This window comes from Callithrix jacchus, chromosome 10, assembly GCF_049354715.1.
Source record: "Callithrix jacchus isolate 240 chromosome 10, calJac240_pri, whole genome shotgun sequence".
Lineage (NCBI taxonomy): Eukaryota > Metazoa > Chordata > Mammalia > Primates > Cebidae > Callithrix > Callithrix jacchus.
In genome coordinates this window covers 23,436,141-23,508,229 of record NC_133511.1, presented here as the reverse complement: position 1 = coordinate 23,508,229, position 72,089 = coordinate 23,436,141, and the positions used below count along the sequence as shown (strand labels likewise).

General features: G+C 36.9%; 2 protein-coding genes across 3 annotated transcripts; both read left to right on the top strand.

Annotated features, from left to right (window-relative positions):
• The first annotated feature begins 19,186 nt into the window (after positions 1–19,186).
• LOC100392968 (olfactory receptor 6M1-like) lies at positions 19,187–20,734 on the top strand. Its single transcript, XM_009007134.4, has one exon. It carries the CDS (start codon positions 19,230–19,232, stop codon positions 20,169–20,171), a length of 942 nt encoding a protein of 313 aa, XP_009005382.3. The 5' UTR covers positions 19,187–19,229; the 3' UTR covers positions 20,172–20,734.
• Positions 20,735–34,898: 14,164 nt separating this feature from the next.
• OR6M1 (olfactory receptor family 6 subfamily M member 1) lies at positions 34,899–67,927 on the top strand. 2 transcript variants are annotated; one of them, XM_054241680.2, is made up of 3 exons: positions 34,899–35,005; positions 37,423–37,518; positions 65,461–67,927. In XM_054241680.2, the coding sequence occupies exons 2-3, from the start codon at positions 37,504–37,506 to the stop codon at positions 66,430–66,432; spliced, it is 987 nt and encodes a 328-aa protein (XP_054097655.1). In that variant the 5' UTR covers positions 34,899–35,005; positions 37,423–37,503; the 3' UTR covers positions 66,433–67,927. The 2 variants fall into 2 exon arrangements, with proteins under 2 accessions (XP_054097655.1, XP_017833996.3); XM_017978507.4 differs by having other exon boundaries at positions 34,908–35,125.
• The last annotated feature ends 4,162 nt before the right edge of the window (positions 67,928–72,089 follow it).

Genomic DNA, 72,089 nt, shown 5'->3' with positions numbered 1-72,089 from the left:
CCAGGAGTTTTTTTTTTTTAATCTTTTAGGTTTTCTACACATACAATCCTCCCATCTGTGAACAAAGACAGTTTTATTTATTACTTCCCAATTCAGATACATTTCCTTTTCTTCTTGCACTGCTAGCACATCTAGTATGATTTTCAAAAGAAGTGATTAGAGGAGACATATTTGCTTTGTTTCTGATCTTAGTGGAAAAGCTTCTAATTTCTCACCACTGAATATAATGTTTAAGTAGTTGTTTTTCTAGATGTTCTTTATCAAATTGAGGTAGTTTTCCTATATTTCTTATTTTGAGAAAGTTTTTATTATAAATAGGTGTTGGATTTTGTCAAACACTTTTTCTGTATCTATTGATATGATCATGGGATTTTTCTTTGTTAGCCTGTTGATGTGATGGGTTACATTAGTTGATTTTCAATGCTGAAATATTTTGTTGCGGATTTTTGCATCTACCTTCATGAGAGATGTTCTATAGTTTATTTGCTTACAATGTCTTTGTCCGGTTTGGGGTAACATTACCCTTATAGAATGTTAAAAATTTCTTCTGCTTCTGTCTTCTGGAAAAGGTTATTGAAAATTGGTATAATTTCTTTTTTAAATGTTTAATACATTTCAGAGGAGAATCTATCTGGGCCTTAAGCTTTCTATTTTGGAAGGTTATTAATCATATATTCCATTTCTTTAATAGATACTGGCCTATGAAGATTGTTTGTTTGTTCTTATGTGGGTTGTGGCACAATGTTTCTTTCAAAGAATTGGTTATCAAATTTGTGGGCATATTCACAGAATTATTGTATTAGTATTTTACTCCCCATGGGATCTGTTTTTGTATGCCCTCTTTCATTTCTGATATTAGTAATTTGTGTCTTCTTTCTTTTCCTCTTAATTAGCCTGGCTGGAAGTTTATTAATTTTGCTAATCATTTTGCAAAACCAGTTTTTGATTTTTTTTTAATTTTCTCTATTGATTTCCTGTTTTCAACTTCATTGACTCCTCTAATTTTTTTCTTCTAATTATTTTGGATTTGATGTACTCTTCTTTTTCCAATTTCCTAAAATGGAAGTTTAAATTACTGATTGTAAGTATTTCTTCTTTTCAATTACAATTGACCCTTGAGCAACACAGGTCTGAACTGCATAGGTCTGCTTATACATAGATTTTTTTCAATAAATATGTGGCAAAATATTTTGGAGATCTGTGGCAATTTTAAAATTCTTACAGACATAGACTAGAAATATCAAAAAAATGAAAACACTGTATGTCACAAATGGATAATACACGTAGACACTAGTCTATTTTTTCATTTACTACCACATTATATACACAAATCTGTTATAATAAGTTAAAAGTTATCAACACATGCACACACACACAGAAAATCCATGGTAACATTTGCAGTTGAGAGAAATACAAAAGGAAAAGATGCAGTGTTAAATCAAAACTGCATAAAATGTGCTATAGTACCTACTATACTACTGTAAATATTTCATAGCCACCTCTGTTGCTATTGTGGTGAGCTCAAGTGTTGACCATCCACTAAAAATGTCATGACACTAATCATATCCATGTGAGCAGTTTATCTTCCTGGTAAATTGCATATAAAAGTAAAAAAGCAATCTCTCATGATTCTTACATATTTTCATGGTTAGTGCAATACAGTAAATCTTTAATAACACCATGGGATTCATATGAAACACCACTAGTGATGCTGGAAGTGCTCCCAAGAAGCAAAGTCATGAAGTTAAAAGAAAAAGTTGAATTGCTTGATATGTATTATAGACTGAGGTTTGCAACTGCAGCTGATAACTGTTTCAAGACAAGTGAATTAAGTGTAAGGATCACAGTATAAAATGAAAAAGAAATCTGTGAAGCTATCACTGAAGTTATGTCAGCAGATTAAAAAAAACTTGTACTTTTTGCTAAATACCATTTAATATCATATTGAAAATGTAGCTTTTGGCCAGGTAAAGTGGCTCACACCTGTAATCCCAGTACTTTGGAAGGTTGATGTAGGCAGATCGCCTGAGGTCAGGAGTTTAAGACCAGCCTAGTCTACATAGGGAACCTTGTCTCTACTGAAAATACAAAAATTATCCAGGTGTGGTGGTAGGTGCTTGTAATCCCAGCTACTTGGGAGGCTGAGACAAGAGAATTGCTTGAACCCGGGAGGCGGAGCTTGCAGTGAGCCAAGATTGCAGCATTGCATTCCAGCCTGGGCAACAAGAGCAAAACTCTGAAGAAAGAAGAAAGAAAGAAAGGAAAGTGAGGAAGCAAGGAGGGAAGGCAGGCAAGAGAAAGAAAGAGAGAAGGGAGAGAAGGAAGGGAAGGGAGAAAGAAACAGAAAGAGAAAGAAAAAGGGAAGGAAGGAAGGAAGGGAGGGAGGGAGGGAAAGAAAGAAAGAAAGAAAGAAAGAAAGAAAGAAAGAAAGAAAGAAAGAAAGAAAGAAGAGAAAGAAGAGAAAGAAAGAAAGAAAGAAAGAAAGAAAGAAAGAAAGAAAGAAAGAAAGAAAGAAGAAAGGAAGAGAGAAAATGTAGCTTTCATGTCATTGCAGGATTGCTATAAGAAACACATACCTGGCCAGGCATGGTGGCTCACACCTGTAATCCCAGCACTTTGGGAGGCCAAGGTGGGCGGATCACCTGAGGTCAAGAGTTCGAGACAAACTTGAGCAACATGGTGAAACCCCATTTCTACTAAAAATACAAAAAAAAAATGCTGAGTGTAGTGGCAGGTGCCTGTAATCTCAGCTACTCAGGAGACTGAGACAGGAGAATCGCAAACGCTTGAACCTGGGAGGCAGAGGTTGCAGTGAGCTGAGATCATGCCATTGCATCCCAGCCTGGGCAACAAGAGCAAAACTGTCTTAAAAAAAAAAAAAAAAAAAAAAAAAAAACACCTATAAACTCTCATATATTGTGAGAAAAAACGAAGTCATTATATCACAACTCAAAGAAAAAGGAAAGTGGAAGATCTAAAGCGGGAGAGTTAAATTGCAGCAAAAGATGGTTTAAAAATTTAGGAAGATATTTGGCTTTAAAATGTCAAAATAACAGGAGAAATTGCTTCTGTCAAGTAAGAGGCAGCTAATGAGTTCCCAGATGCCACTAAAAAAGTCACTGAGGAGAAAGGATATGGGTCTGAAGAGGCTTTAAATGCAGATTAAAAAGCCTATTCTGGAAAAAAAAATCTACGTAGGGCATTTATTAGTAAGAAAAAGATATGAGCACCAGGATTTACAACAGAAGTAATAGGCTAACTCAATTGTTTTGTGGAAATGCTGTGGGGTTTATAATCAGGTCTGCCTTTATCTCTAAAGCTTTTACCTTGAGCCTTGAAGGAAAAAGAATTTAAAAAGCAATCTTTTGGTTGTGAAAAATGAGAGTCCTTTTTCTGGATTGGTTCCGTTGATGCTTTGTGAAGTAACTAGACTGTATGAAACTTCCTTTTAGAGTTCTGATATTGGACAATGCCCCTGGCTACCGAGAACCCCATGAGTTTAACACCACAGGTGTTAAAGTGGTCTACTTGTGCTCAAACACAATGTGTCTGATTCAGCCTCTAGATCAAGGGATCATAAAAATCTTTAAGGCTCATTACATGCAGTACTCTATGGTGAGAATTTTTAATGCTATCAAAGAGAATCCTGATAGAACATCATGAAAATATGGAAGAATTACATCATTGAAGATGCTACCATTGTTATAGAAAAAGTGGTAAATAGCATCACGTCTGAAACAAAAAAATTACTGCTGGAGAAAATCGTGTCCAGATGTGTGTGACTTCGGGGGATTTACAACAAAGACACTTAAGGAAATGGGGGGGACAAAAAGTCGAGGTATAAGATTTCAAGATATGAATCTTCGAGAAATTCAAGAGCTAATAGACACACACCAGAGGAATTATCAGAAGATAATCTGATGGAGATAAATGCTTCCAAACCAGGGCCAGATGATGAGGAATAAGACAAAAGAAGCGGCCGGGCGCGGTGGCTCAAGCCTGTAATCCCAGCACTTTGGGAGGCCGAGGCGGGTGGATCACGAGGTCGGCAGATCGAGACCAACCTGGTCAACATGGTGAAACCCCGTCTCTACTTAAAATTACAAAAAATTAGCTGGGCACAGTGGCGTGTGCCTGTAATCCCAGCTACTCAGGAGGCTGAGGCAGGAGAATTGCCTGAACCCAGGGGGCGGAGGTTGCGGTGAGCCGAGATCGCGCCATTGCACTCCAGCCTGGGTAACAAGAGCGAAACTCCGTCTCAAAAAAAAAAAAAAAAAAAAGACAAAAGAAGCAGCGCCAGAAAACAAATTGACATCTGACAATCTGGCAGAAGGGTTCTGATTATTGAAGACTGCTTTGGCTTATTTTATGACATGGACCCTTCTGTGATACATGCATAAAAATTGAAGCAAATGGTGAAAGGAATGGTACTGTGCAAGAAACATTTTTACAGAAATGAGAAAGTAAGAAATGTATTTCCACAAAGTCACCTTGTGCCTGCCTCCCCTTCCACCACGTCCACCTCTTCTGTCTCCAACACCCCTGAGATAGTAAGATCAACCCTCCTTTTCCTCTTCCTCCTCAGCCTACTCAACAGGAAGACTATTGCTGACGAAGACCTTCATAATGATCCACTTCCACTTAATGAATAGTAGCTATATTTTCGCTTCTTTAAAATGTTAATATTTTATCTTCTCTAGCTTATTTTACTATAAGAATACAGCATATAATACATATGACATACTAAACGTGTTAATTGACAATGTTATTAGTAAGGCTTTCGGTCAAGAGTAAGCTATAGTCGTTATATTCTGGAGGAATCAAAAGTTATATGTGGATTTTCTATTGCATAGGTGTCAGTCCTAACCCCCACATTGTTCAAAAGTTAACTGAATATGCATTAAGAGCTATAAATTTCCTGCTACATACTTTCATTCATCTCACAAATTTAATTTGTATTTTTCTTTTTATTTCAAAATGTTTTTCAGTTTCTCTTGAGGGTTTTTTTTTCTTTCACCCATGTGTTTGTTTGTGTTTTTTTTAATTTTTTTTTATTGCATTTTAGGTTTTGGGGTACATGTGCAGAACATGCAAGATAGTTGCATAGGTACACACATGGCAGTGTGTTTTGCTGCCTTCCTCCCCTTCACCCACATTTGGCATTTCTCCCCAGGATATCCCTCCCCAGCTCCCCCCACCTCTGTCCCTCCCCTATTCCCCCCAATAGACCCCAGTGTATAGTACAGAAAATGAAATACCGCATATTCTCACTCATAGGCAGGTGATGAAAAAATGAGAACACATGGACACAGGGAAGGGAGTACTACTTCACCCGTGTGTTTTATTTAAAAGTGTGTTGTTAAATATTCTGGGATATTTTCAGCTATCTTTCTGCTATCAATTTCTAGTAAATCTACTACATTCTAACAGCATACATGATATGACTTCAAATGTTTTGAATTTGTTAAAATGTGTTTTGCAGCTTAGAATATGGTCTATCTTGGTAGACATTCCTCGTGAGCCCCAGAAGAATGTGGATTTGTTGTTCTTAAAAAAAGTACTCTACAGATTTTGATTATATCCAGTTTATTGATGCTATTGAGTTCACCTATGCCCTTATTGATTTTCCACCTGCTAAATCTGTTCATTTCTGGTAGAAATGCCTCTATTTCTCCTTCCAATTCTCTCCATTTTTGCCTCATGTATTTTGGCATTCTATTGTTAGATGCATATACATAAAGGATTGTTATGTACTCTTGGAGAACTGAGCCCGTTATCATTACGTGACTCCTCACTTTATTCCTAATAGCTTCCATTGATCTGAAGTCTGCAGTTTGAAATTAATATAGTTACCCTAGCTCTCTTTTGATTCATATTCGCATGATATATCTCTCTCCATCTGTTTATTTTTAATCTACATGTGTCTTTTTATTAAAAATTGGCTTCTGGTAGGTAACATATAGTTGGGACTTGTTTTCTTCCCTCAATCTAAAAAACTCTTGTTTTATTTAGATTTCTAATTTTAAAGTGATGACTGATACAGATGGGTTACTATCTACCATTTTTGTTGCAGTTTTATATTCTTTCCCATCATTCTTTGCTCCTATTTTTGTCTTTCACTCTTTCTGCCTTTTGTGATTTTAATTGAACATTTTAAATTATTTCATTTTCTCTCCTTTCTTAGCATACTAATTATACTTCTTTTTTAAACTATTTTTTAGACTGCCCTAGAGTTTGCAATATTCTTTACAGCTAATCCAAGTTTATTTTCAAATAATACTATACCACTTTACAGATAGTGCAAGTACCTTATAATAACAAAATATTGCTAAATCTTCCATCCCATCCTTATATCATGGCTGTCATTCACTTCACTTATACATAAGCTACAATTACCAAATATGTGTTGCTTTTGTTACTTTGAATAAACTGTGAACTGTTTGATCAATTAAGCAAATAAAAGTTTTTATGTATATTTTTACTCATTTCTTTTCTAATTCTCTTTCTTCATATATATATATATATATATATATATATTTGAGTTTCTGACTATATCCTATTTCTTCTCTCTGAAAAGTTCTTTTATTCTTCATATATATATATATATATATATATATATTTGAGTTTCAGACTATATCCTATTTCTTCTCTCTGAAAAGTTCTTTTAATATTCCTTTCAAGGCAGGTCTACTGGTAACAAATTACCTGGATTTTTATTTATCTAAGAAAGTCTTTATTTTTCCTGCACTTCTGAATGATAATTCCACAAGACACAAAATTCTATGTTACTTTTTTCTCTCAATATTTTAAATATTTTATTACGCTATCTTGTCTACAGCTTCCTGAGAAAGTCAGATATAATTCTTATTTTGCTCCTCTATAAGTAAGGTGGGTGGTCTTCCACCTCTGACTTCTTTCAAATTTTTTTTTTAATTTTGATTTCTTATAGCATGAATATATGCCTAGACTTAGTGGGGTTTAATATTTTTATTTTTATTTTTTGCATTTATCCTGCTTAGTGTTCTTGGAGCTTTTGAGATCTGTGATTTGGAGTCTGACATTAATTTGGGAGAAATGGTCAATATGTATTGCTTCAAATATTCTTCTCTTTCTCTTCCTTCACCTCTGATATTCCCGATACACATATGTTATGTCTTTTGCAGTTGTCCCACAGGTCTTGGATATTCTGTTCTGGTTTTTTGTTTTTTCTCTTGTTTTTGGTTTTTCAAGTTTCAATTGACATATATAGTGCAGAGATTCTTTCCCCAGCTGTATCTATTAATGAGCCCACTAAAAGCATCTTTTATTTACAGTGTTTTTAATCTCTTGCATTTATTTTTCATTCTTTGTCAGAATTTTCATTTTTGCTCTTGCACTACCCATCTATTTTTTTTTTTATGTTTTCTACTTTCTCCATTAGTTGTTTTACATTTCTGGTCTAATAATTTCACCATTCCTGACATGTCTGAACCCCAACCTGGATCTGATACTTGCTTTTTCACTTCAAACTGTGTTTTTGCCTTATGCTATGCTTTGTAATACTTTGTTGAAAGCTGGACATGATGAAGTGTGTAAAAGGATCTCTAATAAACAGGCCTTTGGCAATGGGATAGTAAGGTGTCGGGACAGGGAAAGCATTCTAGAAGTCTATAACTGGTCTCAGTCTTTTAGTTAGCCTGCGCACCTGAGCTGTAAACTTCACAAGTGCTTTTCTGTTTTTCCTTCCTCACCTGAAGTGGAACAGAATACTTCAATAAATAGAACCTCCCACTACAAACGTAGACTGGAGTTGACTATTTTTCTTTCCCTTGTGCTGGCTAGGCTCTAATAAAACCTTAATAATTTATCTTTGGGGCCAACATTGCTAAGAATGCTCCAACATACTTCAAAAATGGTAACATTATCCCTTCCTCTGCTGGAAGGATAAAGAGATTTATTCTATCTCACTTTCACTGAGAACCCTGGTAGAGTTTCTAAAGGTAAAACTCAAAAAAGGATGGGTAATCCCCAATGACTGGGTCCCCTGAAGTTTTTAAATTTCAGGTTTGTTCACATCAAGCTGCCAGTAATTCATCAGTTACAATTTAGGTTTTCCTACCCTGGCATTAGTTCCTGTGAAGGTTTCTGCTCATGGGTGTATGCTCTAGCAAGCAGTAGTTCTCAGTATCCACCTGTCTGCCTCTCCAAATTCTGGGGCAATGATTTCCCCTGTGACCTCATTTTACTAATGGATCCAACAAAGGTCACTGATCTTCCAGTTTGTTCAGCTTTGTATTTACACTTAGGATAGGGTGATGACTTCCAAACCTCTTATGTGCTGGGCCAGAAATTGGAAGTCAATAATTAACTTTTTTTTTTTTTGAGACTGAGTCTCTATTGCCCAGGCTGGAGTACAGTGGTGCAGTCTCGGCTTATTGCAACCTCCGCCTTCCAGGTTCAAGCAATTCTCTCACCTTAGTCTCCCATGTAGCTGGGACTACAGGTACATACCACCATGCCTAGCTACCTTTTGTATTTTTAGTAGAGACGGGGCTTCACCATATTGCCCAGGTGGGTATATTAACCCCTTTACCACAAGTGGCTTGTATTGATACTCGTTTCATTGAGAGGATAAGCTCCTTTTATCTTCCCTCATGGTCCTCACCTCACTGGTGCTTAACATCACCTCCTACACCTACATCATTTCTCCCTCCCGTGCATCCCCTCAGCCCGAGGATGTCAGAAGACCTTTTCCACCCATGCTTCACACATCACCACCATCTTCATTGACTACAGAAACTCCATCTCCATGTGTGTGAGGCCTAACCACAGCTATTAGCCGGATTTTGACAAAGTGACAGCTCTCCTCACTATAGTAGTGACTTCTTTTCTGAATCCCCACATTTATAGCTTGAAAATGAAAAGCTAAAGTATGGAGGGAGTCAATTTGCAGAATTGTGTCACCACATTCCAAAGGGACATGACACTAAGCAACTTCAGGACATCTAAGCTATGTTGCCTCTGTATGGCGCCTTGTTCATGTGAACAGCGAGCGGCACAGAAGTGTGGCTGAGCCTCGGATTATGTAGTCAGGATGAATAAGCATCACACTCCACTGTCAGTGAAGTATTATAACCTTGATATGAAAGCCAGGGGAAAAAAAGTAAAGATTCTATGTCCCCATGGTCTTTGAAATATTTTTCACATAGCAATATAGAATGGCAGAAAAACTCCAGATCCTGAGTTATAAAAGCTAATGTCTAATATTTGTTTAGCCACTAAATGTCCATGGAGTCAGATTAGTTATATTACCTCACTAAGCTTTTTGCTTGCTCATCGCTAAAATGATGGCAGGAATTTCTGCTGTTTATCTTACATGACACTTGTGCTCTTAAATGAGATCATTCATATAAAAGTAACAACATGTCATCACATAAAAGAGTGGAAAATATGGAGCTTCCACTAGCTTAAAATGCTTCCTTTTAAATAATCTTGACTATGCTAAGAGGCAAAATATTTAATTCTCCTAGCCAATATGGCAAAGAGACAAGTTTTAAAAACTGATTAGTGAGATGGTATCTCAGTGTGGTTTTGATTTGCATTTCTTGTGGAGGACAGTGTGGCAATTCCTCAAGGATCTAGAAATAGAAATACCATTTGACCCAGCAATCCCATTACTGGATATATACCCAAAGGATTATAAATTGTTCTATTATAAAAACACATGCACATGTATGTTCGTTGTGGCACTTGCACTATTTAGAATAGCAAAGACTTGGAACCAATTAAAATGCCCATCAGTGATAGACTGGATAAAGAAAATGTGACACATATACACCATGGAATACTATGCAGCCATAAAAAAGGATGAGTTCGTGTCCTTTGCAGGGACATGGATGAAACTAGAAACCATCATTCTCAACAAACTGACACAAGAACAGAAAACCAATCACTGCATGTTCTCACTCACAAGTGGGTGCTGAACAATGAGAAGTCATGCTCATGGATAGGAAGAGTCAATATTGTTAAAATGCCCATACTGCCCAAAGCAATTTACAGATTCAACGCTATTCCTATCAAAGGACCAATGTCATTCCTTACAGAATTTGAAAAAAACATTTTAAAATTCATATGAAACCAAAAAGAACACAAATAGCCAAGACAATCCTAAGCAAGAACAAAGCTAGAGACATCACATTACCCAAGTTCAACTACACTACAAGGCTATGGTAACCAACACTACATGGTACAGATACAAAAACAGACACATAGACCAATGGAACAGACCCAGAAATGAGACCCAAAAATACATACCCAAAACTGAAGTAGCTACATCGTCTAGGGTATATACCCTGGGGTTTGTAGTCCTGTACCAAGAAAATTTAGGACAGGGGCACACACGAGGAGTTTAGGAGTGGAGGTTTAATAGATAGAAGAGAGGAGAAAGAGAAACTGCTTTCTCTATACAGAGAGGCGTCTCCGAGCAGCAAGTACCTACTAGCGGTGAATGCACTGGATTTTATAGTCAGGTTTGAGGAGGTGGTGTCTGATTTACATAGGGCTCACAGATTGGGGTGATCAGATATGAGGTTTACACAGCATGTGGGGAAGCCTGGTCACCCACCCTATTCTTATTATGCAAATGACTTTCCAGTTGATGGGCACCATCTTGCCTACTCCTTACCGTACACAGCTGGCAGAGAAGGGAAGATGGAGCTGCTATCTTGAACATGTCTAGACCTTAGTTCCTAGCAGCATTCACACTTGCAAGCTCCCAGCTTCTTTGTCTATGTCTGCAGCTCGACTTTATAGGCAGCTCTTTGTTACACAATGATTTGGGACTGCTTCTCATTAAAAAAAAAAAAAAAAAAAAAAAAAGCCTTACTGAGGACTCCCATACCCATACTATCTGCCTAAGTCATTTCTTCTTAATTCCTGTATCACAACCATCTGATCTTCGACAAACCTGACGAAAATAAGCAATGAGGAAATGACTCCCCATTCAATAAATGGTGCTAGGATAACTGGCTAGCCATATGCAGAAGATTGAAACTGAACTCCTTCTTTACACCAAATACAAAAATCAACTCTAGATGCATTAGAGACTTAAATGTAAAAACCAAAACTCTGAAAACCCCAGAAGAAAACCTAGAAAATATCATTCTGCATATAGGACCAGACAAAGATTTCATGATGGAGACATCAATAGCAATTGTAACATAAACAAAAATTCACAAATGGGACCTAATTAAAATCAAGGGCTTCAGCCACTGTGGAAAGCAGTTTGGCAATTTCTCAAAGAACTTAAAATAGAAATACCATATCGATGACAGGGGGATGGATGCAGCAAACCATCATGGCACGTGTATACCTATGTAACAATCCTGCACAATCTGCACATGTACCCCTGAATTTAAAGTATAATTAAAAAAAATAGAAATGCCATTTGACCCAGCAATCTCATTATTAGTTACATACCCAAATGAGTATAAATCATTCTTCCATAAAGACACATGAACTTATATGTTCCTTGTAGCACTATTCACAATAGCAAAGACATGGCAGACTGGATATATAAAATGTGGTACATCGTGAATTCTATGCAGCCATAACAAAGAACAAGATCATGTTTTTTGCAGCAACGTAGATGGAGCTGGGGCAATTATCCTAAGCAAACTAACACAGGGATAGAAAACCACATTAGCATGTTCTCACTTATAAGTGGGAGCTAAACACTAAGTACATATAGACACAAAGAAGTGAACAATAGATACTAGAGCCTATTTGAGGGTGAAAAGTGGGAGGAGGGAGGGGATGGAAAAACTACTCCCTATCTAGTGCTATGCTTATAACCTGCGTGATGAAATAATCTGTAAACCTAATCTCTGTGACATGCAATTTATCTATATAACAAACCTGCATATATACCCCTTAACCTAAAATGAAAGTTTTTTTAAAAAAATAATCTAAACTATATCACACCCCGGGTAACTTTAAGAATTGTATTGTTTTGAATTGAATTATACTTCAACCAGGTTGATCAGGCACTCCCTAGTCATATGATAGCATTTGAAATTCAATCTTACCTTGATCTTCAGATTGAGATCAACATTATATCATTAATATAATAAAATAGCGATGCTTTTCAGTTGAATCACATCTAAGAAACTTTTCTGAGAAGAAAAGTAAAAGCCATATTTTGGGAGAAAACATTTGCAAAACATGAGTCCAATAAATAACTTATAACTGAAATATATTTTAAAATTTTACAGCTCACTAAGAAGACAAACAACTTGATATATTTTTTAAAGTTGGTCAAAATATTTGAACAGACACTTCAACAATTATTATATACAAACAGAAAAAAATAAATGAAAAGATCCACAACACCATTAATCATTAGAGAAATGCAAGCTAAAAATGAAATTAGCTGGGCTAAAATTAAGGAGATTAAAACACCAAGTGTTGGCAACAATGAGAAACTACAGGACTCTCATACATTGTTGATAGGCATAAAAAAGGTAGAATGATTTTGAAATATACTTTAACAATTTATTATAAAGCTAAACATACACTTACCATACAACATAGTAATTCCACTCTTAAGAATGTATTCAAGACAAATAAAAACAAATATCCACACAAAAACAGAAACTGAAATGTTCATAGAAGCTATATTCATAATATAGTTTCTATATGATATATAGCTTCTATATTCCAAAATTTGAAACAACTCAAGTGCCTATCATCTGATGAATAAATAAACTGTGGTATGTCTATGCAATCTATGTAATTGATCATCGTCAAGGGCACAAAGGCAGAAACTACTGATACCTGAATCATTTGGATTAATGTCAAACCATCAACTTCAGTGAAAGGAACAAGGCACAAAATACTATATGCTATATAAGATTCCATTTATGTAAAATTTCAGAAAATTCAAAATTACAGTGATATGAAACATGTCAGTGGTTTTCAGGAGCTGGGGTGGGGAAAGAAAAGCATTTACCACAAAAGGACACAAGAAAACCTTTTAAGGTAATGGAGATATTTTTAAAACATTGTTGTGGTGATGACAGTGGCTACATGACTGTATACTTGTCAAAATTTAACAAAGTATACATTTTAAATTACTTATGTATAAAGAATTCCTCAATAAATGGATTTTAAAATATGTACATAGATATAAATGTATGTAAATAATCTCACTTTGAAGAGCAGCTGAAAGCCTATTTTAAGATACTGTGAACATTTCAGATTTTTTTTAAGTTTTCCAAGTTTCTATTTCCCTGAGGCTTTAAAGCAGTTCTCTAAGTTTTTCCTGAAAACACCCAAGGGAGTTTTCCAGGAAACCTTAACTTTTTAACTATGATTAGTTACCTTGATTCTAACATTCTTTGATTACAGTAATAAACTTTTTTATGCAATAGTCCCAAGAGACATTCTAATCCAGATCACTAAAAGTAAACAAAAAAATCATTAAAGATCACAATTATAATCACTTTAATACAGGGAAGGTTGTATTATTTTCTGGGGAGAGCAAATAAGGTAGATGTATCTAAAATAAAGTCACAATATGCCTGATGAATAAACGGGAATACCTAAACAAAACGCTGAAGGTTAAAGAGATTACTTTACTGAATATGAATATAATATTTTCTAACAAGAATGTTAAACTAAAATGAGATGATTTAAGAATAGTGAGTTTAACGTCACTGGACAACAACTTGTTGAAGATATTGTAGAACTTTTTAGGACAAAGTTGGCTCATATGCCCTTTAAGTTTTCTTCTAACCTGACATTCTATGGGTTTGAAAAATTTCAGTTTTCTAGATGGATCCACCGAAGAAATAGAAACTGACTGAATAGACAGGATATCACATTCCTACCACTGGGAAAAAATATCTGAGAGCTGAGAAGCTCTCATTTTCCAGTGACCTAAAATAGAAGTCAAGGACCTATGCTTAATTCAGTTGTGTCTAATGTCTTGATTCATTACCAAACCTAAATCTTTTTGGCAAAAATGTAGTCCTTGAAAGTCAAAGGAATAGTCCAAGTTTGAGATATACTAGATATCTAGGATAAAATGGTTAAATAGTGATCAAACACTTGGAGTTAGTATAAATCAAGACTTAGACTTCCTCAATGGGACTAAGAAAAAGAACTGGGAAAAGTAATTCGAGGTTGTAAAAACTTAGTTTCTCAATCAAGGGAAGAAGGACGGAGTATTCAAGCCAAAATTGAATAACCATTCGGTGTGGTTCTGCAAAGGGGATTAAGTGTGGTATAGGGAAGAGTCTCAGCTAAGACACAGGTAGGTTTATAGAGAATTCAAAATTGGAGCAGTGAAAGCATTTATAGAATAATGAATGGTATGGAGTAGGAAAAAAAACTTGATGTTCAAGTTTCTTAACATATATGAATGAAGAAATTACCAATTGTTTTAAAAGCTGTGTAACGTAAGTACACTTTGTCATGTAATTATCTGTATTTATATGTTACAGTCTGAGTGTCACTTAAACTTGTCTATGGGTGATTTTATAAATTAAAATGTAATTACCATTCTGTCAAATATTTTATGAGGGAGGATGTCAAATGTCATATCTTTATTATAAGTATGTAAATATTTTAATATACTTCAGCAACAAATTTTTTTACATTTTACTGATAGTAAAGAACTTGAGGTATCTCTAAGCCCCCACCTGCATCACATCTTATTTCATTTCTGTTCACCCTTCCCCAATCCTATTTTCTTAACCAACATTTAGTGAGCACCTACTAGATATAAATCACTGTGGTAGGCACTGTCTTAGGACCTTGAATCTGGCATTACTATTGTTGCCATTTTAGAGATGACGAAGATAAACCTCAGGAGGCTTAAGAGTCCTGTTAAAAGATTATAAAGCTACAGGTGACTGAACAAAAAATATATAGCACATCATTGATTCTAAAACTTTCTATACTTTTTCCTATTATGCCACATTTTCCTAATTCTTAAATCTTTACATGTGCAATTGTATGCAATTTCCTAAGGATCCACAGAAATGCTAATGAGGGAAAAAATGCCCCCAAAAATAAAAGCCTAAATTGTTGCACACGGGTCGTTACGGTGAAGAGAGCCCAGAGCCTTCCTTCCTAGATATGATGAGGTCCTGAGTGCCCTGAGAGAACCTTAAAAGGCCAGGTTCCTTTCAGAGGTTAAGAGACTCCACAAAGGAGAGCAATGCTACATCTTCAGTTCTTCTCAGAGACCTGTATTTGACCCAAAGCACAACAAAATAGAAAGCTCGAAATACAATTTTTTCCCCTTAGTGATACATTTTTTATGACAATCATGGCAAATAGCAACTCCGTTTGTTTTCAACAACTGCAGGTTTTGATTGTATAATGCTTTTGAAAAGTCTGAGTTGTTCAATTTTTAAAATACAGAGGGGAATCAAGCTCCTATCAGGTCCTAAAAGACTACCTAGCAAGAAAAACAAAATGTAAGATATTAAGGATGTTGTAAAGAAATTAACTAGACAAATGAAAGGAACAATGGGATGATAGGCAGCTGTATGAAAATCTTCATTATTCTTTCTTAAGATATCTGTGAATCTTCAGCATTATCAGTGATGAAGGGAGTAAGGGGGAAATGCAGGGGAATTCTAAAGTGTTTCCCCTTGTCTACATAGTGTGCTTTATTCTATTTTTGTGTTATACCGCAATAACATTATTACTTGTCTATGTAGATATAGTTATGCACTTTGTGCAGTAGTTAATAGTGTGGAAGTTTATTTTCTGGGTAAAAGAGCTGTAGAGAGAGGAGAGAACACTAGAATATTTATGATAAAAAGAGTTTGTACTGGTACCAAGAGCCTATTTCAATAGATATTACTCTTTGGATTCTTTAATAACTTAAAATATAATTAAACAGCCCACCCCACCTTGTAAGAATTTGAAGAATTACTAGAAGAAGTGGAATAATGCACCTTACTATTGTAAACTTCTCCTTTTATCATACGCTTTTCCCTTTTTGTCTCCCACCTCCAAACTATGAAAGATCTTGATTAGGCATTGTGGTGTTTGGGTTCCTTCCCAAACCCAGCATTAATATTGCAGGAATCAGTCTTCCAAAACTACTCAGATCCTGATAACTAGACAGAGAAGAACACACCGACAAAGTACAGGTTATGATAAAAGTCTGTATTGATATATAAAAATACAGGCTACAGAGCTTACCATTGCTTACCCTTGGGGCAGCTGCAACTCCATACTTAAGGGAAAAGCTTCCCCAATTCTGATTTATTTATTTAGTAAATCAGTGAGCATTTTCTGCTCTCAAAGAATGAGATATTAAATAGATATGGTGCCTGATCTCATGAAAAACAAATAAATATTTAGACTGGGAAGGAATATGGAGAAGACCAATACTCATGGAGTTAGAAACTGGGACCAAAGATGTTAAAGAAGTAAAAAGAGCTCTGCTACGTAGTTATTCCATTCCACTCACATTTGAAAAATACTATGCAGCCATAAAAAAGGATGAGTTCACGTTATTTGTACGGACATGGATGAATCTGGAAACCATCATTCTCAGCAAACTGACACAAGAACAGAAAACCAAATACCAAATGTTCTTGCTCATAGGTGGGTGTTGAACAAAGTGAACACACGGACACAGGGAGGGGAGCATCACACTCTGGGTTCTCTTGGGGGGGCTAAGGGAGGGACATCAAGGGGTGGGGAGGTTGTGGAGCGATAACTTGGGGAGAAATGCCAGATATAGGTGATGGGGGATGGAGGCAGCAAACCACCTTGCCATATATGTACCTATGCAACAGTCCTGCATGATCTGCACATGTACCCCAGAACCTAAAGTACAATTTAAAAAAAAAGAAAATTACTCTTAGATGGTCAAAAACCATTATGCATTTTTAAAGTTTACTCACCAATGACCTAGAATGTTAAAAAAAATTGTAAGAAACCAGAATTTTCTTATATAGAACAGAGAAGATGAAGACAATTATTAAAATAATAATGATACCTTGATTTGGCTCAAGCCTGTAATCCCAGCACTTTGGGAGGCTGAGGCAGGTGGATCACAAGGTCCAGAGATCGAAACCATCCTGGTCAACATGGTGAAACCCCGTCTCTATTAAAAATACAAAAAATTAGCTGGGCATGGTGGCACGTGCCTGTAATCCCAGCTACTCAGGAGGCTGAGGCAGGAGAATTGCCTGAACCCAAGAGGCGGAGGTTGCGGTGAGCAGAGATTGCACTCCAGCCTAGTTAACAAGAGGGAAACTCCGTCTCAAAACAAAAAAAAAAAAAAAGAAAGAAAGAAAAATGAGTAGTGAACAAAAATGAACTTACAAGAACCAGAAAAAGTAACAGCCAAATTTGAAAATGCAAATATGTTTATGAAAAAAATCTCGGCTCTGAGACTTATCACAATCAAGATCATAGCCTTGATTTTACTTATATAATTTTCTGTCTCCCTTAACTATATTGTAGGCTTGATGGGGAAACTTTTTGCTGTTAACATTTTTGCCTTCTTCTTGCTTTGTATTTTTTGTTCCTCTGATATAACTCCAGAACCTGAAAATTTTCATGATGCACAACATATGCTAAAAAAAAAAAAAAAAGAAAGAAAAACTGTTAACTAAAAGAATGAATAAATGGGGAAAAAAAACATAATAATAAGTACCAGCTTCTGACAGTGACTTTTCCCAAGTAGAGAGTCTGAGGAAATGACCTCCCTGAAAGAGGAGTTCTATATGTACCACATTAAAAAATTTACCTAGTTTAGGGATATAAATTGGTTGTTTTAACTTGAAACGAGGACTAGCCACAAAATAATACACCACAAGACAGTACTTCAGCTGAATTACACAGACTGAAATAGATCTTCAGTGAACTTGGGCAGTATTCAGAGATTAAGGATGAGTGTTTCACGTACATCTTTTTGATAGATCAAATACATGTTTTGGCATCTAGTTTTTGCAGTATTGTTCACAACCTACTCTTCAAATGACTGGGCAAAAAATGTTGAGCATAAAAGACTTCTTTGGAAAAACCTGTAAGAATCAGTTGGAGAAAGCAAGTAGAAACGTTGATTATTTTTTTGGATGCTGCCATAAATGTAACATGGCAAAGAACAACAACAATACAACAAATTAATCATTGTCCCATAAGACTTTTTTCAAAATATTTAAAAGAGGTTACACAAATAATGAATTATATATTATGGATGTACTTGTTCCATAACAGTGTAGTCATGAAAACATTTATATTATATAAAGTAAAAACAAAGAAAAACTAAGTAGATTTAGGGAAAGACTGATTGATCAAATAACTTGTGTCTAATTGTATATTACAGTGATATCAAAACATGATAATAACAGAAGTGAGTAGAGGTAAATATAAATTCCCTTTAATTGGACGGTCTTGACCAGTTTTAACAGTTTCTGTTCATTGATTTAGAAGATGCCTTCAAAGTTGAAATAACTTTGAGAAAAGTAACTAATTTTTTTTTTTTAGACAGAGTCTTGCTCTGTCACCAGGCTGGAGTGCAGCGGCGCAATCTCGGTTCACTGCAACCTCTGCTTCCTGGGCTCAAGTGATTCTTTTGCCTTAGCCTCCCATGTAGCTGGGATTACCGGCGCACACAACCATACCCAGCTAATTTTTGTATTTTTAGTAGAGACAGCGTTTCTCCATGTTGGTCAGGCTGGTCTCCAACTCCCAACCTCAGGTGATCCACTCGCATTGGCCACCCAAAGGGCTGGGATTACAGGCATGAGCTACGGCACCCAGCCTAACTCAAGTTTTATTAACCTTCTTTTTCTCAATTTTTCAAATAATTGACTAGATTCTCAGTTAAGCATTCCTCTTTTTCCAGCAACAGAATTTTCCTTGGTCAGGAAGAGCAAAAAACAGAAAGGAGTATTGTGTAAAAGAAACTAAAATCTTAAAGACTGGAATTACAGGGACAATGAGGATAATTTCATTCAATCAAAACTTTTAAATATGAGAATACTGAAGTTAGAAGTAGTAATGTCCTTTACCCAAGCAACCACATTTAATAAATTCAAAGCAGACTGTGAATGAATCACTCTTGACTCCTCACACAAAGCTTTTTCTACTTCACTCTTAACACAGACATTGGGAGTTGAAAACTTCCTTAAGCTGAGTTTCATCTTTGTATTTTATCTTTTTTTTTTTTTTTTTTTTTCCAGAGATGTGCTGCTCACTAAGCATTGCCTGCAATGGACATGCAAAATCAGACCACAGTGACTGAGTTTACCCTGACGGCCTTTCCTGTTCTTCAGCAGCTTCAGATTTCCCTTTTTGTGGTCCTCTTGTTTACTTACATGCTTACTCTAACAGGAAACATTGCCATCATTTCCCTAATATGGGCAGATCATCGCCTCCAAACCCCAATGTACTTCTTCCTCAGTAATTTGTCACTTTTGGACATTTTTTACACCACCTCAGTTACCCCAAAGCTATTAGCCTGTCTCCTGCAGGAAAAGAAGACCATATCTTTTGCTGGCTGCATCACCCAAACTTATTTCTTTTTTTTCTTGGGGACAGTGGAGTTTATCCTCTTGGCAGTGATGTCCTTTGACCGCTACGTGGCCATCTGTGACCCCCTGCACTACACCACCATCATGAACAGCAGGGCCTGCCTCCTACTAGTTCTGGGCTGCTGGGTTGGAGCCTTCCTGTCTGTGTTGTCCCCAACCATTGTGGTATCCAGATTGCCTTTTTGTTACAAGAAAATTAATCACTTCTTCTGTGACATTGCCCCTCTGCTACACATGTCCTGTAGAGACACTCATTTCATTGAGATGATAAACTTCCTCTTATCTTCCCTCGTCCTCCTTACCTCATTGGTGCTCACCACTATGTCCTACATCATCTCTACCATCCTGCGTATCCCCTCAGCCCAAGGACGTCAGAAGGCCTTTTCCACCTGCACTTCCCACATCACCGTCGTTTCCATTGCCTATGAGAGCAACATCTTCATGTATGTGAGGCCCAGCCAGAGTCACTCATGGGATTTTGACAAGGTGACAGCTATCCTCACCACAATGGTGACCCCTCTTCTGAATCCTTTCATTTATAGTCTCAGAAATGAAAAGGTAAAGGAAGTCTTAAAAGAAGTAATCAGCAAAATTATGTCCTCATGGCACAGGAGAACTTAAAACTTTAAGTTTTTTTATACAGAATGGTTATTTTCAACTCTGGCTCAGTGCGGAGAAAGACAGGTTTAGACAACAGAAAGTCAGAGGTATACAGGAAGGTATGAATAGGCTCAGTGCCGCATCAGAGGAAAAGCACTGTAGTCACAGTTTAGAAGAGACAATTCAGCCATAGAGAAAATAACATTCTCTGAACTGTATTATTGAATGACTGCACAGTCATAATATCATGGATTAATGAAGAATACTAAACTAAAATCAAAAAAACCTAAATTTTAAGCTGGCTTTATCACTCTTTTTAATCAAGTGACACTTAGCCTATCTATTTGTTTTTTCATCTGTAAAATGGGGATGTTGTGCTTTTTCTTTTTGTTGTTGCAGGCTTAGCAAGATAGTCTAAGAAATGGAACCACATATAATTAAAAACAAACACTTCCGCTGGGTCTTTTCACATGTTGCAAGGATTCAACCTTGACAGTTTAATATTATAATAATAACAAGGGAAAGTAATAACATAATATAGGGTTTGTACAGTGTACTTAAATATATATACATGTATTTCATCTATTCCTTCTAACAACCTTAGAAAGCTGATATCATTATCTCCATTTTACATACGAGAAAACTGAGGTTTACAAAGGTTAAGCATCTTTTTTTTTTTTTTTTTTTTTTGAGACAGAGTCTCACTCTGTCACCCAGGCTGGAGTGCAATGGCACGATCTTGGCTTACTGCAACCTCCACCTCCCAGGTTTAAGCGATTCTCTTGCCTCAGCCTCCTTTGTAGCTGGGATTACAGGTACGTGCCACCATGCCCATCTAATTTTTGCATTTTTAGTAGAGATGGGGTTTCAACATCTTGGCCAGGCTGGTCTTGAACTCCTGACCTCGTGATCCACCTGTCTCAGCCCGCCAAAGTGCTGAGATTACAGGTGTGAGCCACCGTGCCTGACCAAGGCTAAGCATCTTGCCCCAAACTACACCATTGCTGAGTGGCAGAAATTTAGAATATGTGAACTTCAGACTCCTTTAGCATTCTGCTATATCATAAAATGTGGAAGGGAAACTTAAGCGGGGAAGCCAAATTAGCCTGGAAGCTACCTTGCTTTTCTGAAGCCAGAAGACAACAGTTACTCAGACCTGCAGATCAAGGCAAACCAGAAGTGGGATATAATTAGAATGGAATAAGAGGCAATTGGTTTGAAAGGAAAACTACTTATTCAGAGGCTACAACTGACCATGAGTCTAGACTGATCATCTATAGCAACTGGCCAATACAGCCATCATATAGAGAAGAGCGTCTTAGCATTCACTTGGTTGAGGGAAAAAAAAAAATCAGAAAACTAATGAAGATGGCTTATTATAATAATCAAAAGTACCATATGGAACTCAGACAATAAGAATCATCAAGACCTGCTAAGCAACGAAAAGAATGAACTAGAAATCCATAAGGATCCAAGGTAAGTATTCCCTTATCTCTAAGTCTCTGATTTCTCTTTAGGTCTCTTTGGAGTTGTAGTTCTCTGTATTATTTTTCTCCATATACTTTGTGGTAGGCTGAAAAATGGCCCCTAAAGATATCCAGGTTCTGACCTCTGGAAACCATGAATGTTATTTTATGTGACAAAGAGATTTTTGTAGATGCAATTAAGTTAAAGATCTTGAGACGGGGGGTTATCCTGGATTACCCAGGTGGGCCTTACAGGTATCCCAAGTGTCATCATAAGAGTTAGGCAAAAGGAGATTTTACTACCAAAAAAAAAAAAAAAAAAGGCCATATGATGATGGAAGTAGAGAGAGATCTGGTGATGCTGCTCTGCTGGCTTTGGAGACAGAGGGCTGTGAATCAAGAAATGAACCTCTGAAAGCTGGAAAGGCAATGAAACTGATTTTCTCCCACAACCTCCAGTGTGGCTCTGTCAATACCTGGGTTGCAGCCCAGTGAAACTCTTTTTGGATTTCTTGCCTTCAGAACTGTAAAATAATACATTAGTGTTGTTTTTAAGCCACTAAGTTTGTGATAATTTGTTACAGCAGCCATAAGAAACTAATATACACCTGATCTGTTTTTCTCTCTCTGCACTGTTTTTTTCTACTTTTCTGTGTACATGTAAGATAGCTGATTTTGTCATTCACAAATATATGTATACATTCAATTATAGACATATATTCAATATATAGGAGTATAGATACTGAATGTATTTGAATATATTGATATGTGGTAAATTTAAGTGGATGCATGTTTAAAATGATCTGAGTTTGAAATCCAAATTTCTGGGAGAAGGATATGATTGATCCAATTAGAGTGAGATTTCCACTTCTGATTCACTTATTTGTAAGAAGAATGAGTCAGCAAGATGTCAAATCACCCTGTGTCCACACAGCCACTAAGTAGGTGCTGTGGGAGTAAGTACTCTAAAAAGAGTGTAGGAACAGGAAGAAGACAATAGTCATCTCTAAGATCAAAAAGAATCACAGCTAGTCTTGTTATAGATTTTCTAGCTGAGTGGACAAAGATAGGTACCTTAAGAATTGGCATGAAATCAATGAACAGCAGCTAAATAAAGTGCTATCTTAGGAATGAATTCAGAGTATTATAAGAGAGCATAGTCCATCAAAGATAATGAAGTGGACAGATGTTTAAAGACTAAAAGTAGGTAGACCAAAGTCACCAAGAATTAAGCAGTCCTGTAATTTTCTGCTCTGTGCTCATAATCAGACCGTAATTAAGACATGGTATCAAAAGTTACCCTATCAGGTTACTATTGCTGCCATAACAAATTGCCACTAATTTGGCAGCTTAAGACAACACAAATGTATTATCTCCTGGTTCTGCCGGTCAGAAGCCCAACACAGGTCTTACCAAGATGAAATGTCAGCAGGCTGCATTCTTTCCTGGGAGTTTTAGCAGATAATCCATTTCCTACACCTTTGGGTTGTTGACAGAATTTATTTTCTTGAAGGCTATACTATGGATTCAACCTGGAAATTTGTTTCACTCAAGGAGGAAACTTGTTCCACTAAATCTAAGAAATCGTTTTTTTTTTACTATAGTTATGATATTGAATTCAGTGGTAGGGATAAAATGCTAAAAAAAATACCTTTAACACTGAAACACTGTATACATTTTAATCATGAGCAGTAATATCTTCAAGAACTTCTTAATATCTTAAAGACAAATCACTTATTTTAAAAAGTAATTTTAAGGCTGGAAGAAAATACACTATACAAAATGTTTAACTGTGTTTGAAGAGTGAGATTATACTACATCTCTTGCACCTTTTAGAGCTTTTAAAACTTGGGAAGCATATGTCAATTTTGATATTGGAAAAATAAACAATTTTTATAAACAATAAAATATATATTAGAAGAAGAGTTAAGTTAGGGTGTTTACTGAAGTAGGAGATACGATTTAAAACTTTTCTCTTTATTTTTACAATTAAAGAGAAAAAACTCTCATGAGTTCACTTTAGTAACAGATTTATAAAGAACATTCTTACCAGAACAGAGACTGAAGTTACAAAAATAATTTTAAAAAATTGAGATTCCTCCTCCATAAAGGTAAACGCAAATCCTTGAAAATGTCTGCATCTTAAGAACTTGGTTATTTTTTAAATATTAATATAATTAAATACTTCAAAGATTTTTTTTTTAATCCTTGGATTTATGAAAATGAAATTATAAACCGAGGGAGGTATCCTCAGAAAAACTGATTACAGTATTCTCTTAATGGTCACAATCCCACTCCACATTTCCACTCCCATCTGCCACATAAAAACTGGACCCCTCCTCAGACCTTATACAAAAGTTAACTCAAGATAGATTAAAGACTTAAATGTAAAACCCAAAACCATAAAAAACCCTAGAAGAAAACCCAGACAATACCATCCAGGACATAGGCATGGGCAGACGTCATGACTAAAATACTAAAAGCAATTGCAACAAAAGCCAAAATTGACAAATGGGATCTAATTAAACTAAAGCGCTTCTGTAAAGCAAAAGAATCTAGCATCATAGTGAACATGCAACCTACAGAATGGGAAAAAATTTTTGCATCTACCCATCTGACAAAGGTCTAATATCCAGAATCTACAAAGAATGTAACTAAATTTACAAGAAATAAACAACCCCAACAAAAAATGGACAAAGAATATGAACAGACACTTCTCAAAAAAAGACATTTATGTGGCCATTAAACATGAAAGAAAGATCATCACTGGTCATTAGAAAAATGCAAAACAAAACCATAATGAGATACTGTCTCACACCAGTCAGAAAGGTGATTATTAAAAAGTCAGAAAACAACAGATGCTGGCAAGGCTGTGGAGAAATAGGAACACTTTTACACTGTTGGCGGGAGTATAAATTAGTTCAACCACTGCAGAAAACAGTGTGGCGACTCTTTAAGGATCTAGAATTGGAAATCACCATTTGACCCAGCAATCCTACTAATGGGTATATACCCAAAGGATTATAAGTCATTCTACCATAAAGACACATGCACACGTATGTTTACTGCAGCACTATTTATAATAGCAAAGACTTGGAACCAAGCCAAATGTCCATCAGAAAAAGAAAATGTAGCACATATACACCATGGAATACTATGCAGCCATAGAAAAGAATGAGATCATGGCCTTTGCAGGGACAATGAAGCTGGGAACCATCATTCTCAGTAAACTAACACAGGAACAGAAAACTAAACATCACATGTTCTCACTCATAAATGGGAGTTGCAAAATAAGAATACATGGATACAGAGAGGGGAACAACATGCACCAGGGCCTGTCAGCAGGGTGGAGGGCAAGGGGAGGGAGAGCGTTAGGACAAATACCCAATGCATGCAGGGCTTAAAACCTAGATGATGGGTTGATAGGTACAGCAAACCACTGTGGCACATGTATACCTATGTAACAAACCTGTATATCCCAGAACTTAAAATATAATTTTTTTAAAAAGTATATGGCAAACTTATAAAGTGTTGATACATTTTTTTAAATTCCAAAAGTAATATAGGATTCAGTTTTCAATAAGCAGCCTGAAAGAGTTGCACCTTTGAAAAGAAATCAGCCTCACAAATAAAAAAGCCTAGAATTACACAATCATCAAGGAAGAACTGCTTAAAGCCTAATTAAAAATGACATAACAGGCTGGGTGCGGTGGCTCACGCCTGTAATCCCAGCACTTTGGGAGGCCAAGGCAGGTGGATCATGAGGTCAAGAGATGGAGACTATCCTGGCCAACATGGTGAAACTCCACCTCTACTAAAAATACACAAATTAACTGGGCGTGGTGGCACATGCCTATACTCGCAGCTACTCAGGAGGCTGAGGTAGGAGAATTGCTTGAACCTAGGAGGTGGAGGTTGCAGGGAGCCGAGATGGTGCCACTGCACTCCAGCCTAGCAACAGAGCAAGACTCCATCTCAAAAAAATAAAATGTTAGAACAAAGATAGATAGAATACTAAATTTTTTTCTTTATTTCTTCTAAAAATAAAATGAGGGGGATACATGTGCAGAGTTTGCAGGTTTGTCTCATGGGTATACATGTGCCATGGTGGTTTGCTGCATCTATTGACCCATCCTTGAAGATCCCTCCCCTCACCTCCCACACCCCCACAACAGGCCCTGGTGTATGTTGCTCCCCTCTCTGTGTCCATGTGTTCTCAACATTCAACTCCCACTTATGAGTGAGAGCATGTGGAGTTTGGTTTTTCTGTTTCTGTGTTAGTTTGCTGAGGATGATGACTTCCAGCTTCATTCATGTCCTTAGAAAAGACATGATCTCATTCCTTTTTATGGCTTCATCGTATTTCATGGTCTACTAAAACTTTAATGAATCATTATAAAAGTTCAGTGGTCTCAATGTTCTACCAACTCTTCAAACTGTAAAAGGACCACAAGAGACTCACTCAATTTATACAAGCTTTAATATGATTTTTAACACTGATATTTTTGCAGGATGGTTCATACTTATAATTTTAGCACTTTGGGAGGCCAAGCTGGGAGGATCATTCGAGCCCAGGAATTCAAGATTATCCTGGGCAACATAATGAAACTCTGTCTCTACAAGGAAAATCAAAAAAGTGGCCAGGTGTGGTGGCTCATGCCTGTAATCCCAGCACTTTGGGAGGCCGAGGTGGGTGAATCATGAGGTCAGAAGTTCGAGACTAGCCTGGCCAATATGGTGAAACTCTGTCTCTACTAAAAATACAAAAACTAGCTTGGCATGGTGGCACACACCTGTAGTCCCAGCTACTTGTACTTGGGAGGCTGAAGCAGAAGAATGCCTTAAACCTGGGAGGCAAATTTTGCAGTTAGCCAAGATTGTGCCACTGCACTCCAGCCTAGGCAACAGAGCAAGACTTCATCTCAAAAAAAAAAAAAGAAAGAAATTTTAAAAAGCTAACTTGGCATGGTGACACATGCCCATAGTCCTAGCTGCTCCAGAGGCTGCAGCAGGAAGATGCTTGAGCCCAGGAATTCAAGACTGCACTGAGCCATTATTGTGCCACTGCAGTCCAGCTTAGGAGACATAATAAGACCCTGTCTCAATAAAATAAAATAAAAGGAATCCATAATCTCTACAGATATAGTGCTGATAAAAATGGTGTATAGTAAAAAGGAGAGTTATGAATCTGAGTGTTGAGAGAGCCAGAATATCTTAGCATAAAACCCAACAGGAGAACAGAGTCAGTTTGTATGGACATAAGTAAACTGGTCTGGGGACTTTGTACCCTTTGACCAAGAGCTCTTCCTCATGCCCAACCACTAGCCTCTGGCAACTACCATTCTGCTCTCTGCTTTTGTGAGTTTGACTTTTTTAGATTCCATATGTAAGTAAGATCATTCAATATTTGCCTTTTCTATGGTGGTTTATTCCACTTAGCTTAATGCTCTTCTACCTCCCAGTTTCATTTAAAAACTCTTTAAAAATCAGGGTTTTTTTCCTTTTTTAAGGCTGAAAAGTATTCCGTTGTATTTACACACCATGTTCTTTTATCCATTTATCCTCTAATGGACACTTAGTTTGTTTCCATACCTGACTATTGTGAATAATGATAAAATAAACATGAAAGTACAGCTATTTCTTTGAGATACTAATTTCAAGTCTTTGGACATATACCCAGAAATGAGCTTGCCAGATTATACGGTAATTCTAATTTTCTGAGAAATCTTCATATTATTCTCCATAAGGGTTATACCAATTAATATTTCTACCAGCAGGCTGCAAGGTTTCTGTTTTCCATCCATACTCATCAACACCTCTTATCCCTTCTCTTTTTGGTAATTGCCATTCTAACAGGTATGAGATAACCCCATTATATTTGAGTCATATTTCTCTGATGATTAGTGATGTTGAAAACCTTTTCATACACCATTAGTGATTTGTATCTCTTCTTTGGAAAAATTTCTATTCAGATCCTTTGCCCATTTTTAATTGGGTTATTTGGTTTTTTGCTATTGAATATTTGAATTCTGTATATTAACTTATTTTTTTATTTTAACAGGTTTTTGGGAAACAGGTGGAGTTTGGTTATATAAATAAGTTTTTTGGTGGCAGTTTCAGAGATTTTAGTGAACCTATCACCGAAGCAGTGTACACTATACCCAATGCGAGTTTTTTTAAATAATTTACCCTCCTCCAACACTTTCCCTGTATCTTCAAAGTCCATTGTATTGTTCTAATGCCTTTGTGTCCTCGTAGCTTAGCTCCCACTTATGAGTGAGTACATACACTGTTTGCTTTTCCATTCCTGAGTTACTTCAATAAGAATAATGGTCTGCAATTCCATCCACATTGCTGTAAATGCCATTATTTTATTCCTTTTTATTGTGCAGTAGTATTCCACAGTATATATATGTCACATTTTCTTTATCCACTCGTTGATTGATGAGTATATTGATGAGTATTTGGGCTGTTTCCATATTTTTTCAATTGCAAATTGTGCTGCTGTAAACATAACTGTGCAAGTGTCTTTTTCGTATAAATATCTTTTCCTCTGGGTAGATTCCCAGGAGTGGGATTGCTGGATCAAATGATAGATTTACTTTTAGTTCTTTAAGGGATCACTGTTTTCCATAATGGTTGTACTAGTTTACATTTCCACCAACAGTGTGAAAGTGTTCCCTTTTCACCACATCCAGGCAAAAATCTTTTTTTTTTAATTTTTTGATTATGTTCATTCTTACAAAAGTAAGATGGTGGTATCGCATTGTGGTTTTCATTTGCATTTTCCTGATAATTAGTGATGTTGAGCATTTCTTCATGTTTGTTGGCCATTTGTATATCGTAATATCTTCTTTCGAGAATTATCTATTCATGTCCTTAGCCCACTTTTGGATGGGATTGTTTTCCTCTTGCCAATTTGTTTGAGTTCCTTGTAGATTCTAGATATTGGTCATTTGTCAGATGGATAGATTGTGAAGATTTTCTCCCACTATGTGGGTTGTCTGTTTACTCTGCCGATAATTTCTTTTGCTGAGCAGAAGCTTTTTAGTTTAATTAAGTTCCATTTATTTACCTTTGTTTTTGTTGCATTTGCTTTTGGGTTCTCGGTCATGAAGCCTTTGCCTAAGCCAATGTCCAGAAGGGTTTTTCCAATGTTATCTTCCAGACTTTTTATAGTTTCAGGTCTTAGATTTAAGTCTTTGATCCATCTTGGGTTGATTTTTGTATAAGGTGAGAGAAGAGGATCCAGTTTCCTTCTTCTACATGTGGCTTGCCAATAATTCCAGCACCATCTGTTGGTTAGGGAGTCCTTTCCCTACTTTCTGTTCTTGTTTGCTTTGTTGAAGATCAGTTGACCATAACTGTTTGGCTTCATTTCTGGGTTCTCTATTCTGTTGATCTATATGCCTGGTTTTATAACAATATCATGATGTTTTAATGGCCTTATAGTATTGTTTGAAGGTGGGTAATGTAATGCCTCCAGATGTATCCTTTTTGCTTAGTCTTGCTTTGGCTATGCGGGTTCTCTTTTTAGTTCCATATGAATTTTAGAATTGTTTTTCCTAGTTCTATGAAGAATGATGGTAGTATCTTTATGGGAATTGCTTTGAATTTGTAGATTGCTTTTGGCAGTATGGTCATTTTCACAATATTGATTCTACCCAACCATGAGCATGGGGCGTGTTTCCATTTGTGTTATCTATGATTTCTTTCAGCAGTGTTTTGTAGTTTTCCCTGTAGAGGTCTTTCACCTCCTTAGTTAAGAATAATCCTAAGTATTTTATTTTATTGCAGTTATTATAAAAGGGAGTGAGTTTTTAATCTGATTCTCAGCTTGGTCACTCTTGGTGTATAGCAGGGGTACTGTTTGTGTACATTAATTCTGCATCCTGAAACTTTGCTGAATTCATTTGCCAGTTCTAGGATTTTTCAGGATGAGTCTTTAGGGTTTTCTAGGTATATGATCATCAGCAAACAGCAACAGTTTGACTTCCGCTTAACCAGTTTAGATGTCTTTTATTTCTCCTTTGTCTGATTGCTCTGGCTAGGACTTCCAGTACTATGTCAAACAGAAGTGGTGAAAGTGAGCATTCTTGTCATGTTCCAGTTCTCAGGGGGAATGCCTTCAACTTTTCCCTGTTCAGTATAATGTTGGCTGCAGGTTTCTCATAGATAGTTTTTATTACCTTAAGGCATATCCCTTCTATGCCAATTTTGCTGAGGGTTTTAATCATAAAGTGATGCTGAATTCTGTCAAATGCTTTTTCTGCATCTATTGAGACCATCGTGTAGTTTTTGTTTTTAATTCTGTTTATGTGTTGTATGTCATTTATTGACTTGTTTATGCTAAACCATCCCAGCATCCCTGGTATGAAATCCACTTGATCATGGTGAATTATCTTTTTGATATGCTGTTGGATTCAGTTCATTAGTATTTTGTTGAGGATTTTTGCATCTATATTCATCAGGGATATTGGTCTGTAGTTTTCTTTTTTGGTTATGTACTTTTCTGGTTTTGGTATTAGGATGATACTGGCTTCATAGAATGATTTAGGAAGGATTCCCTCTTTATCTTGTGGAATAGTGTCAATAGGATTGGTACCAAGTCTTTGAATGTCTGATAGAATTCAGCTGTGAATCCTTCTGGTCCTGGACTTATTTTATTGGTAACTTTTGAATTACCATTTCAGTATTGCTGCTTGTTATTGGTCTGTTCAGGGTTTCCTTTTCTTCCTGATTTAATCTAGAAGGGTTGTATATTTCCAGAAATTTATCCATCCCTTCTAGGTTTTCTAGTTTGTCCACATAAATGTGTTCATAGTAGCCATGAATGATCTTCTGTATTACTGTGGTATTCGTTGTAATATCTCCCATTTCATTTCTAATTGAGTTTATTTGGCTTTTTTCTTTTCTTGGTTTATCTCACTAACGGCCTATCAATTTTATTTTTTCAAAGAATCAGCTTTTTGTTTCATTTATCTTTTGTATTTTTTATTTCATTTCATTCTGCTCTGATCTTGATTACTTTCTTCAGCTGGGTTTGGGTTTGGTTTGTTCTTGTCTCTCTAGTTCCTTGAAGTGTAACCTCAGATTATCTGTTTGTGCTCTTTCAGACTTTTGGATGTAGGCATTTAAGCTATGAACTTTCCTCTTAGCACCACCTTTGCTATTTCCCAGAAGTTTTGATAGTAGTGTCACTGTTATTCAATTCAAAGTATTTTTTAATTTCCATCTTGATTTTATTTTGACCTGATGATCACTCAGGAGCAGGTTATTTAATTTCCATGTATTTGCATGGTTTTGAGAATTCCTTTTGGAAATGATTTCCAATTGTACTCCACTGTGATCTGAAAGAGTATTTGCTATAATTTCAATGTTTCTAAATTTGTTGAGATTTATTTAGTGGCCTTCCATATAGTCTATATTGGAGAATATTCCATGTGCTGATGAATAGAATGTATATTCTGTGAGTGTTGGGTAGCATGTTAAGTTCATTTGTTCTTAGTTGATTTTCTGTCTTGATGACCTGTCCAGTGCTGTCAGTGGAATACTGAAGTCCCCCACTATTATTATGTTGATGTCTATCTCATTTCTTAGGTCTATTGTTTTATAAATTTGGAAGCTTCGGTGTTAAGTACATACATATTTAAGACTGTGCTAGCTATGTATATATTTAGAATATTTTCCTGTTGGACTAGTCCTTTATCATTAATAATGTCTCTCTTTGTCTTTTCTTTTTTTTTCTGGGAGACACTTTTTGTTTTAAACACAGACTTCTACAGAGGGAAAAATTATAAACGAGATCTTTCACAGCAAAGAAATGAGAAACCCTGGGTGCACTAAGACCTCACCCCTGGAAATGAATCTTGAGAAACTGAGTTCAGTTTGGAGGCGCTAAGTCAGATGAGATTGTCACCATTTGAGAGAGGCATTTGAACCAGAGAAACTCCATCTTGAATAGGGGCTGCGTAAAAGGCTGAGACCTACTGGGCTGCATTCCCAGAGAGTTAAGGCGTTCTGAGTCACAAGATGAGATAGGAGGTCAGCACAAGATAAGAGGTCATAAAGACCTTGCTGATAAAACAAATTGCAGTACAGAAGCCAACTAACACCCACCAAAACCAAGATGGCCACAAGAGTGACCTCTGGCCACCCTCACTGCTACACTCCCACCAGTGCCATGACAATTTACAAATGGCATGGCAACATCAGGAAATCACCCTATATGGTCTAAAAAATCATCAAGAAATAACCGTAAGAATGGGCAAGGAGCAGGGTGCAGTGGCTCATGCCTATAATCCTAACACTTTGGGAGGCTGAGGCAGGCGGATCACCTTAGGTCAGGAATTCGAGACCAGCCTGGCCAATATGGTGAAACTTTGTATCTACCAAAAATACAAAAAATTCGCCAGGTATGGTGGCGTGTACCTGTAGTCCCAGCTACTCAGGAACCCGAAGCAGGAGAATTGCTTGAACCCAGGAGGTGGAGGTTTTAGTGAGCCCAGATGGCACCACTGTAGTCCAACCTGGAAGGCACAGTAAAACTCCATCTAAAGAAAGAAAAAAAAAAGGGTGACCAGCAGTCCTGGGGCTTCTTTGTCTGTGGAGTAGCCATTCTTAATGCTTTTATTTTCCTAATAAACTTGCTTTCACTTTATGGACTCGCCCTGAATTTTTTCTTAGGCAACATCCAAGAACTGTCTCTTGGGGTCTGGATCTGTACTTGCTTCCTGTAACACATCCATTCCCCCATCCCAGGTGTCAGCAGAGAGTAGAGAGCGACTCCCATGCAGAGCCCTGGAGAGGAGCCTGGCCTCATCAGCCGCTTTGTGAGGCAGCTGTGTGATGGAAACCACGGATCTGCAAAGCCCCGTGCAAGGCCTGGGCAGGTGAGAGCTGTGAGCTACTGTCTGCGCTTGGCATCCTCTCAGTGACTGTCAGAGTCTGAGGGGCTCCAAGGTCCCAGTGAGGGAAGAGCAGAGACAGAGAGAGACCAAGTGGAAGCTGTTGGGGTGCAGGCTGAGGTCGCCCTCTTCAAGTGCCCCAGGCAGTCCCAAGCAAGTCGGGTGTGAGGCCTCACACTCCTGGCCACCAGCCTTTGCTCAGGGCCTGGGTCTGAGACTCTCCTGCCAGTCCCACTCCCCTCTGGTTTTACAGGTGTTACAACACCCTGCATGCCCTGTGCACCCAAACCCCATTCAGTGTTCACAGCCTGGAGGCCGATGTGACACAGGGGCCTGCAAGGGAGACCTTCAGCGGCTGTTGCTTTAAAGTTTGTTTTGTCTTATATAAGAATAGTTACTCTTGCTCACTTTTGATGTCCATTTGCATGGAATATCTTTTTCCATGCTTTTACCTTAAATTTATGTGAGTCCTTATGTGTCAGGTGAATCTCTTGAAGACAGCAGATACTCTGTTGGTGAATTCATATCTATTCTGCCGTTCTGTGTCTCTTAAGTGGAGCATTTAGGCCATTTACATTCAACATTAATATTGAGAAGTGATGTACTATACTATTCATTGTGCTATTGGTTGCCTGATACCGTGTGTGTGTGTGTGTGTGTGTGTGTTTTCCTTGTGGTATTATTTTATAGGTCCTGGGAGACTTATGCTTTAAGGAAGTTCTATTTTGGTGTATTTCAATGATTTATTTTAAAATTCAGAGCTCCTTTTAGCAGTTCTTGTAGTGCTGGCTTGGTAGTGACAAATTCTCTCCGCATTTGTTTAAATGAAAAAGATGATATCTTTCCTTCATTTATGAAGCTTAATTTCACTGGATACAAAATTCCTGACTGATAATTGTTTTGTTTAAAGAGGTTAAAGATAGGACCCCAATCCCTTCTAGCTTGTATGATTTCTGCTGAGAAATCTGCTGTTAATCTGATAGGTTTTCCTTTCTAGCTTACTTAATGCTTTTGCCTCACAGCTCTTAAGATTCTTTCCTTCATCTTGATTTTACATAACCTGATGACTATATGACCAGGCAATTATCTTTTAGTGATGAGTTTCCCAGGTGTTCTTTGAGCTTCTTGTATTTGGATGTCTAGCTCTTTAGCAAGGCCAAGGAAATTTTCCTTGATTATTCCCACAGATATGTATTCCAAACTTACGGATTTGTCTTCTTCGTTGGGAACATCAATTATTCTCAGGTTTGGTTATCTAACATAGTCCCAAACGTCTTGGAGGCTTTGTTCATTTTTTAAAAAATTCTTTTTTCTTTGTCTTTGTTGGATTGGGTTAATTCAAAAAGCTTGTCTTCAAGCTCTGAAGTTCTTTCTTCTACTTGTTCAATTCTATTGCTGAGACTTCCAGTGAATTTTGCAATTCTCTAGGTATGTTCTTCATTTCTACAAGTTGTAATTGTTTATATTATGCTATCTGTTTCCAATTTCTTTAAATTGGACTTCACCTTTCTCTGGGGTCTCCTGGATTAGCTTAATAATCAACCTTCTGATTTATTTTCCTGGCAATTCAGAGACATTTTTCTTGGTTTGGATCCATTGCTGATGAGCTAGTGTGATCTTTTGGGGTGTTAAAGAAACTTGCTTTGTCATATTCCAGAATTGTTTTTCTGGTTTCTTCTCTTTATGCAGACTACATTAGAGGGAAGATCTGGGACTCAAAGGCTGCTGATCAGATACTTTTGTTCTACAAGGTGTTCCCTTGTTGTGATGGTCTCCCCTTTTTCCTAGGAATGTGGCTTCCTGAGAGCTTAACTGCAGTGATTGCTGTTTCTCTTCTGGATCTAGCCACACAGTGCAGCTACAGGACTCCAGGCCAGTACTGGGGAGTGTCTGCAAAGAGTCCTGTGATGGAATCTGTTCAGGTCCCTCAACTGTAGTTACCAGCACCTGCTCCAATGGAGGTAGCAGAGGAGTGAAGTGGACTCTGTGAGGGTCCTTGATTGTGTTTTTGTTAAGTAAGCTGATTTCGTATTGGTGGCCTCCAGCCAGGAGATAGTGCTTTCAGGAGCACATCATCTCCTATAGGGAGGGCTGATACTATAGGGAGGGTCAGGTGGTGGGTGGGGCCATAGCACTCCCAAGGGATTCTGTCCTTTGTCTTTGGCTACCAGGGCAGGTAGGGAAAGACCATCAGGTGGGGCAGGGTTAGGTGTTTCTGAGCTGACTCTCCCTGGGTGGGGCTTGCTGTAGCTACTGGGGAGATAAGAGTTTGGTTTCCAGACCAACGGAGTTATGTTTCCGGAAGGATTATGGCTGCCTCTGTTGTGTCACACAGGTCACCAGGGAAGTTGGGGAAAACTGGCAGCCACAGGCCTCACCCAGCTCCCATGCAGCCCACAGCCCAAAAGGCTGGTCTGTCTCAATGTACCCTCCCCTGCCTCGCCAGCCTGCCAAGAGCACCAAGTTTACTTCCAGGTAGTAGGTGAGCAGGGCTGAGAACTTGCCCCAGGCTACAAGCCTCCCAACTGAGAAAGCAAGCATATTCAGTTACTTGGCTATTCCACCTCCCTCAAAGGATCTGTAGATTCTCTCAGCTTTTCTGGTATGTTTCTGTAGTAGTTCTTGGAGCAAAAGTCACAAAGTGGGTCTCCACATGCTGCTCTGTTTGTCCAAGTGGGAGCTGCAAGTCAGTCCTGCCTCCTATCCTTCATTTTCCCTTGGTTATTAGCTTTTCATCAGATACATGGTTTACAAATATTTTCATCCAAGCCATAAGTTACATCTTTCTTCTCTCTGTTGATTGTTTCTTGTTTAGGCAGAAGCTTTTCAGTTTAATGAATTGCCCTTGTCTAATTGTGCTTTTGTTGCCTGTGTTTTTGGTGTCAACTAAAAAATCATTGCTCACACCAAATTGAAGGTGCTTTCCCCCATTTGCTTCTAGGAGTTTTACAGTTTCAGGTCAGAAATTTATGTCTTTAATCATCTTTGAGTTGATTTTTGTATATGGTATGAGACATGGGTCCAATTTAATTCTTCTGCCTATGGATATCTGGTTTTCTCAATATAATTTATTTAAGAGCTATTCTTTCCCCATTGTGTATTCTTGGCATCGTTGATAAAAATCTATTGAGCATAAATGATCAATTTAATTGCAGGATCTCTGTTCTGCTTCATTGGTCTATAAGTTAGTTTTTATGCCAGTATCATGCTTTCTTGATTACTATAGCATTGTAGCATTTTTTGAAATAGGGAGTGTGATGCCTCCACAGTTGTTCCTCTTGATCAAGATTGTTTTCACTCTTTGGGGTCTTTTGTGGTTCCTTACAAATTTTAGGATTTTTTTCCATCTCTTTGAAAAATGTAATTGTAATTTTGATAGGAATTGCATTGAATCTGCCTATTGCTTTTGATAGTATGAACACTATAAGAATATTTATTCTTGGGTACTTTCTATTTCTTTCTCTTGTATAATTGTATTATTGCTCTGTCTAGGATTTCCAAGACTATTGAATGGAAGTGGCAAGAGTGGGCATCGTTGTTTTGTTCCTGATCTTACAAGAAACACTTTCAGCTTTTCACCATTAAAAACGATGTTAGCTGTGGTCTTGTCATATGACATTCAATATGAGGTGCAATTTTTTCTATACCTAATTTATTGAAAGATTTATCATATAAGGGTGTTGGATTTTGCCAGATACTTTTTCTGCATCTGTTGAGATAATTATATTATTTTTGTCCTTCATTTTGTTAATGTGGTGTATCACATTTATCAATTTGCATATGCTGAATTATCCTATCCTCCCAGGGATAAATCCTACTAGATGGTGAATGATCCTTTTAACTGTGCTTTTAAATTCACTTTGCTAGTATCTTGTTGAGAATTCTGTATCTTTGTTTTTAATTTTATTTTCTCGTAGTGTCCTGGTCTAGAGCTTTGGTATCAGGCTAATGCTGGCTTTATAAAATGAGTTTGGAAGTGTTCCCACTTCTTCAATTTTTTGGAAAAGTTTGAGAATGGCTGATACTAGTTCTTATTTAAATGTTTGGTAGAATTCAGCAATGAAGCTATCAGGTCCAGGGCATTTCTTTAATGGGATACTTTTTACTATTTTAATCTCTTCATTCACTGTATGTATGTTCAGATTTTCTTTCTTCATAAATCAGGCTTGGTAGGTTTATAGGTCTAGAATTTATTAGTTTCTTTGATGTTCTCCAATTTGTAAATGTATGATTGTTTGAGGTAGTATATTATGATCCTTTGCATTTCCATGCTATTGGTTGTAATGTCTCCTCTTTCATTTCCGATTTATTTGCATTGATTTATTTTTGCTAGTCTAGCTAAAGGTTTGTTAATTTTGTTTATATTTTTGGAAAACAAACTCTTAGTTTTGTTGATCTTCTGTACTGTTTTTCTAGTCTCTTACTTATTTCTACTCTGATCTTTACTATTTCTTTATTTCTATTAACTTTGGGCTTAGTTTGTTCTTTTTTTAATTTCTTAAGGTGTAACATTAGGTTATTTGAGGTATTTCTTCTTTTTCTATGTATGTATCACTATAAACTCTCTTCTCTGAACTACTTTTGCCATATCCCATCAGCTTGGCGTGTTGTGTTTTCATTTTCATTTGTCTTAAGATTAATTTTTAATTTCTTCTTTGACCCATTGGTTGTTCAGAAGTGTTGTTTATTTTCTGAATATTTGTGATATTCCTAAATTACATTTATTTTTTTGAGACAGTCTTTCTCTGTCACCCAGGTTGGAGTGCAGTGGCACAATCTCAGTTGACTGCAACCTCTATCTCTCAGGTTGAAGTGATTCTCCTGCCTCAGTCTCCCAAGTAGCTGGGATTATAGGTACTCTGCCACCATGCCCATCTCATTTTTTTTTTTTATTTTTAGTAGAGACAAGGTTGCAACATGTTGGCCAGGCTGGTATTGAAATCCTGACCTCAAGTGATCTGCCTTCCTCGGCCTCCCAAAATGCTGGCATTGCAGGTATGAGCCATGGCCCTAAATTACTGCTTACTTCTAATTTTATGCAACTGTTGTTGTGAAAGATACTTGATATGATTTTAATCTTCTTAAATTTGCTAAAACTTGGTTTTTGGCCTAACATATGATCTACTCTAAAGAACACTTTGCGCACACTTGAGAAGACTATGTATTCTGCTGCTATTGGATATAATATTCTATATGTCTGTTAAATCTATTTGGTGTAAGGTATAGTTCAGGTCTGATGTTTCCTGATTGATTTTCTGTCTGAATGATTCATCCAGTGTTGAAAGTGGGGTATTAAAGAGCTCTACTGTTTTTGTATTACGGTCTCTTTTTCTCCAACTCTATTAATATTTGCTTTATATATTTAGGTGCTCCAATATTGGGTGTATGTATGTTTGCAGTTGTTATATCCTCTTGATGAATTGACCATTTTATCATTGTAGACCTTTTCTGTCTCTTTTTTAGTTTTGACTTAAAGACTATTTTAAGTAAATAAGTATAGCTATTCCATGTCCATTTACATGGAATATCTTTTTCTGGCTTTTCACTTTTAATCTGTGTGTGTCCTTAAAAGTGAAGTGAATTTCTGGTAGGCAACATACAGTTGGCTCTTTTTTAGTATTATTCAGTCACTCTCTGTCTTTTGATTGAAGAATTAAATCTATTTTAAGGTAATTAAGGTGAGAACTTACTACCAGCATTTTGTTTTTTTCTGCTGCTTTTGTTGATCCTTTGTTCTTTCCTTCCTCTTTTGCTGTCCTTCCTTTGTGATTAGATGATTTTCCTGTGGTGGTATGCCTTGATTCTTTTTATTTTTTATCTTTGGTTTGGTAACTAGAGGTTTTTGTTTAGTGGTTACCATGAGGCTGGCATGAAACATCTTATAGTCATAAGTTATATCAGGCTATTTTAAGCTGATCACAATTTAACTTCAATAACATACAACAATTCTATGCTTTTACTCTGCCACACATTTCATGATTTTTATAATTTATATCTTTTTCTATTGGGTATTTCTTAGTAAATTCTTTTAGCTATGATTATTTTGAATAGTTTTGTGTTTTAACCCTATAAATATATATGATTTATGCAGCACCATTACAGTATTATTCTGAATTTTCCTATGGTACTTACTTTTACCAGTGAGTCTTCTACTTTCATATTTTTGTGTTACTAATCAGCACTCTTTTCTTCCAGATTGAATAATTTCCTTTAGCATTTCTAGTAAGACAGGCTAGTGGTAATAAACTCTCTCAGTTTTTGTTTGCCGGGAAAAGGCTTTCTCTTTTTCTGAAAGACAACTTTGCCAGGTAAAGTATTATTCCACGGTGGAATAGTTGTCCAATTTCCTCCATGGTAGTTAAGATTGATAACCCCTCCTTTATTTGTCTGCTAATTCAGAGGCATGAGGAGCCCAAACTGGCCAAGTGGCACTTCAGTGGAATTGAAGTGGCCTCATTGTCTAGGGTGACACCCAAGGTTTACTGTCTCATGGCCACAAAGGTCAAAGATGCAGACACACAAAGAGTGAGGTTGAGAGTGGAAATTTAATGACCCAAAGAAAGAGAACAGCTTTCTGCTACAAAGAGGGGTCCCAGAAAAATGGGTTGCTCATCCATGGTGAAAGGCAGGGGTTTTATAGACAAGCCAGGGGATAGGCAGTATCTGATCTCTATAGGGCACAAAAAAACAGGATCAGGCATTCCATCTTCATAGGGCATGAATCTCTGGCAGCCCCCACCCCAATCTTTTGGGTTCTGTACCTCAGCTCCTCCATGTTGCCCATTTCTTTCTTACCGTACACCTGCTAACAAAAAAGGGAAGGTGGAGCCCCACAGGGGACATGCCTGGCCCCCCAGTAGTCCTTTTCTATCAGTGTAGCTGCAGGCATCCTCCCCATGCAAACTTCCAGCTTCCATATCTATGTTTGCAGCTCAATCTTTCAGGCTGCTTTTCTTTTAAAAAAAAAAAAAAAAGATTTATTGGGCTGCTTTTCATTAGAAGGGAAGTTCTGCCGAGGACTCTTTTGCCCTCACTATCTGCCTAAATAATTTCTTCATTGTTGTGTCTCCTGGTGGAAGCGTTCATTTTTCTGTAAAACCTCTACATCAGCAGAGCAAAAAGTCACGGGAACAGGAAGCAAAAATATTGCTAGTGGTCAACTAGGGGTAATAGTGAGTGGTGACGCTCACACTTTCAACACTTGATTCCTGGACACATGAATCCTGGCTATAGAGAAAGAGCACCATATAATGGACACTGACTCTGAGCACATACAGCCTTCTGAAGAACCTTGCCCCAGCTCTTTAAGGTATTGCCATTTACCTGGTACTGGAACAGAGTTTTCAAAAAGCCGTTCCATCATTCTATCAAGCTATTTCCTTCAGGATAATGGAGAATATAAGACCAGTGAGTTCCACAAGCATGGGCTCACTGCTGCACTTCTTTGCCTGTAAAGTGGGCTCTATAACTAGAAGCAATGCTGCATGGAATACCATGTTGGTGGAGAAAGCATTCTGTAAGTCCGTGGATGGTATTTTGGCAGAAGTGCTGGATGAAGGGAAGGCAAATCTGTATCCAAAGTACATGTCTTTTTCAATAAGTAAAAAATGTTGCTCATTCCATGAAAGAAGCATTCAGTGCAATCAGCCTGCTACCAGGTAGCTGGCTGAATACTCCTGGGAATGGTGCCATATTAGAGATTCAGGGTTGATCTCTGCTGCTGGTAGATTTGGGATTCAGTGGTGATGTTAGCCAGATTGGCCTTGGTAAATGAAAGTCCCTGTTGCTGTGCCCATGAATAACCTCCATCCTTGCCACCATGGCTATTTTGTTCTCGACTCCACTGGGCAATGATGGCGTGACTGCAGAAAAATACTTGACATTAAAATTCCCTTCTGGTGGAGTCACCTTTTAATAAGCATTCACATAAGACACATAAATCTTCACAGTTTTTTTGCCCATTCAGATAGCTCTATCTATATACCTCTTTCCCAAATTTCCTTGTCACCGATTTTTCAATTGTGTTTCTTCCAAGTTTCTAATCATCCAGCCAAATTACTCATCTAGCCATTTCTCCTTCCAAGAAAAATGCACAACCAAGTGTACTGCCCAAAGTTCTGCCCACTGAAAGGATTTCCCCTCACCATTGTTCATGGATGTCCCAGAAATGGGATATAATGCTATAGCTGTCCACTTTTAAGTGGTACCTGCATATTATGCAGTATCATCTATAAACCAGGCCCAAGTCTTCTCTTCCTCTGTCAACTGATTGTAGGAACTCCCTATGAAACCATAGGAGTGGAATGGGAGAGAGAAAGCAGAAGGCAGTGTAGCAGGAGTGTGAGTGAGAACTATGGGCATTTGAGCCAATTCTTCACATAACTTACTGTGCCTTCCAGGTTTGCTCATGCCTGACCACTTTTCTACTGCTTCCATTTGATCATGGAGTGCTGCTGTGCACATCCAACTTTATGGCTTGGAAGGTCAGAAAACACCCAGTTCATGATAGGCAGTTCTGGCTGCATGATAATTTAATGACCCATGGTTAAGGATTCAGTCTCTACTGAGGCCCAGTAGCAGACCAAAAGCTGTTTCTCAAGAGGAGAGTAGTTATCGGTGGAAGATGTCAGGGCCTTGCTCCAAAATATCAATGGTCTATGTTACAATCCACCTACAGAAGCCTGCCAAAGGTGCTAAAGAGCATCCCTATCTGCCACTAACATTTTAAGCACCCTTTGATCTGCTGATGCACATGATTCAATCAGCAGAACAGCCTGAACAGCAGCCTCGACCTGTTGCAGAGCTTTCCCTTGTCATTTGGACCCCATTAAAACAAGCAGCTTTTCAGATGACTTGGTAAGTGGGCCAAAATAGCACACATATGAGAAATATGTTGCCTCCAAAAGCCAAACAGGATGGTCCACTAAACTTTGTATCTTATTGTAAGAGGAACCAGATACAACAACTTATCTTTCACCTTGGAAAAGCTATCTTGACATGCTCCACACCACCAGACCCCCTAGAAATTTCCAATGAGATAGAAACCTCTGAAATCTTATTAGTCAGATTTATTTCCCACCCTTGGGCATGCAAATGATTACCAATTAAATCTAGAGTAGTTGCTATTTCTTGCTTACTAAATCCAATCAGCATAATGACATGAATACAATGGAGCAGTGTGATAGTCTGTGAAAAGGAAGGTGATCAAGATCTCTGTGACCTAAACTATGACATCCAGATGGAGAATTGAGATACTCTAATATGTGAGAGTAAAGATATATTGCTGGTCCCACCAGGTAAAAGAAAAAGGCTTCTGGTGGTCTTTACTACCAGTTATTAAGAAAAAAATGCATTTGCCATATTAACAGCTTCATACCAGGTACCAGGAGAGTGTTCATTTGCTCAGTGAAACCACATCTGGTATAGCAGATATAATTAGATTCACCATCTGGTTATGATAATCTACCATCATTCTCTAAGATCCATCTTTCTTCTGCACTGGCCAAATAGGTGGGTTGAATGGGGAGATGGTGATTCTCATCCTTAAAATTCTTAAAATCTTTGAAGATGACAATAATCTCTGTAATTGCTCCAGGAATGTGGTATTGCCATTGGTTTGCTATTTTTCTAGCTGAAGGCAATGCTAGTGTCTTCCATTTCACTTTTCCCACCATAATAGCCTCACTCCACAGGTCAAAGAGTGAATGTGAGGTTTCTGCCACTTCTGAATGCAGACATGTGCTGTTTAATGACAGGGGTACATTCTGAGAAATGCATTGTTACCTGATTTTGCCATTCTGAGAACATCATGGAGTGCCCTTACACAAACCCGGATGGTACAGCCTGCTCTACATCTAAGCTATATGGTGTAATCTATTGATCCTAGGCTACAAACCTGTACAGGATGTTACTGTAGTGAATACTGTAGGCAATTATAACACAATGGTAATTGTGTATGGTTTTTGTGTATCTACATAGTATTTGTATATCTAAACATATTTAAACACAGAAAAGGTAGAGTAAAAATACATTATAAATTTTTTTTTTAATGGTACACCTGCATAGGGCATTTACCATGAATGGAGCTTCCAGGACTAGACGTTTCTTTGGGTGAGTCAGTGAGTGAGCAGGGAGTGAATGTGAAGGCCTAGGTCACTGTCACTACTGTAGACTTTATCAACACTGAACACTTAGGCTACAATAAATGTATTCTTAAATGTTTTTCTTTCTTTCATAATAAATTAACCTTAGCTTCTTGTGACATTTTTACTTGCTAGAATTTTTTTTTAATTTTTATTCTTTTGTAATAATATTAAGCTTAAAACACAAACACATTGTACAGCTATATAAAAATATTTGTCTTTATATACTTATTTTATAAGCTTTTTTCTATTTTTAATTTTTTATTATTTATTTTATAGGGGTTTTTTTTACTTTTTGAGCTTTTTTTGATTAAAAATTAAGACAAGAGCACATGCATTAGCCTAGACCTACCAAAGGTCAGAATAATCAATATCATTGTCTTCCACCTCTGCATCTTGTCCTACTGGAAAGCTGACAGCATTGCTAGATGATGGGAATTTTTTAGCTCCATGTAGTCTCTCATTGACCAAAATTTTGTTATGCAACACATGACTCTATATATAGTCATATACATGGAGCTGAAAAATTTCCATCACATAGCAATGTTGTGTATTTCAATTATACATTCTAAAACTGGGGAAGTAACCACAGGATGAATTCAGGAATCCACTGGTCCTACAGTGAGATGAACCCGAGATAAAATTCCATTGATCACCAAACCTTCATAGGCCCCTACTCTGACTGGTGAACCATAGTGACATTTTAGGTCACCTAGAATTAGCATCTGCTCAGAGCCAGTGTCCAGTCATATCCAAAAGCTCTAATTATTGTCTTCCCAATTGCATAGTTACCCCGGTAAAAGGGTGTAGGTCCCACTGGGGAAGACTGGGAAAAGGAATAGCAGCATAAACTTCTGGGAGTATATCAAGATCCTTTCTCAAGGAAACCTGGCCTTCCCTTTATTCAAGAGAGTCTGGGTCTGTAAACTGGCTCAAGTCTGGCAATGGGAATGAGAGGTCATGACTCTCTGTTTTTATGATTCAGGTTATACTTTTGTTCACTTAACCTAAAACTCTTCTGATTATATAGGTCAAGTAAGAATTTATTAATAGTTGCCTTCCTATGTAATTTATTTCTAGGAAACCATAAACAACTAGCCAACACCATGTAACTCTGGTTGCTGCTCTGACTCTGTTGTCCATCATGGTCATTATGCCCACCTTGCCTTTGGTGGCTGAGTGCTGGCATTGACCCCTGACACCCTGGGATCCAATTGTTGTCACTGCATTTAGGTTTTCCAATACAGTGGCTGCAGTTTCCTCTGCAAATTCTGGCATATAGAGAAGAGTGATCACATAGCTCAAGGGTGCCAGGACTTCTCCCACAAATTTAGTTTTCTAAGTATTGTTGAAATACATCTTCTGGACCCTTCAGTGTTGATGAGTAGGTCTCAAATGACAGATCCACTCTAACATTCCAATCTCCAATCAAACTATCAGAACCCTTTCAAATTCCCTGAGCTGCAACATTAAATGCAAAATCCCTTCTTAGCAAAACTATATCACAAATTTTGCCTAACCCAACTTTGTTTCTTCCACCATTACCCCACACCCTTAGTATCCATTTCCACGTTTCCCAAATTTCTGTCTAGATAAGTCAGAAAACATGAGTAGCTATTTTGTAATGTAGTGTACCTCCCTCATGGGTTATGCTTTGTATCTTGCCTTTAGAGTTCGGCTGATAATTGAGTCTAGTTATAGGTCTACAAGCAAAACAGGGTAGTGAGGGTGAGAACCAACATTTTCATACATAAGAAATGTCTCAGAGGAAGTCGTTACAGTTTCTTCAGGCAATAAGGGCACTATATTGGGCATAGAGAGACTACTTCTGCTGGATATGGGGAGACTCCCATTCATAAAGAAGGCTCATCATAATTTAAGAAGTTAATGTCCCTAGCTTCATCAGGGTGTTCCAACACTTCCTTATCACAATGTGCCAGGTGCCATTCTTTCCCAATCAATGCCCTCACATTTAATGTAGACATTCTGTGAGTCTGGGAGTTCAACCTGCATTATAATTCAGCTAGCAGCAGGGTAAAATTCTGCATTTTATTTTAGCAACCTTAACCCTGTAGTTGGTAAGGGTTGTGGGGGTTTATTGTATTACTTTTTTATACTTTGTCATGTGTCTTAAGCATTTAAAATCTCTTTTGGGGAAAGAAAAAAAGGATAAAGTAGGCTTGGAAAAGTGGTAAATTTCAAGTCAATGTTCAGATCTTGATATGCAGTAGAGATTATTATTATGCAGAGTAAACTAAAAATAAAAAATTCTAAGCCCCCAACCCACTTGTCCAAGGAGGCCCCAGAAAAATCTTAAGAACTGAACTTTTGGCCATGACAGGAAGGAAGTTTGGGCACACCTCATTATACTCCCACCCTGTTGGAGTTTAGGTGCAATAGCTGATCAGCATTAATGTTAACATGGAGCTCTTAAGACTGACAAAACAGACTCTGCGGCAATAAAATGTCAACTCTTACACAAGACCTACAGCCACACAAGGCAAGGATTAAGTCACACCTGCAGGCCATTAATCTTGCTGCATGACATCCTTATCTTAAGACATTCCTTTCTGCTGAGTTCTAGTTTTAGAAATAGCCTTACTTTTTTAACCAACTGCAAAAATCAAAGAATCTCTGAATATACCTATAACCTGTAAATCTCCCCAACCCCATCCCCACACCTTCACCCCTGCTTCCACATATTCCACCTTTTCAGGTAGAAACCTTTCAAGTATTGATTTATGTCTTGGCCTGTAACTCCAAAACCAAGCTGTAACCCTATAGTCTTTCTCAGGACCTCTTGAGACTGTGGTTTCCCAGGCCCCAGTCACTCATATTGACTCAGAATAAGCCTCTTTATAACATTTAGAGTTTGTTTTTTCTACTAAAAACAGATTTAGGGAATGTTAAAAAAAAAATTACGGGATATTTACTTCCCTCTAAGATGTAGAAAGCTGCAAAGCTATCTTTGAGATAAGGATAATGAGAAAAAGCTAAACTACAAAATTACAACTTTCTTGAACCCAGCAGTGATCTGAGGTCACAGGGAAACCAGCCAGATCAGCAATGACCTGCGGTCATAGGAAACAGCCAGAAATCCAGTCACAGACAGGTCTGTGGAGAAACAGAAACTGTGGGTCAGCTCAGTTGTGGCAAAGCATGAGAGGAAGACAGAGCCACCATAACTGGTTAGAAAATACAATTATGTTTTTTTTGAAAAACAAAAAAACCCAATCAATGCAAAGGAAGGCAGAAAAACACGGAAAAAGAAATAATAAATAAATAAAACAAATAGAAAACAGTTAATTAGAGAGTACATTCAAATAAAGCCAAGTCAATAATTACTTTAAAAATTAATGGCCTTAACACAATTAAAAGACAGAAATTATAAGACTGGATTAAAATTTTTTTTTTTTTTTGTGACGGAGTTTTGCGCTTGTTACCCAGGCTGGAGTGCAATGGTGCGATCTCGGCTCACCACAACCTCCGCCTTTTGGGTTCAGGCAATTCTCCTGCCTCAGCCACCTGAGTAGCTGGGATTACAGGCACGCGCCACCATGCCCAGCTAATTTTTTGTATATTTTTTAGTAGAGACGGGGTTTCACCATGTTGACCAGGATGGTCTCGATCTCTTGACCTCGTAATCCACCCACCTCCACCTCCCAAAGTGCTGGGATTACAGGCTTGAGCCACCGCGCCCGGCCTGGATTAAAATATTTTAATAAAGCAAAATCTGGCTGAATGCTGCCTACAATAAATCCTCCTTACATATAAAAACTTAGCTAGATCATTAACAGCATATTTTGTTATGTGTATGTTATGTGTATTTTACCACAATAAAAATGTTAGATGGAAAACACATACCATACAAAGATTAGTCAACAGAAATATGGAGTGGTATTATTACTATCACAAAGTAGATTTCAAAACAAGGAATATTATAAGAGATCAAAATGAACGTTATGACAAAGGAGTCAAAAACTCACTATGAATACAAAACAATGCGTACATGTCTAACAACAGAGCATCAAAATGAATAAAGCAAGGATGGTTAAATGTACAAGTATTATTAGAAACTTTACCACTTCATCAATAACAAGTAGACAAAGAAGCAAAAATAAATCCGTAAGAATATAAAGAACTGCAGAACCCCATTGCCAATTCAATGACAATAATTAAAAATATTTGTACAACACTCTACCCAGCAAAACAGAAGTCAAACTGTGTTCAGTGGTACAGGGAAGATTCACCAGGACAGACCACATACTACACCGTAAATCAAGCCTACACAAACTTAAAAGAGTTGAAATTATGCAAAGTCTATTTGCTGACCAAAACAGAATTCATAATTAAATTAATTAATTAGAAGGTCTATGTGGCATTTTAAAATATTAGGAAATTAGAAATAAACAAACTCTTTAATCCACTGGTCCAAAAGGAAGTCAATTGGGAAATGAGAAAATATTTTAAATTCAGTGAAAATTAAAATGCAGCACAGTAAATACAATGAAATCAGTTAGACACAGCTAATGGAAAGTTAGAAAACAAAAGTGTATCATTGAAAGCTTATACAAGTCTCATATCAATGACTTTCACCTTAAGAATGTAGTAAAAGAAGAACAAATGAATCCTAATAGAAGGAAATAGGAAAGATGAGAAATCAATAGAGAAAAAATCACCAAAAAAATTAACAAAACTATTTCTAGTTTTGGTGGCCTGACAGAGAAAAAAATAATGCTTTATTCTGGATACATATTATCTACTTTGATCTTTTACATATAATGCTAAACATAATTGCCAGGAACAGTGGCTCACACCTGTAATCCAAGCACTCTGGAAACCGAGGCGGATGGACTGCTTGAGCCCAGGACTCTGAGACCTACCTGGGCAACATAGAGAAACCTTGTCTCTACAAAAATAAAGTAATTAGCTGGGCATGGTGGTGCACACCTATAGTTCCAGCTACTAGAAAGGCTGAGGTGAAAGGATCATTTGAGCCCTAGAGGTTGAAGCTACAGAGAGCCAAGATCATGCCACTGTACTCCAGCCTGGGCAACAGAGAAAGACCCTGTCTCAAAGAAAAAAAAGGTTAAATATAAAATTAAAAAATATGAGACATTTAAATAAAGAGAAAATAACGCTGAATTAAGAAAATCAGCCAACAGGTGCATATTCACAGATAACCCAGATGTTAGAATTTGCAGGCAAGAGCTTCAAACTAACTCTGAATAACCTAATGAAGAAGATGGAAAACATTTCTAAAAAGAGGCAAAATTCATCTCCAAAATACAAGATAATTATTTTTAGGTCTGCAACTTAAAAATAATGTCTGGAGCCAGGTGTGGTGGCTCACACCCATTATCCCAGCTCTTTGGGAGGCTGAGGTGAGCAGATCAAGAGGTTAGGAGTTCAAGAGCAGCCTGACCAATATGGTGAAACCCTGTTTCTACTAAAAATACGAAAATTAGCTGGATGTGATGGCGCACCTGTAATCCCAGCTACTCGGGAGGCTGAGGCAGGAGAATCACTTGAACCCAGCAGGTGGAATTTGCAGCGAACCAAGATTGCACCACTGCACTCCAGGCTGGGCAACAGAGCAAGGCTCCATCTCAAGATAATAAAAACAATAATGTCTGCAGTTAGCACGTAGGTAGATCAGGGCTAACCCTGGTCCCTTATCCCTCCCACCCCCATATTAACCTGGGACTGTCACCCAGGGACTGACCGGTGGGCACAGAAGCACCCCCCATGCCCTTGGGACAACTGCCATTTCCACATTATCCCCATCTTTAGCCTGAGCGTGGATTATGACAGAGGAGATGACAGACACACAGAGGTTAAAGATGTTTCTTCCATATCAGATTTCCATTGTAAACAAAAGTCCTGTTAATCCCTGCATGCATTTAATTAAAAAAAGGAATTAGTTGATAAATATTGGTGAGTCACATTCATACATTAGATTTTTTTCTTTAACTTTCAGGATGTTGGTATATCAGTAAGAAAAATAGCCTCTCTCTCAGGATCTAGCTAAAATGCTGAAAGTCAGTCAGTTTAGTAATTCACCAAAAACAGGAGTTAAAGAAAGAAAAGGGAACTGGAGGCTAAGATTTTTTGTTGCTGTTGTAGTTTTTTTTTAAATAAACATTATCTATGTTTAATCAAATGCCCATATTTTTTCCTATAAAGAATTTGCTTTAGTTTTTCCATAAGGCATTTTTTTGTCATCCAAACATCTCTTCCTTTTAAATTTTTATTAGAGCTAAAACCATAAATAAGAGGATTTAAACCACTAAAATGACACAAGCCAGTATCTTCATTCAGCCAGACCTGGTAAATTCTATCAAAACTAGACAGCTAAATAAGAACCACATTATAAAATGTCAGCCAAAAAAAAGACTATTAAAAAGTCATTCACCTGGGACAGATTTTTAACAAACATGCACTAATGTTACCTCCCTCTCCCAAATTCCTGCTGTCCTCATCTCACCCATCATTTGACCCAGCAATCCCATTACTGGGTATATATCCAAAGGACTATAAATCGTTCTACTATAAGGACACGTGTACACGAATGTTCATTGCAGCACTGTTTACAATAGCAAAGACCTGGAATCAACCCAAATGCCCATTGATGATAGACTGGATTGGAAAAATGTGGCACATATACCCCATGGAATATTATGCAGCAATCAGAAATGATGAGTTTGTGTCGTTTGTAGGGACATGGATGAATCTGGAGAACATCATTCTCAGCAAACTGACACAAGAACAGAAAATGAAATACCACATATTCTCACTCATAGGTGGGTGATGAAAAATGAGAACACATGGACACAGGGAGGGGAGTACTAAACACTGTGGTCTATTGGGGGGAAAAGGGGAGGGCCAGTGGGAGGGGGAGGTGGGGAGGGATAGCCTGGGGAGAAATGCCAAATGTGGGTGAAGGGGAGAAAGGAAGCAAAACACACTGCCATGTGTGTACCTATGCAACTGTCTTGCATGTTCTGCTCATGTACCCCAAAACCTAAAATGCAATAAAAAATTTTAAAAAAAATTACGTCATGCATTAAAGACCAGAAAGGGCTTGCTTTTACCCAGGGAAGAGACATTTCCTCAATCCTGTTTCTGGGCAGCTTTCCTGGTGGATATTTCTGGCCTGCTTTCCACCATGGGGACTTCTCACTTCCAACTCTAAGGGCAGCTGACCACCTGCCAGCCCCTCTCTGGTTCCAGAAGGTCTAACCCTTTGCACTGGCACAGGAGAGATCCTAAATGGTCTCTGGGCTGCCAGGACATGCAGGCTCTGAATGAGGACTGCACCCACCCATGCTGTTTCTGAGGCCTCCCTCTCCAGCCCCAGAAGCTGTGGCTAGAGTTCCTGACCAGCCATCCTCTGCCAGACCCACAGGCCTGGAGCTGGGCCTTAGGCTCCCACTGCCATTTGGGAAGGGTGGTAGCTGGCCTTGCCTGCCAGGGGAAGGGTGGGGAGGTGCAGTGAGATGAGAAGCAGGATGCTTGCCCAGAAAGGTGCTTTCCTTTAGATGGTACAGGGCCTGGGCCAGCCTTACAGGTCAGTAGACCAGACTCAACTACTTGGGATCAGTGATTCCTTTGTCACAGAAGAGCCCTTCACGATATAACTTTGAGGCCCCAACATGACAGCCACTGGGCCACTAGGACCCAAGAAGACAGCTCCCCACCCCATCTTCTGGCACAGGCCATCCTGACTGCATGTCCCTGTTGCCCGCTGCACTGATCATGAAGCCACCAGCCACTGCCATGCGTGTTGCACCTGTGCTATCATTCTTCCTCCTGATGGGTATTTTGGTGAAGGAAGTCACCCAGCTGTTTCTCAGTCCCAGAGGCCGGTGGCTGGTTTTGAACTTGTGTTGATGTTGTACCAGAGCAAGCAAAGAAAATCAACACCAAGACAAAAGTATGCCACATTGCAGGGTCTTTATTGCCGGCAGCCACGGAGGACTCACATCTCTCCAACCCGTGGCCCCGAGCTCAGAGGGAGCAAGGTATTTAAGTGCAAAACCACATCCTTGTTTTGGGGGGCTCAGGGATTGTGCAAGGCAAGCTGTTTGTACAGAAGCTAAAGTCAGCTGTTTGTTGCAAGGGAAGGGGGGCAGCAGTGGAAATTTTTAACCTTACAAAATAACACTTCTGAGAATTGCAATACAATAACAGTTCTGAGAACTACAGCTCTGCTCAGGGCCCAGGTGGCTTTTCTATAAGATGGCAGTGCTTAAGCTTTCTGTTCTAGCCCCCATCTCATTGACTGTTGATACTTATTTACCATATAAATATAATTTATTATTTGTATCATAAAAAAGGTAAAATTTTCTCAGACACACAATATTAAAATAAATCTAACAAAATACTAGAAACAAAATACACAGTATTGAAAATTCAATAGTTTTATCAAAAGAATGAATAAACTTAAAGACAAAGTAGAAATTATTCAAACTGAAGCATAAAGAAAAATAATTTCTAAATATGTCTAAGATCTGTGAGACAATATCAAATTGTCTAATACACAGGTAACAGGAGTTCCAGAAGATGAGAAAGAATAGGGCAGAGGACTATTGGAAGAAATAATAGGCAATAATTTTTCAAATTTAATAAAATATATCAAACTAAAAGTCCAGAAACTCAATTAGGATAAACAAGGAAAGAAAAATCATGACTAGTTTTATCATAGTCAAATTGCTGAAACCCAAAGATAATGAGAACATATTAAAAGTAGACAGAGAAACAACAAAAATTGTGGCTGCCTTCTCTGAAATAATGGAGGCTAGAGGATGACGGAATGACCTCTATCAAGTTATGAGAAGTTTAAAGGATAGAGGAAAGATTTTTTGATGTTGCAGAGTTGAATAAGCGTTAGTGTCTACAGAGGGAAATCCCTGTGAAAAGACAGTCAATGTACCTTTCTTCGTGAACTCCCAAAGAGTCGGTATATAGCAAACATCATTGATGTGGTTTGGAAAGAAGGGAAGAGGAATTAAAATGAATGACTGAAAATGAAAGAATCAGTTGAGAGTAATAACAGAGTAGGCCGGGCACGGTGGCTCAAGCCTGTAATCCCAGCACTTTGGGAGGCCGAGGCGGGTAGATCACGAGGTCAAGAGATCGAGACCATCCTGGTCAACATGGTGAAGCCCCGTCTCTACTAAAAATACAAAGAAAATTAGCTGGACATGGTGGTGCGTGCCTGTAATCCCAGCTACTCAGGAGGCTGAGGCAGGAGAATTGCCTGAACCCAGGAGGTGGAGGTTGCGGTGAGCCGAGATCGTGCCATTGCACTCCAGCCTGGGTAACAAGAGTGAAACTCCGTCTCAAAAAAAAAAAAAAAAGAAAGGAAGAAAAAAAGAAAGTAATAACAGAGTAATTGGCATTCCTGGTCTCTATCCCACTCACATATAAATATGAGAACTACCTTTCTCCTCTTCTCCTCTGACTCTATACCCCATAGCAAGAGACTAGAAATTTAATCTCTAGAAAAAGTGAAGAGGAACAGCTGCAAACATGAGGACATCAGGTATAATAGGGAACAGTAGTGTAAAGCTAAAAAGAGAGGTTCATTTAAAAACTTACATCTCCTCTGTTATGCTAGGTAGCCAGGAACCTATCCACCCCACATTTCCAGTCTCCGTTAAACTGAAGATATTGACCAATAAAATGATATAACTCAAAATCACCAGATACCAAGTGAGGGATGGGGCTGAAAACAAGGGGGATTAAATTAATTATTCCATATTTGTATTAGGATACCTAAGACTCTGTCTCCTGAAACCATGGACCCAGAATTCCAGTGACCAGACATTTGCTTTCCAAGTCAAATTTGAGATAATTCTTCTCTAGAGAAATTAAATGCCCCCCACTGCAAAGCTTTGAGATGGTTACAACTAAAAATGCTATTTTTAAAAAGTAGGTTTACCACCTTACTGCTCTACACAGAAAGCTCTTTCATCAGTAAGTTTCAATTACTCATACAATTTCCAGACGGCATTTTAGTATCTTGCTCTTAACACCAATAAGGAACAACAATTAACAAGATATTTGTGGTAAGCTTACAGTGGAAAATTTAAATCTAAAACAAGCATTTAAAAGATTAATCTGGAGGAAAAGAGGCAATGTAGAAAAGGGGGAATTTCAAAATAATGTACAATTAATATTCCTCCCCATTCCTGGAGATATATATATATATATATATTTTTTTTTTTTTTTTTTTGAGATAGAGTCTTGCTCTGTCACCCAGGCTGGAGTGCAGTGGCACAATCTCTGCTCACTGCAACCTCTGCCTCCTGAGTTCAAGTGAGTCTCCTGCTTCAGCCTCCTGAGTATCTGGGACTATAGGCATCTGTCACCACACCTGGCTAATTTTTTATGTTTAGTAGAGACGGGGTTTCACCATGTTGGCCAGACTGGTCTCAAACTCCTGACCTCAGGTGATCTGCCTAGCTCAGCCTTCCAAAGTGTTAGGATTAATTACAGGCGTGAGCCACCATGCCTGGCCAAGATAAAATATTTTATCCAAAGTAACAAAAAACAAGAATTGGTTGAAATGGAATGGGAGAGATCTGAGAACTATAAAACACTGTAATTAAATATATAACAACAAAAAGTTATAAATAAAACAGGGGAGTTGAATTATAAATTTATGGACATTTCTCAGTAAATGGGCAAGACAGAGACAGAGAACAGGTGAGAGAGACGCAAAGGTATTCACCTTAATACAGGAGAGACATCCAAATAATAAAATTTCTAGAAAAAGAAAAATAAGTAAGAAAGTGAAGTGAAGAAAATTAAAGAAATAGCCTAATAAAAGTCTCCTGAATAAAAATGTGAATTAAGGGATTTACTGACTGTTCAGCACTGTGAATGAAAACAGATGCCACAAAAGCACAGCATGTTGGAATTTCAAAACAGATGCAAAAAGATGATAACATTTCTAAAGAGAAAGCATCACATATAAAGAACTGGGAATTAAAATGCCATTATAATAATAGCAATATTATATGCTAATAACAGTAAAAATGTTGCTTAAAAATTCTGCAGGAAATGTATTTCAATTTAGAATTCTATATCTAGCCAAATTACTATTTAAAGATACAATAAGAATATTTTAATAAATGCAGAAATAATGAAATGTGAAATGAACTATACATCAGTCAGATCACATTAGAACAAATCAATCAGTCAAGAACATAGTAGGAAGATAGTCTAATGAAGGGACAAGGGGGATAAAATTAGTAGATTCTTGACCAAAACTTTTTATAGAATTTGAGGGCTAAATAAGGAAATAGTAGATAGCAAACAGTACGAATGGAAAAAATTATGAGATAATTTTAGCAAAATGTATCTTTCAAAAAAAGAAACAACTATAATACCCTTCCTGGATCAACAGTGAACAATGTTGGCATAACATAATATTATAAAAACTCAATTTTTATTCCATTAAAAATTGTGATATCTCTGCACAGCAGATACAGGAGAAAGAAAGTGAGCAAATAACTTAAAAGTCCTCTTTTAGCACAATAATAGATAATGCGTAAATTTGATAAGACAGAACAGCATAAGCATTTATTTGGAAATATGAAGCTAGCACTAAAAGAAACAACCAACATGTTTAAAATAATTTCGAACAAACCTGCACGTCCTGCATATGTGTCATCGAACTTAAATTTTAAAAATATGTAATTTCCAATGAAAAAAAGGTCTGAAAAGTAGAGAGAAGAAACAGAAACATTTTTTTTGTACAAAAATGTTGGCATTTATTCACTTTTAACTATGTGCCTGTATTAGTTTAAAAAATCAAAGTTAATTTTCAAACACAGAAAGAAAACATAGGTTGAGAGTGGGAGAAAAATGAGACTAGAGGAAAGACCAACTTAAAGCTGAAGTAAAGATACTTCTAGAAATACTCAGTACACAGTTTTAAAGCATAAGGTATATGAGAGGGTCAAGAGTTTGTTTTCAGGGTAGAAACTGGGAAGAGACATTCCAGCATTTGGGTAACTGTTATGGTTTAAATGTGTCCCACAGATTTCAAATGTTATAAATTTAATCCCCAAATTCAGCAAATTCGGTTGATGGTATTTGGAAATGAGGCCTTTGGGAGGTTATTAGGATTAAAGTCACTAAGATTGGGTCCCCATGATGAGACTGGTGGCTTTATAAGAAGTGGAGGAAAGACTTGACCTGACACACTCTTGCCTTCTTATTATGTGATGGCTACCTCCATGTCATGAGAGAGCAGAAAGGCCCTTACCAGATGTCAATGCCGTGCTCCTGGACTTCCTAGTCTTCAGAACCATGAACTAAAGAGACTTCTATTTTGTTAGAAATTTTCCAGTCTATGCTATTCTTTTATAGTAATAGAAAACAGACTACAATAGTGCTTGGTCTCTACCTTTGAGATAAGCAGCAGGGACACTGGCTTTTTGGCTAAAACAGTGATTGTGATGACTGTTGTTGAAGAATCAAGGCAATACCTTTCAGCTTTCTAGTGATGCCCAAAAAGAATAAGAATCTTGACCATCAAAACACACTCTATTATTCACAAAGTATATTCCTCCATCATGGGAACTGAATTCTATAGCAATACCCAAATCATATGCACAAGTAGGCAAAAGAAGCATCAGTCTGCAGACAATGACCATCTGAAGAAATTTCAAGTTGAGTGTCAATTCTCCCGAAGAGTAGTAGACAGAGAAGAGAAAGAAGAGACTTTAACCAGTATCTTAGCATTGGTGATTGTGATAACAGGATTAGGATTAATTGTATTTCTCCATGTTTATTTTCAGATTTATCATCATGTATTTATTAGCATGTATGCTAATAAATGTTATGTAAAATATTCACATTTTTCAAAAGAGTTACTGTTGTTTCATGTGAGTAATTGCTAATCTGGTCTAGGGTAAGATGCATGCTAAATCAGACATGATCTTTGCCTATAACTCAAGAAAGAGTTGTAAGACTGTTTATTCAAATATCGTTTAATTAGGAGGTTGATGAGCCTTCTGAGTAGAAGTTTTGTCTGTCTATCTATCTATCTATCTACCTACCTACCTACCTACCTACCTACCTAGCCACTTACTTATGTAGTCCATCTCACAAAGCCAGAAGGCTTTATGCTGCAGGGTGGAGGCATATCTGGGGAAAGCAGGGGAACTCACAGTTAGGCCCTGTGGAGCTTAAAGATGTCAATGTAGCACCTAAAATCTTAAGGATTACAATGTAGGTCCCCTTAATGTTATTGTACAATGTCACTTCAAGTGACATTAGGGGGATGTATATTCCCCACAGGCTCTTGTTTTTATGTCAGCTTCCACTGTGGAGGTACTCATTCCACAACAAAAATCTCTATATATATCTCTCTCTCCTCATTCTTATTAGGTGTTTGTGATGTGATAGTCTTCTAAGACTTCTTTAACTTATTCAAAGACTGTAAACAAGATCTAAAATAATCACACTATCTCCAAGCAACTGAACTGTACTCCAGAACAACGCTTAAGAATGTTTTTAGGAGAACAAAAATATCCTGAACCCAGCAAGGCATCTCACGTCCAATCAAAAAATTAAGAGATATACGAAGAAGCAGGAAAACAAACTCACAAAAGTCAATCAACTGAAACTGATCCAGAAATGGCAAAGATGATAGAATTATCAGACAAAGACATTAAAATCGTTACTATGTCTGCATTCCATTTGTTGTTAAGTAGAGATGAAAAGTACAATGTCTGAGATAAGAAAGCATGCGGGATAAAATCAATGACAGATCAGGCATTGTAAAAGAAAAATGTAACGGACTTGAACACATACCAATAAAACACTACATAGAGGAGAAAACATAAAAACAAACAAACAGAGTATCAGTGAAATGTGGTATAACTTCAAGCAAATCACACTTCGAGTCACTGAAGTAAAATTGATAATGGAAAAAATCTGAAAAAAATAGTGACCAAAAGTTTCCAAGTTTTATAAAAATTATAATCTCAAAGGTTCAAGAAACTCAACAAACCCCTAAGCAAAAGAGACATGGATAAAACTACACCAAACCACATGTACACGAATGTTCATTGCAGCACTGTTTACAATAGCAAAGACCTGGAATCAACCCAAATGCCCATTGATAATAGACTGGATTGGAAAAATGTGGCACATATACACCATGGAATATTATGCAGCAATCAGAAATGATGAGTTCGTGTCGTTTGTAGGGACATGGATGAATCTGGAAAACATCATCCTCAGCAAACTGACACAAGAACAGAAAATGAAACACCGCATATTCTCACTCATAGGTGGGTGATGAAAAATGAGAACACATGGACACAGGGAGGGGAGTACTAAACACTGGGGTCTATTGGGGGGAAAAGGGGAGGGTCAGTGGGAGGGGGAAGTGGGGAGGGATAGCCTGGGGAGAAATGCCAAATGTGGGTGAAGGGGAGAAGAAAAGCAAAGCACACTGCCATGTGTGTACCTACGCAACTGTCTTGCATGCTCTGCTCATGTACCCCAAAACCTATAATCCAATAAAAAATTAAAAAAAAAAAAAACTACACCAAACCACATGATAATCAAATTTCTTATAACCATTGATAAAGAGAAGATCTTAAAGCAGCTGGGAAAAGAAAACCAGACACATTACATACTAAGGAACAAAAATAGTTTAACAGCAGATTTTCTGTGAGAAGTAGTGCAAACCAGAAGATAGGAAAATAACATCTTTAAAATACTGAGAAAAAAAATAGTTTCATATATGCATATATGTAAAATATTCTAAAATATTGATCTATCTATGAATGCAGAAAGGTTGCTAGAAAACGAGGGAATTTATCAGCTGGAGATCTGGATGAAATCATGAAATGCATAGAAACAGTTGTTTAATTGGAGGAATATAGTTCAAGTTTGATATACTAGAGTTTGAGATTTCAGAGATTACCTAATGGCAAGATCTAATTTATAATAGTGTAGTAGATGACTTAAGAGAAAATAATCATTGGAAGTAAGATCAAGATATTCAAATTTTTAAAAGATTTAAATGCAAGAATTCAAACTATAAAAATCCTTAAAGAAAAAAGCTAGGAAATGCCTTCTTGACAATAGCCTTGACAAAGAATTTGTGATCAAGCCCTCAAAAGAAATAGCAACAAGACAAAAATTGACAAGTGGGACCTAATTAAACTAAAGAGCTTCTGCATAGCAAAAAAAAAAAAAAACTATCAACAGAGTAAACAGGCAGAAAATATTTGCAAATTATGCACCCAATAAAGGTCTAATATCTGGAATCAATAGGGAACCTAAACAAATTTACAAGCAAAAAACAAACAACACATTAAAAAAATGACTAAAAGACATGAACAGGCACTTTTCAAAAGAAAACATATGAGTGACCAACAAATGAAAAACGCTCAACGTCACGAATCATTAAAGAAAAGCAAATCAAAACCACAATAAGATACCATTTCAAACCAGTTGGAATGGGTATTACTAAAAAGGAAAGAAATAACAGATACTGGAGAGGTTGGTGAAAAAAGGGAATGATTATACACCTCTGGTGGGAGTATAAATTAGTTCAACCATTGTGCAAAGCAGTATGGAGATTTCTCAAAGAACTTAAAACAAAATTGCCATTTAACCCATTACAGAGTATATACCCAAAGGAATATAAATCATTCTACCATAAAGACACATGAACAAGTATATTCACTGCAGCATTATTCACAGTAGCAAAGATATAGAATCAACCTAAATGTCCATCAACTGTAGACTGGATTTAAAAAATGTGGTACATAGATACCATAGAATACTATGCAGCTTTAAAAAAGGAATAGACCATATCATTTTCAGCAACATGGATGCAGCTAGAGGCCATTATTTTAAGTGAATTAATGCAGAAACAGAAAACCAAAGACTGCATTTTCTAACTTATAAGTAGGGGCTAAATTTTTAGTAACAAAATTTACTAACAAAATTATGTGTAGACCAAATTGCCATGACATATAATATACCTATACAACAAACCTACATATGTACCCATGAACCTAAAATAAAAATTAAAAGAATAAAAGTAGGGGCTAAATTTTTAGTATATATGGCCACAAAGAAGGGAGCAACAAACACAGAGGCCTACTTGAAATCGGAGGGCAGGAAGGGGGTGAGGAGAGAAAAACTACGTATCATGTACTACTTCTATTACCTGGGTATCAAAATTATGTGTACACCAAATCGCCATGACATATAATATACCTATACAACAAACCTACATATGTACCCATGAACCTAAAATAAAAATTAAAAGAATAAAAAGTAACAGATGCCCGCAAGACTGCAGAGAAAAAGAAATGCTTATACACTGTTGGTGGGAATGTAAATTAGTTCAGCTATTATGGAAAGCAGTTTGGAGATTTCTCAAAGAACTTAAAACTACCATATGACCTAGCAATCTCAGTACTGTATGTACCCAAAGGAATATAAAATTGTTCTACCACAGACACATGCACACAAATGTTCATAGCAGCACTATTCACAATAGCAAAGACATAGAATCAACTTAGATGCCTATCAATGGTGGAATAAAGAAAATGTGGGCCAGGCGCAGTGGCTCACACCTACAATCCCAGCACTTTGGGAGGCAGAGGTGGGTGGATCACAAGGTCAAGAGATTGAGACCATCCTGGCCAACATGGTGAAACCCCGTCTCTACTAAAAATACAAAAAATTAGCTGGGCAAGGTGGCGCACACCTGTAGTCCCAGCTACTCGGGAGGCTGAGGCAGGACAATTGCTTGAACCCAGGAGGCAGAGGTTGGGGTGAGCCAAGATCATGCCATTGCACTCCAGCCTGGGTAACAAGAGTGAAACTCATCTCAGTAAAGAAAGAAAGAAAGAAAATGTGGTACATATACACCATGGAATACTACACAGCCATGAGAAAAAATGAAATCACATCCTTTGCAGCAACATGGATGCAGCTGGAGGCCATTCTCCTAAGTAAATTGGCACAGGAACAGAAAAGCAAATGCCACTTGTTCACTTATAAGTGGGAACTAAACAATGAGTACACATGGACATAAAGATAGGAATAATAGACACTGGGGACTACTAGGGGGGAAAATGAGGAAAGGGAGTGTAAGCTGAAAAACTACCTATTGGGTACTATGCCCATTACCCAAATGATGGGATCATCCATACCCCAAACCTCAGCACTATGCAACATACCCATGTAACAAACCTGTATATGTACCCCCAAACTTAAAATAGAAGTTGAAATTATTTTTTAAAACAGATATTCAAGTTTTAGGTTGAATATCAACCTAAACTTTAATTGTCAAGTTTAGTAAGACAATCGTGGAAGTGTTTTCCTAATTGACTCTTTCAGTGATTCATGTGAACAGCTGACAAAAGCAAATCAAAACAGCTGACAAAAGGTGTTCACACGAACCACTGCAAGAGTCAATTAAAAAAATCGCTTCCACAATTGTCTTACTTGAAAGCTCTATAGCAGTTACTTGCTTATTTCTCGAAATTTAGGCAATAAATGGTGGAACCATAGAAAATTTATAAGATTGTATATTATAAAAATAAAAATGATTGCATGCTATGGGCCTAAGAGGACTTGTATCAGAAACCAGAGGAAATAACTTCATATTGAAAGCAGAAATTTAGAGCAAAATAATAAAAACAAAATTATAAAATAATATAAACATACTATATATTTATATATAAGCATATATTGTATAATCATGTAATGTATATCATATAGCATATTACATAACATATAATTGATATAATATAAATATAAAGCAATATAATATTGTTGTCGTATTGTTATAATGTCTCTGCAGCTATGTAACTCTATTGCTGTTGTATATGAAAACGAGAATGTGTGTTTAACTCAGTGGAATCAGTGTCCTCAAGTGAAAGTCAGATTACTGTTAAGATAATTTATAAATGAGGGTTTTTATTTAAGTAAAAAATGTTTGAAAGAATTTTCATCAAAAATATATATATCAGAGAATACAGAGAAGTTTATGAAAAGCTTGTAGCTGTGAGAGATAAGTCAAGGGCATGGAAGAACAGAGTTGTACTAGGCTGGGTTCTGTACAAGGACTCATCTTTTAAAAGTTTTTTATTTTTAATTTTTGTGGGTACATAGTAGGTATATATGTATTTATGGGGTACATGAGGTGTTTTGATAACAGCATGATGTGATCATTACACAATGGCTCATCTTTTTTTTAACAGGGACAGGACAGGGAGGAAAAATATTATGGAATTTACTATGACCCTATTTTCATGTGTAACTTTTTTAAAAAATTACACTAACATAGAAAGAGGTAGTATATGATATTGCAAACATTGTTATAGAATATTTCCTGTTATATCAATAACTTAAGAACCATGAAAAGTATTCCATGCTTTTAGCTTCCTTGTAGATTATTTTTAAGGTATTCTTTTCTCTTTAAATGGAAGAAGCGAATATCTGAAAAAGATCCCCAAGGAACCCCTAACTAGTCTATTTGTATTCAGTCTAAAACTTTGTGATTAGGAAGTTCAGAACCAACATTCTTTTATAACAATATTAATTAACTTCTTTTGACCCATATCCCCAAGAGCTGTTCTCATCTTAATCTCTAAGGCAAATAAGCCCATGAAAAAAACATAATTCATCCACTTACTTAAAAGAAAAACTGACAGAAGAAAGAAAACTTTATTGAGAAATGGCAAGAAGCAAACAAAAAAATTCAAGTCACCTTTAATTTGGTGAAACATTTATAACATTCAAGATTACTTAGTAAAAGCTTCAATGGAAGGATAGTTCAATAATCATGAAGGTAAAAATGAAATACCAAAAACTTTACTGAGTTCCCTTCACTGAGCTGTCACTTGGTAAGTATGCTTAACGGGTCCACTTAGCCACATCTAAATGAGTTGCTTGTATGAATTTCTATATTCAAAAAACTCAGTTACCAAATAACTAAAATAATTAAGAATTAAGCAAAGAGACAAAATATAGTCTTCCTGCATGGGGAAAAATACCTGAGAACTGAGACTTAATAGTTTTTGATTGCTGGATTGATTAATTTTAGAGACAAGTTCTCGCTCTGTTGCCCACACTGGAGTGCAATGGCATGGTCATAGCTCACTGTAACCTGGAACTGCTGGGCTCAAGCAATCCTGCCACCTTTGTCTCCAGAGTAACTAGGACTACAGATGCTCATCACCATACCTGGCTAGTTTTTTGAAAATATTTGTAAAGATGGGGTCTTGCTATGCTGCCCAGGCTGATATCAAACTCCTGGTCTCAAGCAGTCCTCCCGCTTCAGCCTCCCATAAATGGAAGTTGGGGAAGATCTACTCTATAAGTTTTTAAGGCCACTTGCCACTCTACAATTTGTGTTGTGCTGAATTCACTGAGAGGTGGGGCAAGGAGGATACCTAGAACCTAAAGGTGTTTGAAGGGCTGTCGTGGTGAAAAGATTAATATTTTATCTATAAAATCAGTACATGAACATGTATTTGGAAGTTTAAAAAAAAAACAGAGTTTTCCACTCAAGGTAAGCAGTTTTCATCCAGCCAGTGCTAAAGTAAGATAATAATTTACTAATCACTGAAGTCATCCAAGCAATGGCTGGATGAATATGCAGTGAGACGGCTAAACAGAAGTCAGTGACCTAGTAAGGGTTATTTCATCTTTGACAGATATTTCTGAGTTAGAAATAGTTAGCAATAAATAATAATAAATACAAAGTACAAAAGTACAATGCTATAAATTCACACACTTATAGATAATAAAGTTTGAGCCTTTCTATGTCTGCACATATAAAACAAGAAAATTTTACATTATATAATTGATGCAATATAAGTATACTTTTTTGCATATGTTTTATTTACTAATATACTATCACTTTTGTTAAATTTACTTCTCTGTGTATAGTCTCTCTGATCTTTCAATATTTTTAATGAATGGAGTCATAAGCCAACCTGAAATGATTCAAGTTAAGTATGCATTAAAAATTAATCTTTTTGCAACTTACTGTTATTAATTTAGATAAGAAACAATTAGCGTTAGTTGTTCATCTCCTTTCTTAACCAATGTTTTAGCAAAAATCTATTAGGTATTGTCACATATATGACTTCATTTCAACCTCATGGAAGGTCATTTCGAACATTATAATTATCTTTATTTCTTAGAAGTAAAGAATTTAATTTGATTAAAAAGAGCTGTAAGTGGTAAAAACTAGGATTGGAATCCATTTCTTTGAACTATCTCACATTAATCTAATTAATACCTGACTCTTCAAATGTAAAATATACTTAAAGTAAAATTTAAAAATAGGAAAAAGATAGTGCTTATCTCATATAATTATAATGAAAATTAAAAGAGTAAACTGCTTTCAACCATGTCTGGCAACTACCAAAAACTCAATAAATATGTATCTATTATTACTGAAAACAAAAAAAAATGTAAACTATAACTTGCCTATGAACAACCTCATGGAAATAATAATACAAGTCACGCAAATAACAGATAACAATATGCCTTGCACAGAAAGTTAATTTCCCATGCTATTATATTAGTATATGTATTTGTGATTAGCCACTTCCATGCAGTAACTCAGCAAATCATTTAGCAATTTATTTACTAGAGAGTAAAAGAAGTTATACTCTTTGAGGTGGGTCAGGGAGTCAAAAAGTACTGATAGCAGGACTCTGAGACTTTAATGGACATTTTAAATGTGTAGCCCAGCATTCTAAGATGAGAAAACTGAAATTTAGAGCATAAAAGATTTTTTTTAAAAAGCACAGTATTTTTTTTAAAAAGCACAGATTTATTAAGGAGGTTCTAAGTGCTATTGAGGCATCAGCTCTCTGAGACCAGCTATGATATAGAACAATTCCCTCAAACTAAGTACCCATGAGAGATATCTGTAAGTGATTTCAATATTATCAACTGCTCTAGTAAAGTAAAATCTAATATTACAAGAACAAATCTTTCTTGGGTTTTTGCACTGAGTAACAAATAGTGAGGGCAAACATTCTATTGGAAAAGAAGATTCTCAGAAATTAGTAAGACAAGTGCACAAAAAATTTATGTGGAAGAATATTTATTTGATCACTATTTATACAAACAAAAATGTAAACCACCTAAATTGTCAGCACTAAGCAACTTGCTGAATATATCACAGTCTCACTGATAGAATCAAACGCTATACAATTCTCAAAAATGATAGTGAAGATTTCCAGGAATTGACATGGAAAAATAATAAAATGTTTCTAAAAAATGAAAAAAGAAAGAAAAGAGAAAGAAAGGAAAAGAAAAAAAAGCTGATTACAAAATAGTCTGTTGGTATAATTTATTTTAGATACTCAGGTATTTAAACTTTAAAATAGCCTAAAATTATGTAAACCAATATGCAACTGTATCTCTAAGAAGTTTGATTAAAAATAGTTTTCTTTTTTGAACTTGCATTTTTGAATTCTTTGCACTAACAATATCTTTCTTGAAATAATAAAAAGAAAAAATAAAATAAGAGGGCAAACTTTATCTTGGAGGAAGTTTTAGGGGGAGGTTGGGAAAAGAAAAGGAGGTGGCCACGATCAGTAGCAAAGAGTAGAGGAGATGCTAACTTATCTATTAAGGAGGTTCTAAGTGATATCTAGATAAATAAAGCATCAAGGTTAGAGTTAAAGCATACGTAAGTTTTAACCTAAAATGGGGAGGTCTCTGCAGAAGAATGATTTCTCACATAGTGGGATAAAGAACAAACTAGATGATCTTGAAGTACAGTTTTAGGATGTCAGCTGACAAAGTAAATTAAGTGAGCTTATTTACCTCTATTTTGCTTTCCTGTGTATAATTTGTACCTCTCTGATGTTATCACACTCTATATGGTGCTCTCAAATGACCAGCCAGATATATGATATATATTAGATACTTCATAGAACTTGTAGGAGGTGGGTTTTAGACACAAGGCACAATCTAAGGGCAAGACACTCATTCTTTTTGAAGTATCATCTAAAATGATTAATAAGAACCATGAGCTGCTGTTCCTTTTAAACATCTCTGGACTGTTTTCATAGGTCTATACATGCTAGGGAAAGACTTTAAGAATTGGGAGACTCCGGATATCTACATATGTAGAAAAAAGTAAATCAACTTTTATCTCTTACTCATGACAATCATCAAAGTGAAAGAAAGTTTGTTATAGAAAAGACTATAAAGTTTTTAAAGGATTTGCCACTCAGGAGCTGTAAACCAGAATAATAGAAGAGCATTCTGCTTAAGTATACATCAGTATGTTAGCACATTTTTTAGCTGAAAAAATCAAGTCAAAGGAGAGAAAAGACTAGAAATTTCATCTGATGAAAAAACTAGAAATTTCATCTCATTCAGATTGAGGAATGAGAAGGTAAAGGAAGTGCTGAGAGAGACAGTGAACAGAATCATGACCTTGATACTAAGGAAAACTTGACACTACTATATACTATATATATCACATTGTATTATTTATTTTGATAAGTTCCAAGAAAAAAAAGAAATTTTATAACTAGAAGGAACCTTAGAGTTTTTTGTCCAGCCTTATCACATTATTTTACAGAAAAAACAAACAAACAAACAAAAAAGTGTACCTGAATAGTATCTTGACTGTCCCAATAACTTTCAGATAGTCCTACATGCCAGGACTCATCTCCCAACATAAGACGTTCTCCACAATTCATCTTCCACAGATATTTACAAAATTACCTAAGCTGATTTTTTTTTTTCATTTCTTCAGGGAAACCCTGCCTACCATGTAGTGGTCAACATGGGAAACTGGAGCATTGTGACTGAATTCACACTAAGTGCCTTCCCAGCTCTCCTGGACATTCGAATATCTCTCTTCATGGTTCTTGTGTTAACTTACACGTTAACAACAACAGGAAACATCATCATCATCTCCCTGATACGAATTGATCATCGTCTGCAAACTCCAATGTACTTTTTCCTCAGTAATTTGTCCTTTCTGGATATCTTATATACCACTGTCATTACCCCAAAGTTGTTAGCCTGCCTCCTAGGAGAAAAGAAAACCATATCTTTTGCTGGTTGTATGACCCAGACATATTTCTACTTCTTTCTGGGGACAGTGGAGTTTATCCTCTTGGCGGTGATGTCCTTTGACCGCTATGTGGCTATCTGTGACCCACTGCACTACACCATCATCATGAACAGCAGGACCTGCTTCCTGCTGGTTCTGGGATGCTGGGTGGGAGCCTTCCTGTTTGTGTTGGTTCCAACCATTGTTGTGACACGGCTACCTTACTGTAGGAAAGAAATTAATCATTTTTTCTGTGACATTGCCCCTCTTCTACAGGTGGCTTGTATAAACACTCACCTCATTGAGAAGATAAACTTTCTCCTCTCTGCCCTTGTCATCCTGAGCTCCCTGGGATTCACCACTGGCTCCTATGTGTGCATAATTTCCACCATTCTGAGTATCCCCTCCACCCAGGGCCGTCAGAAAGCTTTTTCTACCTGTGCTTCTCACATCACTGTTGTCTCCATTGCCTACGGGAGCAACATCTTTGTGTATGTGAGACCCAATCAGAACTCCCCACTGGATTATGACAAGGTTGCTGCTGTTCTCATCACAGTGGCGACCCCTCTTCTGAATCCTTTTATCTACAGCTTGAGGAATGAGAAGGTAAAGGAAGTGTTGAGAGAGACAGTGAACAGAATCATGACCTTGATACTAAGGAAAACTTGACACTGCTATATACTATATATGTCATATAGATTTTTTTAAATTATTTATTTTGTTAAGTTCCAGGGTACATGTGAAGGACATGCAGGTTTGTTACATGGGTAAACGTGTGCCATGGTGGTTTCCTGCATCTATCAATCCATCACCTAGATACTAAGCCCACCAAGCTGGAAAATATTCTTCAGGATATTATTCAGGAAAACTTTCTTAACCTAGTAACACAGGACAATACTCAACTCCAGGTAATACAGAGAACATCACAAAGATGCTCCTCAAGTAGAACAACCCCAAGACACATAATCATTAGATTCACCAGTGTTGAAATAAAGGAGAAAATTCTAAGGGCAGCTAGAGAGAAAGGTCAGGTTACCCATAAAGGGAAAACTATCAGACTCACAGCAGATCTCTCAGCTGAAACCCTACAAACTAGAGGAGAATGAGGGTCAATATTCAATATCCTCAAAGAAAAGAATTTTCAACCCAGAATCTCATATCCAGCCAAACTAAGCTTCATAAATGAAGGAAAAATACAATTTTTCATGAACAAGCAAGCACTCAGAGATTTCATCACCACCAGGCCTGCTTTACAAGAGCTTCTGAAAGAAGCACTATACACAGAAAGGAACAACCAGTATCAGTCATCCCAAAAACTTACCAAAAGGTAAAGAGTATCTCCATAATGAAGAATCTATATCAATTAATGGGCAAAATAGCCAGCTAGCATTAAATGACAACATTAAACTCACAAATATCAATATTAATCCTGAATTTAAATGGATTAAACGCTCCAATCAAAGACACAGACACGCAAACTGAATAAAAAGTCAAAACCCATTGGTATGCTGTATCCAGATCCATCTCATAAGCAAAGACACACAAAGACTCAAAACAAAAGGTTGAAGGAAGACTCACCAATCAAATGGAGAGAGGAAAAAAAAAACAGGAGTTGTAACTTTTGTCTCTGACAAAATAGACTTTAATAGTAACAAAGACTAAAAGAAACAAAGAAGGACATTACGTAATGATAAAAGGATCAATGCAACAATAGGAGTCAATGATCATAAATATATATGCACCCAATATAGGAGCACTCAGATACATAAGACAAGTTTTCAATGACATAAAGAGGCTTGGACTGCCGCACAATAATAGCGGGAGACTTTGACACCACATTGTTAGTATTCGATGGATCAACGAGATAGAAAATTAACAGGGACATTGATGATTTGAACTCAGACCTGGAACAAGTAAACTCAGTGAATATTTATAGAATTCTTCAACCTAGTTCCACAGAACATACTTTTTTTTAGTATCACATTTCTTCAGCATTTGCATAGCATTTCACGGATTTAAATGAAATATTGGTTGGTTGACTGTTATTTTCTTTCTTTATTCCTTCCTGTCTCTGCTGTTAAGCACAATTATTGACATAAAAGAGGTTTTTAATACCTACTTTTAGATTGTATTCCAGCCTGGGCAATAGAGTAAGACTCCTGTTCTCTCTCCCCCTTTTCTCTTTCTCTTTCTCTCTTTAAAAAAAAAAAAATCAGTATATTCACAGAGTTATACAATCATCATCACAACCAATTTTAGAACATTTCATTACCCCAAAAAAAAATCCTGTACTGGCTGGGTGCAGTGGCTCACTCCTTTAATCTCAGCATTTTGGGAGGCCGAAATGGGCAGCTTACAAGGTCAGGAGTTCGAGATCATCCTGGCCAACATGGTAAACCTCATCTCTATTAAAAATACAAAAATTAGCCAGACTTCGTGGTGGGCACCCATAGTCCTGACTACTCAGGAGGCTGAGGCAGGAGAATTGCTGGAACCTGGGAGGTGAGGTTGCAGTGAGCTGAGATCTGGTGATTGTACTCCAGCCTCGGTGACAGAGCAAGACTGCATCTCAAAAAAAAAAAAAAAAAAAAAAAAATCCTATACCCTATCCAGTCCCAAAGCAAACTACAAATCTACATTTAAAAAAAAAAAAAAAAAAAAGAGTACAAAAGTTTGAGAACCAGGGCTTAGGGAGAACCAGGCAAGCCACTGGTTACCATGAAATCTATATCATTGCTAAGCCTCAGGAAGAGCCTTAAATGTTGCTAAGAAAAAGAATATGTCATAAAATATACTTGATATTTGATTTTTAAAGATTATATAGCATACAGCAGTGGTCCCCAATCTTTTTGGCACCAGGGACCAGTTTCACTGAAGACAATTTTTCCACAGCCAGGTGGAGGCAGAGGTTGATTCTGGAATAATTCAAGCACATTACTTTTAATGTGTACTTTATTTCTATTATAATTTCATTGTAATATACAATGAAATAATTATACAATTCACTATAATGTAGAATGAGTGGGAGCCCTGAGCTTGTTTTCCTGCAAGTAGGTGGTCCCATCTGAAAGTGATAGGAGACTGTGATGGATCATCAGGCATTAGATTCTCATAAGGAGCATGCAAACTAGATGCTTCACAGATACAGTTCACAATAAGGTTTGTGCTCCTAAGAATCTAATGTCACTAATGATCTAACAGGAGACAGAACTCAGGTAGTAATGCTACTGATGGGAAGTGGCTGTAAATAGAGATGAAGCTTCACCCGCTCGCCCACCGCTCACCTCCATGGCCTGTTAGGAACTGTGTGGCCAAGTTCCTAACAGGCCATGGACCTGACCGGTACCAGTCCATGACCTAGGGGTAGGGGTTAGGTACCTCTGGCATATAGTATTATTAATACGATTATAATAATTATAATTATAATTATTCCTATCATAGGCACTAATGTATATCTGTTCATTTACTGTTATCAAATCAGTGGATTAGTTCTAAAAACTGAGTTCCTTCTATCTCTAGAGAAGTATTTTGCTGGAGCACTTGAGATAGCTGCCAAAGTACCTTGTTTATTTATTTATTTATTTAATAAGCTTGGGCATTTGGCAATAAAATAAAGGCTTGCTAGACAACGAGTTCCCAACAGTTGTATTAAAGGCCAGATTTGTATTTTTTGGTTCTTTTCTATGTCACCTAAATCATTTGTGATTTAAATCTCTCTGACTCTTTCCAGCTCGGAGAAAAAAAAAATTTAACTGTAAGGTCTAGTTACCATTGTATTATGGTCGTTTTCCTCAGAACTCATTAGTCAGTCAGGCATTTATTCATAGAAGATGTGCTGAATTATTATTCTGGTTATCTAATCTTTCTGTATCTCAGTTTCTTACTTATCTATAAAATGATAATTTCTATGGTGTGGGGCTAAAGTAGGATAAACCTAAAAGCACTTATATCAATTGTATAATATAGAAATGCTGAATGAATATTATTTAACTTTTTAAGGCCCTGTATAAAATTCAATGGAAGATGCTGATGATACAAAGATAAGCAAGACATTATTTCTATTTCTAAGTTATTCACACTTTAGTTTGAGAGAAAAGAATATACAAGAAAATTTTATAAATGATAAATTATAAAAATAAATGAGTTAATTCTTCTGATATTGGCCATGGTAGAGTAACAGACATTTGATTTTTCTCTTTTGACTTAGGCAACTAGAAAATGACAAAAATACATACAGCAAACCATTTCACACATTGTCTAATAAGCAATACAAGATTGTGATTATTGAGAGAAGGAAAACAAAAGAAGGTGAGCCTTAAAACTGCCCCAGTATGCAACCCAGATGCAGTCTCCAGCCTGCAGCCTAGGGGGAGTATTCAAACAGAGTCTGGATGTTTCTCTGAATTAAGAAAATAGAGATCACTCTGGGGAGGCCAGGGCAACTTGAATTTATAGCGAAGATGACCAGAAATGAAAGAGTTGCATAGAAAGAGAACTCTGGAGATAAGCAGAAGGACTCCCTGAAGGCTTTGGCTGAATATAAAGCTAGGCAGTCATGAAAAGAAATTACCTAAAGATGTGAAAGGATCCACGAGAAATCAACAGGCCAAATAATTCCTGGTTTCACATAGGGATGGAAATACTTAGTATTCCTTTCAGCCAAAGTAAAAAGACCTTTTAATATTTTGAGTATTAGGTAGAGTAAGGGAGATAAATTATATCTAGTACAAAGACAGAGATCTAGCTTTTTCATAGAAGACTTTCAAAACAGGACAGAAAAGATCAAAGCAGTCCACAAGTAGTTGCTAGGAGAACAAAGTCTAACAGAACTTGAAAGCATAAAACCAAATCTATAACTTAATAATATCACAGTATCTAGCATCCAAACAAAAATTTCTGAGCATACAAAGAAGCAGGATATTATAATACATAACAAGAAGGAAAAAATCATCAAAAGAAGCAAATCTGGAAATAATGGGAATTCATAGGAAAAGAATATTTAAATAGCTCTGTGCCCAAGAATTTAGACTATAAAGTGATTTAACAATTAAATTATCAAAATTATTAATATTTAAAGTGATTTAAAGCATTTCTTATATAAAACTCTCAAATGGTAGATATAATCATTAGTATCATCATTATAACCATTTTATTTGCCCTACACACTTTTATAGCTTTAGATGTCTTATAGTATTTTATTTTTTGCTAGTATCCATTATGCTTACAGAGTTGGCCATGATAATTCCATATCCTTAAGTTATTAGATGAAGAGCTTTGTAGGAAATGTTATTTGCCTCCATACAATGCACATGATCTATTTTTAAAGTGTCCATAAAAGAAAATTTTCATTCATTCTTCTATTCTTTGCCTTGCAGGCAGGATAACAGGTAGGAGATATGACCAAAGTTCTTCTTGGCCACACCAATCTGTGCAGAAGGCCAAAATAAAATTTCAAATGTCACTGGCCCTTGTTCACCTCACCTAGGTGCATACCATAGGCTCTTGCTTTTCTGTGCAATTACTACCAAGTGTTTCTTGGAATCCTCAAGAAATGTTTCTCATGTACTTAGGAACTCTCAATATTATCTGGCTCTGGGCTACCCTTCATTAATTTACACTCTTTGAAGCCACCTAAGGGCAGAGCTTCCTCACTATTCCTGAAGTCTATTCCCCCTATAAGAAACTGATGTCAGTGACAAGGGAGCTGTCTTTCATTTATCCCAAAACAGCAAACCACTGAGATGGTAGGTATGCCACTATATCTGCTGTTATTCCTGCTATAGACAGAGACACTACGCTGTATTCAAAGCAGAATTAGGAGAATCTCCATTATCCCTACTTATCTACTTAGGCACATATATAAGGTGGCTTAAACACTATTTTTCAGTGAGTCCTTCATTTTCTTCATACACTTATTTATAATTTTAGAAATGAATCCCTGTCTTGGTTAGACAATCAATATCTGAAACAGATTCCAGATGATCCTCCCCACCTTGGTGCTTTCCACAGATGCTCATCGTTTCTAGCCCAAATTCTCACATAAAATAAGTTTAGATTCCTTTGTCTACCAGTGTGTCACATATTTTTCCCCTCTATCCGGGACCCCTAATACACATAAGAAAGACAGAAGTCAGGCAGCATTAGGTAATACAGTAGAGTATATTTGAGTATCTGTGACAAATTTGCTGCCCTTAAGAACTCTTACATCCCTTCCAGCTTACCCAACTGTTCTTTGAGTAAAATTTAAAAAACATCTGAAACAGTGTTGTACAAGGTTGGTACTGCCCTACAAAATACAAAGAAAAGTAAGATTACATTAAAATTCA

Coding starts and splice junctions, on each gene's coding strand:
- LOC100392968 (XM_009007134.4), top strand. CDS start 19,230: ATGGACATGCAAAATCAGACCACAGTGACTGAGTTTACCCTGACGGCC.